Source organism: Arabidopsis lyrata (genome assembly GCF_000004255.2).
Source record: "Arabidopsis lyrata subsp. lyrata unplaced genomic scaffold ARALYscaffold_2, whole genome shotgun sequence".
Classification (NCBI taxonomy): Eukaryota; Viridiplantae; Streptophyta; class Magnoliopsida; order Brassicales; family Brassicaceae; genus Arabidopsis; species Arabidopsis lyrata.
The window spans coordinates 14,424,416-14,489,414 of record NW_003302554.1 but is presented as its reverse complement, the minus strand read 5'-3'; the positions used below and the strand labels follow the sequence as shown (position 1 = coordinate 14,489,414).

Sequence of the window (64,999 nt, the reverse complement as noted above, 5' to 3'; positions counted from 1 at the left end):
AATTTTATGTTTATCATGATTTATGATATATATCTTGTTATATTAATAGATACACAAAATATTAGGTACTCTATTTTGTATAGATTTGTATCTCTTAATTACATATTTTAATTAGATTTTCGTTTTAATTAATTGAAAAAAATAAAAAAGCATAAATTAATTAGAAAAAATAATCATAAGTAAAACTAATGGTAAAATCTGTAAATATCCTAATAAATGTTGGGTCTTTAACTAAATAGATTAAGAAGAGTTGTGAGAACGACACGTCAGCATGACATTTTCGTTAATCACACATGATGGTAAGGTTATTTTTTTAAAATGCTTCTCAATTAATATATAAGGGATTATTCAATAAGTGGACAGTTGTGAATGTTCAATCTAATCGTCAGAATTTACACTACCAAACCCAATTAATTATGAGGTCTCTGCTGCAACCAATTAATATGATACTCTTCCATAGAACAATCTTTTGGTCCACGAATGATGAATCTGACAATTTTAATTCTGCATTTAACTCTATATTGAAAACAAAGAAACTTCAGAACCATATACGACATAACATAGCAACACGATCTCGATCTCACACTGGTAACACTAATCAATATAAACATTACAAAAACCCGTAATGCCATCATACATTCAAAAACAACAAAGAATAAAACTAAAAAACAAGTATAACACTACCAAACTTTATACTGATAATTTTTAACAACAAAAAAAAAAAAAAATTGTTCGCTCGTGGTGATATTGTTATGGTAAAAAAAAACTCATCTACATGATATTTGCAAAACACCTAGCGGCAATGTAAATTCCTAATCTCCCTCAATCCCAAAATTCATTTGCACTACATGTAAGAATAATAATCAATAACCTTTTTTCTTTTGTTTTCTTGATACTTCATGGACATCTAGGGTTTTTTCCTGGACCTCCATAATAAAAATAGTTACCCCACACACGATTCGTCCCACCTCTTATATCATAACAATTGGGATGATCTGCGAGAATCTTTAGATTCGAAACGGGAATAAGAGTATTGTCCCAATCAACGATTTGGAGATTCCGGAAATAAGATGCTTTACCAAAACCTTCACCGGCAAAATGGCCACTTCCCATTTGGGTCGTAGTGTGTGAACCACCGGGTCGGTTGTTCACAATCTCGCCGCCGAATTGGACCATGCTCCCATGTTGCTTTAGATGCGTGAATAGAAACGCAGGCCAATATCCGACTAATGCACCTGACCCGAATTGTAGCCACCAGTGACCGTGCTTAGGATCCTATACGTAGATTATACAAGCATGCATAATGTTATTGTTATGCTAAAACAAATTCAAATTAGTTAAGACTTTGTGGAGACACATTTTCTATATACAGGAGATGGGTTGACCCACGAAACATTGATGTGAACCATGTGAAATTCTTCTACAAAATTATAAAAGGAATGTGACTGGTAATCTTTTTGCAGAATACAACTGAATTATTATAGTTATAGTATGTGGTAAAATATTGTTACTATATATTTTTTTCATTGAGGATATGCATAAATATGTATGTGGAGAGATGAAGAAAGTTACCTTCCAAATTAACAAGCTTATATCGAATTGTCCACCTTTATACGAAGATCTAGGAGAAATCGCAGCTCCAATCGCGATTCGACGGTTGGTTTGAACGAAACCGGAACACAACAAATTGTAGCAACCCGTTGTTCGATATGCATCGGACTGAAAATCACTATCACTACCATTGTTAACAAATGTTAATTCAATAAAACTAAAAACTTTACCATAAACTAAGTAATGATACTAAAGTTGGAGGCAACATTTACCGTCCAATAAGTAAAGAATCTTGGGTAAGTATCCCCATACAACTCCGGGCTAATTTGCCAACCGGCTTCAATGGTATTAAGATCGTGAGTGAACGAACCGGCAATAACCCAAATCTGAGAAAGACTAAATTCGTATTGGCTCGCAACACGTGGCGACCACACGTTAATACTTGCTTTTGCTCCGTAGTATTGTCTCCCGGTTACATATCCCACCGCATGCTACAAAATGTTTCATTTTTTTTAAAATGATCAATCAAATAAATTCTCAAACGCTAAATTTGGAGTATCATTTTCGTAAACACAGAAAAAGAGAAAAAGGAACAGAGAATAATCTTTTTTTACGATGTGAACAGAGAATAATTCTTAGTTATGTCACGCTTCACTCCTTTGGATGATACAACTAGTAAGTGACCTTATGGTCGTGCAAAAAATTACGAAAAAGCTGATTTTTGGTATCATTCTATATCTTTTTCTTTATAGAGGATATAAAAAAGTAAGAAACCTCTGACTTTTTGCTTAATTATGGTATTAAAATGATACTTACTTCGTGTCCGTTATTAGTGGAATCTCTCCTCACGCGCCTGATTTTCCGACCAAATCTACTGACAGAACTTGCTCTTAACATGTCTTGTTCCGTTGTTCTTCGTATCGGAATCGTACCTTCCGGACAAGACTCACCGGATAAACTCCACAGCTGGGAATCTTCTTCACACGATTCATCATCTTTTTTATAACCTTCGGGGATCTCAGGCGGATCCTAACACAAGAAAATTTGTAACCTTTGATAAGAAGAAAATGGAGAAGGGAGAGGGAAAGTAAATTTACCATTGGTCTCTGTCCTTGTAAGAGAGGATGATCGAAAGCTGGTTGCTGATGAGTCGAAACACAATCTATTACATCTCCATCTGGGCTCTGCATACGTAACACATAGAGAAGAAACAGAGCAAAAAACAGAGTAAGAACAGAGTAACAAAACTTGCATGTCAGTTGACCAACAAAACAGAGCAAAAACAGAGTTATAAAGTCAACTAGGAGATCTGTATAATATACATTGATCAAATTGACAAATATGAATAAAGAAATTGCCTGAATAGTTTTCACAGCCGGCTTGTTGATCTTGTCGAGCTCTTGTCTAATCAGTTTTAGCTTCTGGAGCTCTTCTTGTGGCCGGAGAGTTTGATCAGCAGCAGTGTAATTGGAGGAAGAAGCGGTGGAGGAGAAGGAAGAAGAGAGGAGACAAAGTAAAAGAATCAATCTGAGAAAGCTAGAGGAGAACATCGTATCAGACTTGGACGAAACTTGGTGTGAAGAATGATGAAAACATCTGCTGTCTTGTTGTTTTCTTCTTGAGTGATCAAAAAGACAACATTTAATACGGTTTTGAATTGTTGTTCGTCTTCTTGATGTTACTGACACATCTCCCAACAAACCTATTAAACACATAATCACTTTCTCTAAGAAACACACTGAGAAGATCAAAACAATAAAGAAAGAATTAACTCATCGATCCTTCAACAAAAATTTATTAGGGTTGTGTGTAGCTAAAGTTTTGGGCATGTGGGTTACATAAGGTGATATAAATACATGGGTTAGTGAGGAATTCAAATTAAGGGTTTTGCAGATATCTAGAAAGTTTAAAAAGGTAAATGATAAAAGAGGAAAGAGTGATAAGAGAAGTAAACTTTATATATATGTGAGAAGGGTAATTTATAGGGAGATTTTTGGATTTGGTGTGATGATTCTTTGGTTTGAAGAAATGGGGTCAGAGCTAGTCAGATGAAATTGAGTACCTTTGAATTTGGGGTTCTTCAAAGCTCTTTGCTTTCTGGTGTTACTCTCTTTTTCTAAGCCCTTTTTGTTTTTTTACCGTTTATGTAGAGTACTGTACAAGTTAAATTTATCTTCCATGTTACAATATTTATTCCAAAATGTTGCTTGTAGAATAATGAAATGTTTTATTATGGAATCTCTTGGAATTTCTAACAAACAAATATGTTGATTATAGAAGTCTTTGTTTTTTTGGTAAGCTGTTGATTATAGAAGTCTTGAGTTTACGGTACGTAGTCTCTTTATTTAGAGACCAAAATATGCTTAATCTTCTCTCCAAGCTGGAAAAAGAATATACCACAAACTAGTAGTATTAGACTATTAGTAAATAGTGCATATTATTTGTTAGGCTCAACACCAACCGGTGATATAAATCTAATTAAACTATATATAAATTTGCGGAAAACAAAGCAGGTTTATTGATTGAAAAACATTACAATAGCATAGTACGAGTTGTGACATTTGATTGTCGAGACTCGAGAGTGTCTATTTTTTAAAGTATAATCATATTCTCTCAAAATGGAGGAGTGATTTAACCAAGCATGCCATTATGCACACTTACTTGAATCTTATATACATCTTGAGTCTTGACCAGGTTATTCTTTGTATATAGAAAATATAAAACATTTCACAATCTTGCAACTACAATATACGATAATAATTATAAGTGGGTCATTATAAGAAAAGTATTGGGAGAACCGGAGATCGATCTCCGGTTCTCCCAATAAGGGTCAATAGGTATTGAAGTTGGGGAATTAAGTGGGTGCGGTCCTCGTAGGGACACATACACATTGATGATCGTTTCGTTTGTTAGTCCATTAATCTTAATGGGTCATCGCTCTCCTCTAGCTTTTCCCCTCTCAATTTTTTTTGTTTTTCCATTTCTTTCAAACATCACTATGGCATATAAATTTTGTCTCTTTTGAGATTTTTAATCTTTTACAATACTGTTTTCTTTTTTGCTTATAATTAATTATACACAATACAAAAGCAGAGTTGACCAGATAAAACTTATGATTGAGTTAGAAAAAAAATTATGACTGAGTTTGGCTGAATGGCACAACATGATGTTAATAATAGCTAATTAACCTCAAGAAGACAATTCTCATTAATTTTGGATAATACAGTTAGATCCAACTCGCTTTAAGTTTTTAACCCAAAGTAGTAGAGGATATAAAGTTTTCCCCCATCTCTGTCTAAATTGTGAAATGTGAATTCATATCTAAACACATCCTTTTGGCGGATGCAAATTTTATGTATATGGATCCCAACGGGTTTAATGGTTGGGGCCATACGCATGCGTGCACGTATACATGAATACGTTCGTAAAGACGCATACAGACGTACTTGTAGCATAGAAAGTATGAAGAATCCGATCCATATATACCAGATCATGTGGTCTATAACAATTCTATCGTAGTTTAATATCCATGCATATTTATACGGTATGATCGAACAAAATGAGAAAATGTAAGACGATAAAATATTAAGGAAATTAAGTCAAATATTGAAGAATGTATAAGGAAAGGTCTATATATATAAAGGGGGAGAATTTGATTCCTGTGAATAAAAAGAATGGCATCAAAGGGCAATAGCTTTGGTGGCTCATAGGAGCAGTATTATTGTATATTATATGTGAATCTTTGAATCATGACTCATGAGGGAGAATTATTGCGACCACTAATTGAAAAATGAAACACCACATATTTGCATTAGTAGACAACTAATCCGAGACTACAAAATTATCTGTTCACACTAGCATTTATGCTTACCAGTTCTTGACGTAATATTTGGCTCTAACTAGCTATATAAATGTGTGACAAAAAAAAAAAAAAAAAACTAGCCATTGTAAATGTTTACGTAGGATTCAGCTTTGAGCAGAAAGTTAGAGAAACAAACTGAGTTAGTACTCCCTCCGTTTCGTTTTAGTTGTCGTTTAAAGTTTTTGCACACAAATTAAGAAAAACATTAAATTTTCTGTTTTACCATTTATTAATATATTTTATAAAAAATTTCATTGACCAAAACATTAAAACAGTAGGGATAAAACTGTAATTTTCACCAAACATTTGCATTGAAAACCTAAAACGACAACTATTATGAAACAAAATTTAAATCCTAAAACGACAACTAAATTGAAACGGAGGGGGTACTAATTAAGTGTAGATATAATTATATAACTCCAATAATCAATGCAGATTCAAAAGTTTCATATCAAAACAAAAAGTGTTTATAACATGATATTGTCGTTCTCATACTCCAGAAAACTAGGCATATAATTCAACATGGCCGATTTCTCATCATAAATTCCACTACACCATTTCCATTTCTGTGTGAACGAATATAAATACTGAAAATTCGATATAGCATTTAATCTGTTCTACTATTATAGTCTACTTTCTTTTTAACTAAAAGAAGACAGAAGGAGAATGTGAAAAAAGTTAAGAAAAAGAGGAATATTGAAGCAAAAGTAGGATACAACAATTTGATGTACGAGCAATGATGCTGTCTAAAGCCGTCCCATGCTCAGCTTTTTCTTCCACGAGGTTACATCTTTTTTTTTTTTTTTTTAAACTCAGGGGAATCCCAGACCTATGGAGGGGCCCAAACTAATCCTCTGGGGGAAGTTACATCTTATTCTTTTATTTTTTTTGAGTTAGCTAAGATCTTACTATTAAGTACCGACGAATATTTATATTTATACTGTAAGATTCGACTATGATTATCGAATGTTTATATATGATTCGGCATTGGACTATGATTAGTCATCATTTTTTGAACAAGGTGTTTCACAAAGCGGCGTGATTATTACATTTTTGTTCGGACCAAACACATTATTACCGATACATCATCATGATGCACATGATGATTAATGCCTGCATATGTTACTGTCGCTTATCTTATGACAAAAGGGCCTGAGATTTGCTAAATTGGGCTTTATATAGGCCCAGTATTTGCTAAGTTGGGCTTTATACGGTGAGAAGAAACAGAACATATGTATGTTTATCATAAGCAACCAAGAAAAAACCCTCTTAATCACACAATGTTCAAAACATTCCGAAACTGTACACAAGAGTCAAAAAAAGGGAAAAAAAAAAATCTACTGTAAATTCAAACATTTTTTCATTCTTTTTTTGTTTGTTTTCTTGTTCAAATTAAAACATTCACATCTGGCTTTATCATTATTGTTTGACGAGGGTAGAGAGAGCCAAACAATTATCAGCCATTTCGTGCAACGTACTTGTGGATTTGGCGAAGACATTCGAAGCCTTACCACCACCCATGGCGTCATTGCACGTATCAAAGTCCGTTAAGGAGGCACTAAGATTGATGTTAAGACTAAATCCATCATTTTGTTTAATGTTTTTTAACGCCTTTTGTAGATTTTCGAGCGCACTGTCATAGTTTGAGTAGCAAGTTTTGAGTCCTCCACCGCTTTTCCGGCTAATCTTGGCAGCTTCTTTGGCCTTGATCGTTCTTTTCATCAGCTCTCGTATGGATACCTCTGTCGCTGCGTTAACATTCTTTTGGCCCTTCACCACGGATCTGCACAACACCTTGAAATCTGACACGGAGCATGGATCGCGCCCGCCTCCCATAACCCGCTGAGCCATTGCTACACCGCTTTGGCTCGCGGTCAGGAGGAGGAGGACCACCGCGGTCGCAAGGTGGAGATTAGTAGACATTTTTATATGTTTTTGTGTAGAATTGTATGGTGTTTGAACACCGGTTGTTGATTATTTGAACAAAGAGAAGGAGTTTGGTTATTTATATTAATACATATGCTAAAAGAAAAAATGGGTAATTTTAGTAAGTTTTTTTAGGGAAAGAATTGAAATAATTTGTCACCGGTGAATTAGAGAGACATATCAAATTTAGTTCCTTGGTTAATTAGGTCTAATGATGGGTTGTTTCCTTCTTTTTTTTTTTTTTTCTTTGTTCTGAAAAACGCAAATTATAAATTTTCAATTCATTTTATGGTCTCTGTCTTCTGACTACGCTTCGTAATGGCCCTGCCACGGCCGACGAACAACTTACACAAAATCACCTTATTTCTTTATTCCCAATACACTGATTTGGGCTTTTATGTGTTGACATGTCTTTAACCAAGGCCATTTAAGAAAGATAGTGCAGAAGGATCTAATGCAGCAATTGTCAAGTCCAGGATTCTTGTGGGCTGGACAAATAACAAACAATGTTTTAGTCTCTTTGTCCCTTTAGGGGTTATTGATGCTAACATCTTAATTTATTTTTGTAATTTGATGTATATGATTTTGACAGATTACTCTCATCACGAAAGAGGCTTAATTATTGTGTCATTTAATAATTGTTTTAAGTCAAAAGAGTAATAGTGGTGGTTATGGGTGGCGACGGCACGATTAGCGGCCAGTGTTCACACACCTAAACATAAGTCAAAGCTTTCATCATTTTATAATTGCCAACAAATTCTAATATCTTGAAACTGACTAACGTATAGAACAAGCTCGTGATTATTCGTTTCGTTTGGCCGAAGAAAAAGATCTTTAAACGTAGGCTCAAAATGCATCATTTAATCAACAAACAACAACAAGAAAAATACAACACAACATCACTATCACTTCAAAACATGGTTTAGCTTGTACTGAAAAGATAAGAGTTTAATATTCTTAGAATGACATGACTTGGAAATAGATCTCAATTCAATGTAAGACATTATTGCAATGATTCATTAATACAGTAAGGAACGGGTTGGATATTTGGAGTTGACGCTGACTTTGATAGTCACGAGTTGGTCGCTTTGCTTCTAGTTCTAGAGGTCGATCATTACGGGACCCATCGGCTTCTATTATTTTCTTGTTTCTAAATAAAAATTCGCCGACAATTATCTGGTACCAATATTTCAAAAACCGTGTCTAGTCGTTTTAAATTTTTTACTTTTATTCCTAATTAATCCATTGTTTTTCACATATTAAAAATTGATTGTAAATGTTTTTATAATTTACAATATTTTTTTAATTCTAAACCAATAATACTCCATTGGTCCTAAAAGATTGATGTTCTAATTTTTGTTATTTGTTTCACAAATATTGATTTCATAGTTTTTTATTGACTTATATTAATATATAGTAAATTTTAAAATACAATGGTTGAAAATAATTAAATTTCTTAGATTACTATTGGTTGAGTATTATTAAATACTTATTATCAAAAATAATATTAAAATGTTTACACAATGATTAAATTATTAATATGTATGAAAAATCCAAAACATCAAACGATTAGGAACAAAGGGAATAGTACTTAATTAATTTTTTTGAAATTTACAATTTATCATTATGCCTAATAAAAAATCACAGATAACTTTAAAAATAGTCTATCTTTTTGAAATAAATATTTTCCTAGTATAAACAAAAATGTAACGACGTTTAGTACTATACTTTTATGTTTTCAGAGCCAAAAGTATACACAAATTTATGTAAAAGTTTTAAACAACTATTTAATTTTTTAAGCTCTATCTGCCTGATAGAAATATAACGAAAACAAAACACTGTTTAACTACTTCACAACCTAAGTATATCTATAGGCTTTATGTTCACATATTTTCATACAAAAATTACATGCAAATACTGTAATTTCTTATTAACCATGCTTTATCAAGAATATTAAAACAAAACAAAAAAACGTAATTTTCAAAGTCATTATCAAAAGAAAAAAAAACGTAATTTTCAGAAAGTGATGGTTGATTAGTTTGACAAGAATGAAACTGTCATTTTCAGAATGTATCAAGTAATTCAAAATAAGCGGCAAATTTTGATAAGTTGAGGGTTGAATAATTAACATTGTCGATGATTAGTGGTGAAGAAAGAATAAAAAGACTGATTGATTGAAAAAAAAAAAAAAAAAAGACTGATTGATTGAAGTATCTTTGATTCGGAGACAACCTTCACAATACAGTTGACAAAAGCTTACGCTATTATCCATTACGTTGCTTGTTTTCTCCTAATACTACAAAAAAAGCGTTATGAAAGATTGAATATCAGGAAATCACCTCGAACTTTAGAAGATTCTCATACTAATCCTGTAAGGCTGTAACAGTTTTATATTTCATTTCGCAAAATGAGTTTGTTGGAATTGGACTATAGTCAGTGCTTGTAAATTAGTAAAATATTTTTTTTACTATCACGATGTTACGACAATTCGACGAAAAACTATGGTTTGTTGTTGGTTGTGTTATGATTAATGCTCCCATGGTTTGTTTTCGTTTACGTTTGCCTTTACACTTCTATGTTATAAAAAATAGATTATCAGCACATAACTGGATTCAAATTTTGAAAGCCTTGATTCACATCTGAACTCCAAAACATTTGTCAACTATGTTAATTCATTTGCTCGTATTATCAAAATTATTGTTACCAACAATTATGAACCGAAAACGCATAAAACTTAACAATTACCTAATTCATCTACAAATTTGAAATTCCTATCTCTATACATTGTCATAATTTTGAAGATGCAGCTTCTGAAGGAGTACCTGAACTAAGTCAAGAAGTAACTCAAGAGAACAGAGCAACATGAACAAGATTAAGGAAATATGCAGAATCTTGTTATGGCGGTTTGAAGTGAAGACTAGAAGCTTAGAGAAGATTCTAGAAGATTGAAGAGTTTCCTTTTGCAAGAAGAAAAGGAAACATGAAGACAAAGGACAATTTCCTATTCCATAAAGAAAAAGGAAATTGTCCATTCCAATTAGTTTTAGAATTGAAAATTGACCTGTTGTATGGTCTCAACCTATTTAGTATAAATAGGAGTGCTAAAGCTTGCAGAAAGCTTAGCACAATCACGAGAGAGAATTCCTAGCTATTAAGTCTTAGTTTGAGAGAAATAGAGAACTAGAGGCTTAAAGAGAGCTAAGGGTTTTAAGGAGAGTTATTGTTCTTAATCGGTCTGTGATTAAGGAACAAGACTTAGTGAGAATAGAAAATAGTGTTAAAGGAGAAACCTTGTAAACATATTTTCTATTAATCAAAAGAGTTTTTGAGAAATTCTGAGTTGCATCGTGAACTAATTCAAAACTTAGTAGCTCTTGCATTTTCAAATTTCTTCATCGGTTTTTAACATTGTGTGAGAACTTGAGATAATAACGAGACCCACTTCAACACCTATGCCAAGTGCCAACTATCATAAACCGTAACAGAAAACTTGTTTTTTTGGTTGCTTAGAAAAAAACTATGCGTGGCAAAACAGAACATTTTCGAAAGAGAAAACAGTGACAAAAGCAATGACGTCACGATGCCCCGTGATAATAACTCCCACACGGCATCGTTTTCGCATTCACTGCCCCCAAATGTGATCGTTATCTTCCGTTGACACATACGAGACAAAAGTCTCTCTTTGACTTCTCATACAATTGGAAAATTTCCGAGTTTTCTTCTTATGAGTTTTTGACCCAACAACCAAATTCGAAGAAATTCAATTTCAACTTCCCAATCGTGTCTCCTTCCTTGTTTCTCTTACTCTATCACCAAATCCATTTCAAAGAGAGAAAAAAAAAAAAAACAGAGCAAAAGATCAAAAACCTTACACAAATGCTGTCTTGTTCTAAAGCTTAAACACTGAAACCAGATGCCGATTCTAACTCTTCTTCTTCTTATTCTTCCTCTGGGTTTTTTTATAAACCCTTCTGTTTCAGACTCGAGAGGAGCGACGGTGGCTCAGATATGCAGCAACAGAACAACACCGCCGCAACAGAGAAGTCTCTTCGTCAAAACTTTCCTTGCCGCTATGGACGCCGTATCTCCACTTGTGGAAGCTAAAGGTTATGGCCAAGTGGTCAACAACGCAAACGGAAATCTAACCGTCTACGCTTATGGAGAGTGTATAAAAGATCTTAATAAGAAAGACTGTGACTTGTGTTTCGCTCAGATCAAAGCTAAAGTCCCTATTTGCTTACCTTTCCAAAGAGGTACTCGTGGTGGTCAAGTCTTCTCAGATGGTTGCTACATCAGGTACGATGATTACAATTTCTTTAACGAGACCTTAGGCTTGCAAGATCGGACAGTTTGTGCTCCAAAGGAGATAACCGGAGTAAACCGGACGGTATTCCGGGATAACGCTGCGGAGTTGGTGAAGAACATGAGTGTGGAGGCGGTGAGAAATGGTGGATTCTATGCTGGTTTTGTGGATAGACATAATGTGACGGTTCACGGTCTGGCTCAGTGTTGGGAGACTCTTAATCGTAGTGGTTGTGTTGAGTGTTTGAGTAAAGCTTCAGTGAGTATTGGTTCTTGTTTGGTTAATGAAGAAGGTCGAGTTCTTAGTGCTGGTTGTTATATGAGATTTTCTACTCAAAAGTTTTATAACAATTCTGGAAATTCCACATCAGATGGTAATGGTGGTAAGTAGAATAAGCTTGAAATGTGATTTAAATTTAGTATGTGTTATAACATTTATGGTATGTTAAGGGAGATCTGTGAGAGAACATTGATTTAGCAACATTCTTGTTGATCAGGTCATAACCATTTGGGTGTGATTTTGGCGGTGACATCTTCGGTTGTGGCATTTGTTCTGTTGGTCTCTGCCGCTGGTTTCTTGCTTAAAAAGAGACATGCCAAGAAGCAAAGAGGTTTGTGAGTTCTTTGTGGAATTAGTTAAGATTTATGTTCCAGAATCAGGATTAGTCATAGAGTTTGAGTGGTTATAATAGTAAAGTTATAAAGTCTTGATCTTAACTGAAACTTTTTTTCTTTTGTTTTGTGCAATGTAATGTAGAGAAGAAGCAGCTAGGGTCATTATTCATGCTTGCGAACAAATCTAATCTCTGTTTCTCCTATGAGAATCTCGAGAGGGCTACCGATTACTTCAGCGATAAAAATAAGTTAGGACAAGGAGGATCTGGCTCTGTCTATAAGGTAAGTTGTGTTATTATCCGTTTCTTCTTGATGTTGCTACTCTTCAATTGGTTAATTTCTTGCTCGTTTTTATTGTGTGGAATAGGGAGTTCTTACTAACGGTAAGACTGTTGCGGTAAAGAGACTGTTCTTCAACACAAAGCAATGGGTGGATCATTTCTTTAACGAAGTCAATTTAATAAGCCAAGTCAATCACAAGAACCTTGTGAAGCTCTTGGGATGCAGCATAACTGGACCAGAGAGCCTTCTGGTGTATGAATACATTGCAAATCAAAGCCTCCACGACTATCTTTTTGGTTTGTTTTCGACAATCGTATACCTTTTTCTACGGTTACCATCTCTTGATGGATCTTTATTGACTAGTTCTTGCTGCTTTTTTTTTGGTTCAGTAAGAAAAGATGTTCAACCGTTGAATTGGGCGAAGAGATTCAAGATTATACTTGGTACAGCAGAAGGAATGGCGTATCTTCACGAAGAGTCGAATCTTAGAATCATACATAGAGACATTAAGCTGAGCAATATCCTTTTGGAAGATGATTTTACTCCAAGAATTGCTGATTTTGGATTGGCTAGATTGTTCCCAGAGGACAAGACTCATATCAGCACTGCCATCGCCGGTACACTGTAAAGTCTCAAAACTTATCTTTGTAACTTTATATCTCTACCGAGTCTTGTGTGTTTTCTGAAGTTTCTCACTTGTGGAAACAGAGGCTACATGGCTCCAGAATATGTAGTACGAGGAAAACTGACCGAGAAAGCAGATGTTTACAGTTTCGGAGTTCTTATGATTGAAGTTATAACCGGAAAACGTAACAATGCCTTCGTACAAGAAGCTGGTTCGATCCTACAAACGGTAAATAACTCTCTAAAAATAGTTAACATTTTCTTGATGATTGTTTTTTAGCTTAAACCCTTTTCTTGAATCTTGAAAACATATTTTAGGTATGGAGTCTGTACAGAACAAGAAATCTGGAAGAAGCAGTGGATCCAATCTTGGGGGATAACTTCAACAAGATAGAAGCGTCACGGCTACTTCAAATCGGTCTTCTCTGCGTTCAAGCAGCGTTTGATCAGCGGCCTGCGATGTCTACAGTTGTGAAAATGATGAAAGGGAGTTTGGAGATTCACACGCCGACGCAACCGCCGTTTCTGAATCCAGGGAGTGTAGTAGAGATGAGAAAGATGATGATGACTCCCACGACGAATCAGTCTAATTCTTCAGGATCGAGGAGTGACTACATAACCGAGGGTTCGAGTTTCTTCGAACCTAGATGAGGTTTTAGATCGTGTTACATATATCAGTATCCTTTTGTGTGGATTCTGAATCATCTTGTGTCATATGTACAAAAGTTGAGATGCCAATTAATCGTGTGTTAGCTAGGAGCTGAAGGTTAAGTATGTGCCACGACAATGTCATAGAAGCTAGGAACTGAACAATGTAGAGCTTACATGGTGGGGAGTGGGGACAGATTCTGGTTTAGTCTCGGTTTTGATTTTAGTGATTCGGTTTACGGTTCAGTAGTTTTATTTTGTGTGTTAATTTCAGTAGCTTTGTTTATTATCATACGGTTTTTGTGTTTGTTCTTGAGTCAATAATTTTCTACGTTTTAACTTTACAAAAAAAAAAATTATTGTAAATGTCTTACTTCAAAAAAAACATATGTAACCCACAAATGCAAAGAAATTCGATTAAAACCATCGATAAGGCCATAAGGATTATATGAAACATATAAAAGTTACCGAAAATTTTCAGGTCAAGAAAAATACGTATAATTTTTTATTTTTTTTGAGAATCGTGAAATTTGGATCTGAATGTTCTAATTTCTGCGGATTATTTTTTTGGAAATACCCTTTTTTAAAACGGATTTGAATCCAAAGCTTTCTTGTTAGTGTTTTTCTTTTTCTTTTAAATAAGTCAATAGAGACTAGACCAAGAACCGCTTGGTATAAAATTATATATAATATATACTGATAAGCTTATTATATAACATGTCTTTACTCTAGCCAACTAGATTAACATTTTTAGAATTGAATGTCCAACTACTTCTCATTTTCTTTGTAATTGATCTCGAGTAAAAACTTTGACCATAGCAACTTGTAAATGGTAATTTTTTTTTTCTTTTTTCTAGATCTTTCATTACACAAAAAAACAAAGGGTTTCAGCCGCCGACACTTCTGAGAAGTGAGAACCCAGAAAATTTGATTCCGATCTCCCTCTCCGATGAGTGGCGCTCCTCGCCGTCACTGTGAGAGGGGCTATATTGCTCCGTCGTAAGTTGTCTTTTTGTTGTCTTGCATCGCCTTGGCTTCTTCTGGTGGATCGGTGGTGAGGTTAGCTTATCAGCGTTGTAGGTCTTCTCGGTGAGGTTTGTTTCGGGTCGGGTAAGCTTTCTTCTTGCTCTTCCTCCTTTGAGTAGTTGAGGCTAGTTGTTTTGGTTTGAGTGAGTATTTCCCGCTTGCGTTTGGGGATTCTTTGGATTTGCTTCGAGTTTGATTTTGTGATTTGCGGATTCGGTTGGAGCGGCTTTGTCTATGGGATTTGTGGCTATTGCGAAACTGTTGGCTCCGGATGTATAGGATCTACGGTGCTGCTCTAAGAATCATGCCTTGGTTTTGCTTGTTCCGTCCCTAGCCTCGTCGTTCTTGCGTTGATAGTCTCTAAGCCGTTTGTTGAGTGATGTTTGGGTACTAGTCAGGTTCTGTCCAGACTCTGCTCTTCTATCCGCTCCTGGTCGACTCGTCTTAACCATTGAATTCTTTTGGGTTCGTCACCTTGCTAAGAAGAAGTTTAGTTTGTTTGTTTTGGATTGATAGACCTTTATGTTTGCAGATGCTTCTTCTCCCTGATGTTGTTCGCTGTGTTTGACAACCGTCTCGATCCATCGTCGTTCTCATTCTTGTGATTGGTGATATTTGAGAGGTTGGGCCTCTCTCCTTGTCTTGCTTTCGTGAATCTGTTTAGATAGGTTTGCCTTTTGATGATTTCTAGTTAGACATTGTTGGACGTGGCAGTCGTCGTAGTCGTATTCGGAAGCGTGCTCGAGATTCTCTCAACTCATAGGTTTTGCTTGCCGGGTTCTGAAGTCTTTGTTTCTTGGTTTCGAGAGATCAGCTCTCATCGTGATAGGAGAAGGTAGATGTTATTTTAGGAGAATATGTATGTGCGTTGTCGCAGGTGCTTCAAAAGAAATGGTTTCCTTGTATTCTTTTGTCTATTGGTTTTCTTAAGGTTTTTACCTTCTGCTTCTTTCTTAGTTTATGGTTTCGTTCTTTTGCGTTGTCGGGTTGCTATATTTGCTTTGTATTTCTAGTGTTTTACGTTCGCCTAGTTTCCGGGGACATTTATGTCGTCCGCCGGCTTATGCTTCCCTCTTTTGGGCTTTGGTTTCCGGGTATATTCAGTATTTCTGCCGGCATATGCAATCACAAAATATATCATTCTATGTTTTTATATATAAAATCAGTTGACATAAAAAAAAAAAAAAAAATCTTTCATTACACCATACCACCAACTAGGCCCACTAATCAACCCAACAAACCTATTTCTTTATCTAAAATAGTCCAACGTCACTTATTCTTATTTTGTTGAATGTCGTGTTCATGCTAACACTACGGAGATGTGACGTTTTTTTTTTTTTTTTTTTTTTTAACATCTTTGGATCGACAAGGCTCGATCCATAGTCAATCCCTACTACGCGGAGTAACGCGACTTCGTGGAGTCGAACTCCAGTAGAAAAGACGGAGTCAAGTAGACTTAATCACTTGACTAAAGGCACATCCCGTTTTCTTTGTCTCCTTAAATATCCAGAAAATTAAATTTAATGAAAGAAGATAAATGAAACCGGAAAAGAGATTTATCCGATTAAACCAAACCGGCTCCACATCAAATAAGCTCTATTAATTAATTATTTAGTCCACCGGTTTTTAGGTTTATGAAACCGACAAATCAATGAAGACAGCGACTTCAAACATGATCGAGCTGGTTTGGTTTCCAAGTGTGAATTCAAGACTAAGAAGAACTCCAAAATCTCAAATTTTTTTTTTTTGACTAACCAGTAGAGAGAGAGAGAGAGAAACAGCAAATTTGGTTGACTGACTATAACAAAACAATTTCATCAAAGTCAAACTGTTGAAAAATTCCTCTCTTTGGTTGTAAATTCTTCAATTTTCATCATTTCCAATTCTTGATCTCTCTGCTTCTTCTTTCTAAATTTCATACCTTGAAAACAGAACACAAAACCCTTGATCAACTCCAAAATAGGAGATCTCTTTCAATCAAAACCAAACAAAATGAAGAAAGAACCAATTCATATCCTTCCTCTGTACCTTCCATGTCTCTTAATGTTTCTTCTTTCATCACTCCGTCAAATCACCGGAGACGCAAGGGCTCGAGCTGTTCAAGTCACTTGCTCACCCTTACTTGAGCACAACGAAACCGCTTATGTCCCAAATTTCGTAGCCACAATGGAGAAAATCAGTACACAAGTACAAACTTCCGGTTTTGGAGTTGCTCTCACCGGTACAGGACCTGATGCTAACTACGGTCTTGCACAGTGCTACGGTGATCTTCCTTTAAACGATTGTGTCCTCTGTTACGCGGAAGCACGGACGATGCTTCCGCAGTGTTATCCTCAGAACGGAGGTAGAATCTTTCTTGATGGATGTTTTATGAGAGCTGAGAATTATAGTTTCTATAACGAATTCAAAGGACGTGAAGATAACGTTGTGTGTGGAAACACGACACGAAAGAGTGAGACTTTCGGTGATGCGGTGAGGCAGGGGCTGAGAAATGCGGTTGCTGAGGCTTCTGGGAGTGGAGGGTACGCTCGTGCTTCTGCAAAGGCCGGTGAATCTGAATCTGAATCCGCGTTTGTGTTGGCGAATTGCTGGAGAACTTTGAGTCCTGATTCTTGTAAACAGTGTTTGGAGAACGCGTCTGCTTCTGTGGTTAAGGGGTGTTTGCCATGGTCAGAGGGACGTGCGCTTCACACTGGATGTTTCCTTAGGTACTCTGATCAAGATTTCTTGAACAAGATATCAAGAAACGGAAGATCAAGAGGTAACACAAGAACGATACATGTTTTCTTTAGAATATCATTCGCTTGATAGTCATAACTGATCGTTTTTGCAGGCTCTGTGGTAGTGATTGTTGTCTCAGTTCTTAGCTCTGTGGTTGTCTTCATGATTGGAATAGCAGTAAGTGTTTATATCTGCAAACGTCGGACCATCAAGAGGAAGAGAAGAGGTCAGCTTAGTTTCTTGATTTCTGATGAATTGGTTAAAGAAAGAATTGAGTGTTTTTTACCGAGATTTTTGGTGGTTTTCAGGATCAAATGATGTTGAAAAAATGGCGAAAACTCTAAAAGACAGTAGCTTGAACTTCAAATACTCAACACTGGAGAAAGCCACAGGTTCATTTGACGAGGCAAACAAGCTTGGACAAGGCGGATTTGGAACTGTCTATAAGGTATGTGTGTATAATCATGGCTTTCCCTTTCTGTCTTCTTGTAGAGCAAATGAGTGATCTAGTGGCATCTCTGTGGGTTATTTAGGGTGTTCTTCCAGACGGACGAGATATCGCTGTGAAGCGGTTATTCTTCAACAACAGACATAGGGCAACAGATTTCTACAATGAAGTCAACATGATCAGCACTGTTGAACACAAGAACCTTGTCAGGCTACTTGGTTGCAGCTGCTCAGGACCAGAGAGCCTCCTTGTCTATGAATACCTTCAGAACAAGAGTCTTGATCGATTCATCTTCGGTAACTACTACTAATAATAATACTATTTGATGAGTTTCATTTGTCTAATCCTGAATGCAGAATCATCACACCAAATCATTCTTCATTATTACTTTTTCAGATGTGAACAGAGGGAAAACACTAGACTGGCAGAGAAGATACACGATCATCATTGGGACCGCTGAAGGATTGGTGTATCTGCACGAGCAGTCTACTGTGAAAATTATTCACAGAGACATAAAAGCAAGCAATATTCTTCTAGATTCAAAGCTTCAAGCTAAAATCGCCGACTTTGGACTGGCGAGATCATTCCAGGACGATAAGAGCCATATCAGCACCGCCATTGCAGGGACCTTGTAAGTGCACCATTGCTTCAAAAGATATGAATATATGATTTTATTACTTTAAGAAACTAAAATTGTGTCAAAACTTGTGAAACTGCAGAGGTTATATGGCTCCAGAGTACTTAGCACATGGTCAGCTAACAGAGATGGTAGATGTCTACAGCTTTGGAGTTCTTGTACTAGAGATTGTAACTGGAAAACAGAACACCAAAAGCAAAATGTCAGATTACTCAGACAGTTTGATGACAGAAGTAAGTTATCTGATTTTTTCTTATGTGACTAGAAATAGTCAGAGAGATTTCACTTCTCATACTAATTGTGGTGTTATGTTTTTTGCTAAAAAAATAGGCATGGAAGCATTTTCAGACAGGAGATTTAGAGGAAGTATATGATCCAAACCTGAACTGGAAGAATCAGAATGATAGTATCATCATCAAAAAGGAGATAGCGAGAGTAGTTCAAATAGGGCTCTTATGCACTCAAGAGATACCGTCGCTAAGACCATCGATGTCAAAGTTGTTGCATATGCTAAAGAACAAAGAGGAAATCCTGCCATTGCCAAGTAATCCTCCGTTTATGGATGAAAGAGTAATGGAACTTCGAGATGGTTCTTATGGCGATTCAGCTGGTTGTGCATCTCTTGCCACTGTCTCACAAAGTTCCTTTTACGGTAGATGAGCCTTGAAGAATTGTATAAGAAGAACAAATACACCACAGTTGAGCACAAAGTAAAATTTTTGTGAGAGAAGCTAGTTAGTATAGTAATATAGTTGTGAAATTAAGTAATTTGAATATCTCGATGGCGATAGTAAGTTAATTTATGTACTAATAAACATGAAATTACAAAAAAAGAACTACTCAATGACATCTGCTGATCATTACTCAATTGAGAAGCCCTGTTAAAATAAAGATTTAAGGATAATCGAGAGTTAACATTCGACACTAGTGGCCTAATGGGCCTCACACGGTCAAAAAGAAGAGGCTAACTAAAGCCCATCAGATTTCAGAGGGCATGTTCGGCCGAAATAACAAATGGTTCTTATATTAAGCAACCATAGGACTAACAAGAACTACAACTTTTAATTGCAATGGTGAAAAATAAATTATTAGTTGACACATGGTTCTATCTAAGTAAGGTTTAATACAATTAAGGAAGATATCATTTTGGACCATTTGGAAGATTAGTGACATTATATTATTGTCGTTACTCCCTCGTCGGTTTTGGCTAACGAGTTTGCGACGACGTCCCATGTACCAAAGCTTTTTTACTCCTTTTCTTTTCTCGGGAAAACTATGTAAAATTATACAATGCACAATCTCATCTCTCTCTTTTCATTCCTCGGTTAAGAATGTTTCATTAGAATCATCCATCATATCGAACGGCATGTTCTCCGAAGGCTTCCAATGGCGTTTCCTTTGGTTTATAAACCAATTGTTGATTTGCTTTTGATTCAATCCTGTTTCTCCAGCCAGAGCTATTTTGTCACCTTCCTGTACACATTTGAGATGCAGATATTATCACACCAATTGTTAGCCTAGGATTAACATGTCGAAACAAATTAATATCCGTATCCATGAGCGTATGTTAGCTTACGGTGGAATCAGAAAGACACTACTTACAGTGGGGTAAGGCCATTTATAATGAACATTCCACCAATCGAACAACGCTTGTCTTGCTTCTCTTGGTAACTTCCCTTTCTTCTTCTTCTTAGAGAACTCGAGCTTCAATGAACTGATATGGCTACCGAATTTACGTAGTAGCTGGTCCTTCAGATCCCGGTCATTGCTTCGTTGTTGGCTGTCCTGCGCTGTTACGTGATCATCTTCTCTCAGTTCCTCGTCAGATGAAAGCGCGCCATCATCTGCTCATACATGAGAATAATGTCATATGAGCCTAATACGTGTAACATCAAATACAAAATGAACTTGGAGAATGTATGGTAGGTATATTTGACAATGTAGAAAGCAAATTATGCCACTAAGCAAACACTATCAAACATAGCATTTTTTTTTGGGGGCAAAATCAAACATAGCTAACATTAAAATACTTGTAGGCTTAGCTAACACTAAGATATTTTTAGGCTCGGCTAAGTGGCTAAGTGGCTAAAACAGCTAAAACAAGGGAACAAGGATTCAGGGGTGAAAGGGGAAAAGCAAGGATAGCAAGATAATATCGAGGTTTCACACGACCCGGGCTCAAAAGTGATCAGTCAAAAACTGTCGCAGTGACTAAATAGTTTAGCTTACCATTGGCCACCTGAGTCATGACTCATGACACGTATTACCTTTCTGACACTTTTGAGTCCCCCCGAAAAAAACGCTTCCCCAACATTTATGATCTTTTTCATAATGCCCCATTTATGACCATACCATACTGACCACTATTAGGGGGGTTTTAACTTAACTAATGATCAAATTATTTGCATTAGAATTTTCCAACAAGTAATCACCACCTAGTGAATAGAGAAAGACATTGTTTCAATATCTCCCTGAAGATATTAGGTTCTAGTTTTGCTATACATATAAAGGTTTATCTTAAATGCATAGAAACATGAGCTGATATATCCCTAGAAAAACTATACAAAGATAGTTCACACCCTATCCATAAAACATTTGCTAGTTGAGGAAGGCATGTGCAATAGTAATACGGTTTGTTCTTTACCTATTAGCCGAATTTGGTTCGATCTGCAATGCAAAAGAGACAACATGCACTGAAAAAAAAAAAAAGTAAATAGGCTTGCTTCTTCATCTCCCAAAAAAAGTTAGCCACGTGGAAATTAGCATGGCCCAACAAGGGAACAAATGAGCAGAGGAAATGACAACCACTAGGCAACAACAGTTGAAAAAGATGGGGAGAGAGTGGAGAAGCATTAGTCATAAGATGATTGCGTTGTACAGAAATCAAACCCCATGTCTCAATCTCTCCGCTATTTTTACCTTTTTCTTTATAATCAAATCAAATCAACAAAAGCTTAAAAGAAAGAGTTGTGATTGGGTCACAAAGGGATCCACCAGCGGATTCCACGGGAGTCCATGTGACACTCGACCACCCCATATACTCCCCCTATAAAAAAGACTACAAGATTTCTAATTTTTGTGGCAACGGGATATTTTATCTACCAAGGTGATATAACCAAACAGATTATTATTTATTAGTAGTTACGTAACTAATGCACATTTTAATTACCATTATGACCATCCTACTATGTGCAAAACAATGCACAAGACTCTCTCAAATGACCATCATGTCTAGAACTGGTGAAGCAACTAATGCGCCATGACATAGAACTTTGTTCAGAACAACAAGCTTTCGGATTCCACCGGTTTGAGTTTCCTAGGAATAGTGAATATACATGCATGAATAAAATATAACACAGCCAAATTAAGGATATAGGGTGATTACATTTTACAACACAAAACCGTAGTGAATTATCTTAAACAATGAGACCTAAGCACCACATACGGATGCAGCATTGCACATGGAACTCATTGTAATCAATACACCATCCTAACACCAAATGATTACAAGATAAGAAGAGGATGGAACAACAACCATCGCCAATATTGACCATGCCCACAAACAGAAGCTTATACAAACATATAAAATGTCATAAAACATCATATGGTAAATGAGCTAATCAGGAAAAAAAATAAGTAAATACATTATACAATAGTTATGACAAACATCAGTTGACTAAAGAGGATTTGGTTTAAATTCCTAAAGCATATTAGCACGAAAAGAAACCAAAAGCACGTGACTCTGATGAAAACTACATATTAGGAGTTATACTATTAGTTTTAAGATGAAATCAGTTGTAAAGAAAACTCCTTTCTCGGGACTTAAGAAACAGAAAAAAGATATTGCCACATTGGCCAAGGAAAAGATGTTCAGAACTCAAGAAGGTAATTAAAATATATTCAATCAAAATGAACATACATGAGATTACCCAAAAAAAGCAAGTTGTACTTCCAACCATTAACAAACTAAACATTCGTCCACTAAAGAAAATTTCAAGCTCCAAGTGATCTGTTTTTCAACCTTTTGGACATGATTCCCTTTGTAAACTCCGATTAATTAAGTACGCCGATAAGTATTAACAACTTTTCGGAATTAAAAATGGTAACAAAGTACAACCGAAGCTGCATTTGATAACATACAAAAAAAGGCACAATAACAAGAAGACTATTAAAGCTGAATTCCACAATTTTTTAGTTCCATTTCTTTCCAGCTAGTTCTTATCAGGTGGAGATGAAGAAAGAAATGATTAATTTTAAAATCCCTAAGACAGTGAAATACTTTACCTAGACAAATATACACTAGCATTCTGACAACATTAACGTGGCTGGTATATTAATAACAAAAACTAATTTTGCCATGTTTGAAAGGTTTAACCAATACAGTATAATCTACAAAAACAACACAAGGCAACTAAAACATTCTCTTAAGAATTTCCATATTTGGGCTGCGAGTAAATAATACACTTACAAAGTTCTATTCTTCTTAATTAAGAAAACAAGTGGCGACAAAGATTAATACCTCAGCGTATTAGTAAACATAACTTACAGTGTCTTAATTTCAATCATTTATTTATTCACGTAACATTCCAACAAGATTACAAGACAGACAGACACATTAACCACGACATGCAGAATATGCAAGCCACTTGGCCATCAAGCATATTTTATGGCCAGTTTATAACACCTCCATGCGCATGAGCTCAAATGAGTGGAACTGAAATCTAATAGAGATTTGTTTTAGCTTTTTCTAGCTAAAGAAACACAAAATCCAACTATTTGACATGATCAAGACACTTATTTGGTTTACTAAGTCCGCTGGATTGGTAAAAAATAAGCACACCAGTGATTTTGTACATGTGATATGAACACACCGGACTTCATATGTAAGAAGGACTAATGTCATAAACTTTCACATATACTAATAAACTATTCAAATTTATGTTATACTGATCATTATACACAATCAATTTTCTTCACTCTCTAATAGTACAAACTTAACTGATAGGGATAAAACTAAAGTCTGACACTTACTATGAAAAAGTAGCATAAACTTTGGTTCATCCACCAAGAGAAGTTGAAGCAATCAAGAGCTAATAAAGTTTTGTTTTACCCATCAGTCTTAATGAAGATAAAAACAAGCAATACTCAGATGATCTAAACATGAAGCCAAGCAACAAACTCAAGAAAAATCAGTGGCATTTATTAGTGGAAGTTATGACTAGGTTTTTCTCTATGATTGAATTTTCACTGGAAAGAAGCAATTAAAAAACTTTCAGTACGACACTGAAACGTCAAAATCAGAATCTCTAGCGCAAAAGTTTTTGCTTTCATAGACCCCATTTTTTCTTCTGACAGAGGAGAAGATATCAAGATAATAAATAATACAAGTATATTATATTATAAAAGTAACAAAAGAAAAGTATATCACATCAAAAGATCACTAGGAAAATAAATATCACTAGTAGAGAAAATCCTACCCACTGCTTGCCCCTATCACCACTAAGGCCCGCAGCTTAAACCATAACTAATGATAGAAAATAATGTCATAAAATTAAGATGTGTGAAGGTTATATAGATCCATCTAAAGCATGAATGACTTTCTATTTTCTAAGGTTCTACCAAAAATATGAAAAATGTGGCTGAATCAATCATTGTTTTCTCCCAAACTAGGGTTTTAGAGTTTCCTTGGTTTTTCTCTGACTTTTATTAACTTTGGTTGTCTAACCGGATCTACTAAAGCTCCTCCTAGTTTCAGCTACACTTAATTATCGTTTCTTGTTTATTTAAAAAAAGGAAAATATTAAAGGAAAAGCAAAATCAGAAGATTTCCATCAGTTCCAAGAACCTGATCATTGAAGCACAGAAAGGAAAAGTTCTGAGGAGAGATTTTGAAATCCGCTCGATTTGTAAGGACAAATGTGAGCAGGAATTTTCAAGGACACACAAATCGAGGATAGTGCTCAAAGAACAATAAAACACTACGAAACAAGAAATCAAGAGTACATTCGAACTAGAGTGAGATATCATTTTAGTTCTGACCTGAAAGAGCTGTAGCAGACGCTGGACCAGTGCACAGGTTCTGAAGCTGCATTTCGATCTTGTTTATGAAAGTTGCAGCCTCGTCGAACGGCCTCGCAAGATCGGTTTTGTATTTAACCAAAATATCACAGTAGGTTTCCTAGAATCACACCACACAAAAAAAAAAAAATATTTCTAAAAACAACAAGAGGACTGAAAGGTTGAGAAAAAAGGACTAGTGTGAAACCATGAATTCGTCAAGCTCGGGATCATCTCCAAAGCAAGATAATGGAGCAACATCTCTCTTGTACACATGGTTCTCTTGCTGAATCTCTTCCAATATACACGCTATCTCCATAGGTGCTCCCACCTTGTTAATCAATAACCACAAAAAGAAACATCCTCACGCATCAGCTTCTCTTACATTTCGAAATAGTCTCTCTAGCTCCCAATCTTATCTTAGGGTTAAAGTGGAACAGAAAAAAAAAAAAAAAAAACACGAGAGGCATATCAAGAACACACAGTCGATTAGTGAAATTACCTTTTGGCAATCGATGTAGGTTTGGAGCAAGCGAGGATACAAAGGATGACAAGCGATTTTGGATTTGATGACACTAAGAGAGAAATTATCATCAGCTTTTCGAATACGTGGAGGCGCTTCTGACGATAAAGCCGTAGCGAGTTCGTCGGATCCAAACACGCGATTGTCTCCGGTGGATGAACAAATCAGCGATTGATAATCGGACGGCAGCATCAGCGTTGCTTGCTCCGAATACTCTTCTGTCGAACGAAAACCACACATTCTATCCATTAATATGATCGTTGTGAGATACGATCAGTGCTCGCCGACGCTTCGATCCACAGTCTTGTCTTGCTTCTAAAGAAGGTCAAGAAACACAAAAATAACAAGTTAAAAGAAAAGATGAAACCGTAAACTTTTCCAAACTTCTCCAATGAGAGAGACAATGGAAATAGACTGGCCAAGTTGAGTTCGGTCTCGGAGTGTAGTTTGAGGGCAATGATCGTAAATATTTCGGCCAAAAAACAAAATAAAAAACGTTTTGCGTATAGGAATTTCCATAATTTTATGGTAATTAAAGACACACTAGTTTTTTTTTTTTTTTGTCGTCACACTAGTATTAATTTCATATGCTCCCCAGTTATATGATATATTCCATCTAATTTATTGTTATTTGCATAGAAGAGGACGAGACAAAATTATGATATACTATAAATTATTTACTTTTAATAGATTATACATTTCAAGAGGGGTGTAAAAGAAGAAAGATTTCAAGGGCTTGCCATATGTGTTAAGGAATACGATTCGGGTGATTATAAAAAGATTTCTGCGTGATTCAATAGTACTTTTTTGGACTGTACGATTACATGGTTACGATTATTTTTGATATATATAACTTAGTGCCCAAATGACCAAAATATGCTTTGGCTAATCAAGTCGAGTTAGAAAAGACAACTATGCTTTGTTAACAAAAAAAACATGAAGTAATTTGAATTTTGACCCCAAAAACAAATGATGGTAATTTGGTGTATTAATTAGGTCACTCTTTTTTCGTGGTCAAAATCTAGATTACCATCATTTAAGGTTCGAATGGAAGAGTTTGCACGGCCGTAAATGACTAATTAATAAGCATTTCTGTTCCAATTACGGTGGCCGACACTAACGGATTCTAGTTGTCTAACCGGATCGGTTCAACTTCAATTTCACTCCTTTCAATTTTCAATTTTCACCTAGTTTTTGTTCCGCTGTATACACACGTCTACGGTAGCTAGGTGCTCATTATCAATCACAACCATCAAGATCTTAGTGAGCAATTGTTTTTTTAGTGGCTTTCAGTCATGTGCTAATTAAAATCCCTTTGGAACTAAATTTTTTAGTGGCCACTCCACTAATCGCACTTCTTGTTATATTCATAGAGAATCTTTTAGTCGCGTAAAATGAAAATGTACCATTACCTTATATAGTAATATTAGAACCTACAGTTTTTTATAAAACAAAAAATCCATCTATTAATAAACCTTGTTGTAAAAAAAAATTCTTTATTTTTGCATGGGTCTACTCCAGAACCCGATCTGATGATCCATATTGTTTTTTTCTGCAATTTTTTTTTTTAAATGTCACAAAGGTCTTTTTGATGATGGACAGGTTGATTGACACATCCGTCGGACTACTTTGGTGTAGAAATTTAACTGACATAAAGCTTTGGTTTCGTATCAAACCTTATATAAACGACAGAACTTTGCTTCTCTCATTTCACTTCGTTGGATCGTATCGGATTGAATCTTCACCGTTGGCCTTCACAGCACATATTTTATATTGTTTCTAATTTTTCCATATGATCATTATCGTCGAGAAATGATTACAAAAAAAATTATGTGTAGTGATGGGCATAAACGTTCTGGATTTGATAAAGAAAGTTTTGGTCCGAACCTCTCATTATTAGTCCATGTCTTGCAGAAAAAATAATAATAACAAAAAGTAACGACTAAATTATTAGATCAAATTTGCATACAATTATGGTGCTAATATATTTTTTTTTATTTGCATACAATTATGGTGCTAATATATTATTGTACGTCCACACAAGTGTTTTCTTCATGGATTTTTAGTAGTACTGTTCCTGTGATTCAGTGTTGTTAGGTTTCAATTATTTGTATTGGATTTCATAATATTGAGGTTTTTGTTAATTAATTTATTTAATATTCGGTTGCTTCAACTCTATCCTTTTGTCTTAATAGTGTTGTATGATTGTATCTCATATCAATGTGTTTTTGTACAAATTTGTGTATGTTGTCTTAGAAATGTTGCTGAAAATTAGATATTTCTACTTGTTACTATTTGTTTTTGGGAAATTCCCAGTCTTACTCTTTTGTTTTTTGATAAACCGTATGATTTCTAAACCTTTAATCTATTACTCCATCCGTTTCATATATAAAGCGTTTTGAATAAAGTTTTTTTGTTTTACAAGACAAGTCGTTTTCGAGATTCAATGCAAATTATATATTACTTTAATATTTTATGATTATTTATATTATGCAGTTTCTTTTTTTATTGGTTGAACTTTTAAAAAATATATCTTCTTAATCGGTATGTTTTTACCTAAAATGATTTATATTATGAAAAAGAGGGAATACTATTTAAAGAATGTCTCTCTTGTCCAAAAGGGGATTTGAACCCATGACCCAAAGGAACCACCACCCACCCCTTTGGTCAAAGTAGATTTTTTTTTTTAATTTTGAATGAAATATCCATCTGTTATTAATTATCTCTTCCTTTATGCTATTACATTTATATGTTATCGTAATAACCTTAATATGTTTTATCAAATGTTTTTTGTATGCAAGTATAACCTTATTAATTATCTCTTCCTTTATGCTATTACAATTTAAATATTATCTTTTGGTCATCTATACAAATATTTATCTATTCAACATATATATTTGCACAGAAATCTAGGGCCTCTTCTTCATAATGCTTGTACCCAATTCAAATTTGAGCATTACTAAAAGTCTAAAACACTGAGAGATTCATTTGTATAGTTAACCAAAATATATAAATTGACCAAAACATATCAACGTACCTGGAAGGAAAAATGGACAAATTAAATCTCCACCAATAGCTTTATTTGTTAAGCAAACAACCGATCACAGTCACAGAACCACTTGATCTTTTGTTTCTTCAGCAGTCGTTGCACCAAAACCTTATATATACACCAAATTTTCAAAGTGGCGGGGGAATTAATAGAAATGAAAGTCTTTATAGACCAAAAAGGTAAATTATGGATTATTTTAACTTCTATCTTGAGGAATAAATCTTTTGAAATACAACCTGAAACAGTGTTGGGACAGCAACTACGAGCATCTACTAAAACATATGGTCTAATATTCTTTTTTTTTTATATATATATAAAGATTCTAATATCTTTTTCTTACGTTAAAAATTGCTATTGACGAAAAAAACCCAGCTTATTATAAATTACTGTTCAGCTCATTTGATTTTATTCCCATGATTTGGGATTGTCGTGGACATGCATTGAAAAAATAAACAATATCAAGCATCCTGATGCAAAGTGTTTTTTGTTTCTATTTTCAAATGTTTCTTATGAAGTGGTCCTTTGCGTTTTGTCTGTGGTCCTTCAAATAGAAAATTTGTCTTTCTTTCGTTGAAGTTTTTGCTTCGAAGAGAAACTGCTATTCTTACTACATAATAGACAAAATTTAGACATTGCGGAAATCAATCAAAATTGTCACGTTTAATAATTTTTAGTATAATATACTTTCTAGCTTATATATTTCTGTTTTACACTATCAAATATTCAAATGTTGGTTTATATAAAAACGGATTGAGAATTACATATTTACATGTACAAAAAAAAAATCTAATAACTTTAAATAAAAAATTTGGTAGTGTCAACGATAAGGGCAAGGGAATTGAGCTCCAGCTGTGCGGGTGAGATCAAAACTCAAAAAGATACATTTATGGAAAGTTAGTTCTATACTTAATTAACTCATGGTTAGAGATTACAAACGATAATCTTTCATTAACGTGGCACCATTTGATTTAATCGTCGAGTTTGACTATATTTATACACCTATAACAATTATTTCTATAATCATAAGCCTAAACCTTTTGGTTATGCGTATGGCGCATTTGACGACGGAAACCTAACTCTTATTATTCCAAAAGTGCAATTAGTAGCTGACTTTTTTTCATTAGCTCACAAATCACAACCACCACGTTAAAAAGCTAACACACCTTATTTTGGTAATAACATGATTACACGTGTCACATATACGTAAATCTAGTATGGTGGTATAGTTTAGTCCATGCATTAAACTAAATTGTTGTTATATTTCAAGATAATGTGAACGGGGGTAGCTAGGAATAAGGATTGGTCCAACTTACTCATTGGTATATATACAAATAAGGTTGTTAACATATTTGTTTTAATTTTATTTGACATTATATCTATATAGCTATATTTTAATTATATTATAACTAGATTTTATGTACTTTTGGCATTGGCAGAAATCAATCGTCAATTCCATTTTGAAGCACTGATAAAGCTTAAGTAGATTGTGCGAAGGATTAGTCATTTAGGCCCACGTCGACCGTCTTAAAATCACTTACGAATATTATTATCATAATCACTTTTATCCCCATTATGTATCATCTAAATAGTGCGAAGAGATTTTGTTTTATTCAAATCCACTATATTAATTCTCCTTCGATATACAGTATAAAAAACTGGATATTGCAAGCTAATTAAAATTTAGATGTGCACGAAGACTCGGTTCAACGACATGAGTGATAATGGGCTCATCTCGGCCCATAATCTCACATTCTCACTCTTTTATTACCATTGTCTTCCTTTTTTTTTTTTTTTTTTTTTCAACGACTATAATTGATTAGCTTAGATAATTTTAGGAAATGTTATTTACAAAAATGATATAACGTGGTTCGGTACTATTAAAAGTATCATTGTCTTCCTATTAAAGCAGAGAAAAATATTCTCCTTCTACATTTTTGAATAAAAATATAAAGTTTTGTTTTTATAGGAATAAAATGTGTTAAGAAGAAAAGAAAATTCGATTTCAGTTTTTTTTTTTTTTTTTTTTTATCGGCTGATCCGGTCAGGCTCGGTAGGAACGCACCGAAGTGCTACATAGTGTACTTCTCCCGCGGTTCAACGGTTCAACGATTCAACGGACACCATGAGCTCCGAGCGGACTCGGGTCGAACGTACCATGAGATCCATGAGATCCAGAATTGGGTCACCAAACTGCCTGATCCGAGTTTGGAGTGCCTTCCGACTAATGTCAGGGGGTAGTCAGGCCGCCTGCATTTCTGGCTACCAAATAAACCAATTGGGCCAAGACCCAACTGATAGACTTCCCAAACAAATGTGTTTTTGTTTCCAGGGACAATCGAACTCAGGTTTAAGAGTTTCACTTTTTCCCAAAACTTCTTCTCCCACTAGACCACATATGTTTGGGCGATTTCAGATATTCGCGTGAAAATGATGCTTCTTTTGAATTTCCAAAATAAAAAGTCCAGAAGACAAGATATAAAATATGATTAATTGGGTTAGAAACAAAAACACATGATATGTTTAATTTGTTATCAGGAAAAATATTATTCATTATCGAATGAAAATTGGATACGGTCCAATATAAATAAAAGAATCTTGACCGGGACCGGTCTTTGTTGCTTTTACTTTTGTTTGCGACTCAATAACACCCCAATTCAGGATTCGATTAACATGATCGTTATACAATAAGAATAAATGATCTAACAGTATCTGCACAATAAGATTAGCTAATGAAATTTTATCATAGTTGGACGATGCTTAATTTAATACTCTACAAAACCAAATTTCACACGATGCAACAAAAGTAATCATTCAAAAGAACAGTTTTATTTGTTTTGGCCCCCTCCAAAAGAATGGTGACTAGCTAGCTAAGTTATATGTTCCTTCAAAAGGAAATTTACATAGAAAAAAAATTGATACAGAAGGCAGGAGAGAACCTATACCTGTACTTGTACATGAGAGTATGAGAATCTGTAACTTCTTCTATGAACTTTGCTCAAGACTCATATGAGACTATTAAACAATCGAATATAAAAAAAAAAAAAAAAAAAAAAAAAAAAAAAAAAAAAAAAAAAAAAAAACAATCGAATATATATGATACTTTTTTAGTATGGTCCTTCTGAGTAACATCTTGAGAGCCACAAGTGCTTCAACTTCACGATCAAAGCAAAGATTCCAAAGCATGGTATGTGCATCAATCCAACAGCCGCATACCTGCAACATCAGTTAAAACATTACTATGTGTAGTCTAAATCCATTCAAGATCAATATTCATTTGAGTTTCATCTCTAGATTCTAGTGGCACAAGTTTTCATAACCGATATAATAGGCCATGAGTTTGTGCTGAGTAGTACCATAAAGGGGCGTAGGGTGATGACAAATCCAAGAATGGGTAAGGCCACCTGCACAAGCAGATATCACACTGTTATACACATACCTTAATATCCCAAGCAAGTAAACAAATCTGTTCGCATAGGATAATGTAAATTAAAGAAAGATAGATCCATCCATGACTATTACCAGAAGGAGACACAAGCATGAACAATCCATTGGAATAGCACGAATATGCCGGTCCATACCACAAAGTATGAAACCCTGAACAATGGGAATCGCTGGAGACATGAATATCATCATCATTACCGATTCATCATCATGTTTTTGTGTTGACTAAACATAAAAACTAACCAGAGAATTCAAGAAAGTTTCACCGAGGAGGAAAACAGCATTGACTGAGTGCATAATGACAATGAACTGCAGTATATAAATGTTTGGTTAAATTTTAGCCTCAATGAAAATCAAAGACAAAGTGTCTACTGTTGTGGTTAAAACTTACAAAGTCGAGATTGAAATCTTTGGCTGTAAGAAAAGGGTAGATAATGAACCAAAACACACCATCTGTAAGTAATACAGCTCCTGCACAAGTCTGCAATCCAAAAACATGTTCAGACTTCAGAAACAGAGAACTTGACATGTTTTGACACTCAAAACCACAACAAGACTTACTTGAAAAAGAATCTGATGAATGTAACCCAATGTAGTTGCAACCTGACGTGTAGACCTGTTTTCTCTATCGTGTCCGTATGAAGATTTAAACACATTCGAGTTTTCACCATTCACGGGAGGTCTATACGAACCTTGCTCTTCATCTACTATACTGATTCTGTTTTCACCATTATCAGCAGACTTAAATCTGTATATGGACGCCAATGCTGCAAGCTGCAATACATCAAGCCGACTTTAGGTTTCGGAAAACCTATTTTAACAACTACTAACCTCAGGTAGATGTTAGGATCTAGAGACATAGATTGGATAAAGCATGTGTAGTACCATGATAAGGTGAAGAAAAGCCATACCCCAAAGTAAATTGTGACCAATGTGAAAGTCCATCTGACATAAGAATCAATCAAAACTCATCAGAATAAAGTGAAATGTTAAAAAAAACTATATGTAATCAACAAATGGAGACTCACTGTGTGTAGAAGATGAAAATGCCGGTTCCATCAGCAATAGCATTACCAGAGATAAGTCCAAGAAGAACAACAAAACCGAAAACACGAAAACCTAACAACCAATTCGGATGAATCTCTTTGACACAAGTATTCCAAGTTTCATCATCATATACAACTCCTGTGAGTTGTTCTAGTTCCAAGCTTTGATCATCATCACCGCGTTTTTTGCGTGTTCTTGGTCCTTCATATCTCCAAATCACATAAGAAGATAGAAACAGAGACGTTAAGACAAAGATTGCACAGACAAAGAATCTCCAGTTTAGCCAGTAACTTGGAATGTTTGTCTCCGAAGTCATTGTTGGTTGCCAAGTATGTTCAGTTGAACCTGTAACAAAACTCGACAAATCAATTCGGCTAAACACATTCTTCACCATTCTCAAAATCTCTGTAACTTTGTGAAACCAAGTGATCTTGATTTTAAGTTTTTAACAAATAGAGTCTAATAAATTCACGTCAAGAAAAGAAAAAGCAGAGGCGAGAAACTCATGATGAGACATCACGGATCTTGATTTCGTTTTTTTGGTTAGCATTAACAATGGACAACGAGAGGGAGAGCGAGAGAGACAAAACTTGAAACATACAAAGAGATATAGCATTCAAAGCAAGAGACAAGATTCTTTACTTAACCACGGAGAGACAAAGTAAAATCAAGAAAAGAAAAAAAAAGATTAGACAAGACAGAAAAAAAAAGATACCTGTAGTGATGCTTTGCTTCACTTCGGTATCAGATTCTGTGAGCAAGAACAATGAGATTTTAAGATTTGGAAAAAGGAAAATTATGAATTTGGAATCTGATGTTTTTATATTTCTTTAGTTGTAGAAGTTTGTAGGGGATTTGGATTTGTTTTTAATTCTTACACGTTTATGTATTTTATTCGCCAATACGTGCAATTAATTAGAGCCATTTGATTCTCAAGTAATAACATCGAACGGTTAAAAGGAAACGGTCGAGAAAGTGGAGGACAGAGGTAGAAGATACTACTCGTAGTAGGCTTCATCATTCTTTATTGGGCTTTAGGCCCATTATGTTTACAGATTTTTCACGCTTTTTCACGTTATCTGGAAGCCGCGGAACCTTATGGATGATAGATAATAATGTCACGACTCAAATCGTGGAGATTTGGATGATGGATGAAAGTAGAGATGGTGGCTGGGCCAAGATTCATAAGATCGACCTCGGTGGAACCCGTTCAAACGAAAACGATGGTAGAGTGCATATGTTAGATATTCGGTCAGACCGAGTTTTGTTCAATCTATCGTCGACGTGGTCCACATGGCCATTGTTTTGCTATAACGCCAAGTCAAGCACCCTCTTAAAGTGCGGGAGAGTGTTTAGAGACTATCAGCTATGTCACTCCACCGATGGGTTCTTGTTTCTACACAACCTTGATACGTATTAATTCTTTTCCACATTTCTTTTTTCCTTTTGTGCCTTTCTAGGGTACACAATCCCCTATAAGATTAATTCAGCAAAAACGTTGAAATCTTTTCTTTTGGAAAAATCTGCTGTTTTTAAATTGTTTAGCTCGAGAAGTTTGTGGGAGATTTGGATTTGTGGTCTTGTAATATGATTTTCACTCTACACTTCTCACGTTTATGTATTTTTATTCGTCATAAACGGAGACGAGACATTGGAGCCATTTGATCCTCAAGAATCAAATCGAACGGTTAACAGTTAAAAAGGGTCGAGAAAGCGGAGGAAAACACAGGTAGAAGTTACCCGTTGCAGGCTTTAGACCATTTTCATTGGGAGTGTTTAGGTGAGACACTTTCCAATAAAACAGAATAAAAAATTTTAAAAAGGAAGAGAGATAACAGAAACGTTTCTCAAATGAGAAACTCTAAGACACCCATTTTTACAATTGTATTCTTCTGATTGGTTTAAATAAACAATTAAATAATAAATAACTAAATAATAAAAAAATAATATTATTTTATTTGTCAGACACTCAACAGAGTTTCTGACCGATGAAGATGCTTTTTATAATTCTTTAATGGGCTTTAATAATAAAAAAACTAATATTATTTTGTTTGTCAGACACTCAACAGAGTTTCTTACCAATGGAGATGCTCTTTTATAATTCTTTATTGGGCTTAAGGCCCTTTACGTTTACAATGAGATATGAAATCCTAATTCACTTGGAAGCAGCCGGAATCATCTATATCGTGAAGATTGCATATACACACGTAGAAGGAGAGAGAGAAGGGGAGCAAGGGCACACGCTTCAGGAGCAAAACCAAATCAAGATCTTATACAAATATGACTTCTGTTTCTCTGCCCAGTGACCTTGTTATGAACATCATGTCTCGAATTCCTGGCAAATCTCTAGCAAGATTCCGATTAGTCTCAAAGCAATTTAGATCTCTACTCTCTGGTCATTGTTTCCTCCGCCTCCACCACAACCGTTCACGTGATTCCCATTTTGCCACAGTCCTTTTCCACATGCCTTTACATTGTTCCCTTGGTCCGAGGGAGTTCCATCAACGAAGATATGATTTCTTTGTGTCCAACAACGCCAATTGCTTAGTCCACGACTTTACGGTTTGTGGCTTAATGAGAATCATCAGAATGTTAAGTTCTCACCACCAGCTGGTATGCTTTGTTTGCTTAGAGGGGATCCATCTTTGCAACCCCGTGAACAAGGAGTTAAAGAATTTACCTGACCCTCCTTCCTCTACAAGGTGTTTCAACGGATCTCAGAAGTGTCTCATCTCTTTTGGATTTGTTGAGGCCACGATGCAGTACAAAGTCGTCAAGTGGCCTCACGACTTGGATGAAAACTGTACGAGGTTGCCAAGTGGCCAAGTCAATCAAGTCAACTTTGAGGTCTTGGATATCGATATCGTAGAAGATGGCCGACTTAAAGTATCACCCTGGAGAAGTCTGCATAGACCATGTCCCTATCTTCTACAACTCTCTTCTCACGTTCAAGTCAATGGATTCATCTACTGGACCACTAGTGATTTTCAGATCGTATCTTTCTCTCTACAAGACGAGACTTTCTCAAGCGTAAACCCTACACCCCCTTGCTTCTGCCTTGACACCCAAGTATCCAAAAAATCTCGCTTTTTCAAGCTATTTGGAAGCCGCAGAAACTTGTGGATGACAGATACTGATGTTGCGTCTCAAATCATAGATATTTGGAAGATGGATGAAAGTAGAGACCGTGGCTGGACCAAGAATCATACGATCGACCTCAGTGGAACCAATTCAAACGAAAACGGTGGTAAAGTACTGCATATGTTAGATATTAGGTCAGACCAAGTTTTCAATCTATCATCGACGTGTCTATTATGCTATGACCTCGTGAAATACGGGAGTGTGTCCAGAGACTATCAGCCATGTCACTCCACTGATGGACTCTTATCTCTACACAACATTGATATGTCTAATTCTTTTCCAAGTTCCTCTCTTCCTTTTGAGTCTTTATTAGGTAAACGGCCCCGTTAGAGATGTATTGTATATCTTATGAAAGTTAAAAACATAAATCAAATTTTCATCAACCATCATACGTTGAACTTTACATGGACAATATATGTAACAGGCTGAATTCTTCAACTCAAGGTTGGTACAACAAATCGATGACCTAGTACTTTATATTTTTTGTTATGCGTGGACTAATCAAATGTTTGATTTTTCGTTTTCCCAAACTATGGCATGTCTAAATGTAACATCTTGAGCTTTCTGCGTCCTTTCTCAGATCTCATGGGACCAATATGTTGACCATGAAAATCTGTGTAGAGGTTTTGGAGTAAAGCAAAGAAGTGGAAGCCTTGTGCTTTAAGTTTAGATGTGTTTGTAGAGGTTTTCTTCATCTACTTTTAAGCCAAGCCAGTAAAATCCCCTTAATTACTCTGCTTATATATATTCAAACCATGTATCATCTCATTACAAATAAATCATCTGAATCTCATATCTTAAACTATACAATCAAATAATCTTTGCTTGGAGTTTTTTTTTTTCTTCTTAACCATAAAATGAATAAGCCCTTCATCGTTTCCCTGTTTGCTCTGTTAATGGTAGCTTCTTATGGAAAAACATTCTACAGAGAACTTGACATTCTTGAGAAGCTTGAGAACCTCGATGTACCTGAGGATGAGATTGAGGATGATGTGACGTTCTTTGATTTCTCGTCATTTACAAGCCAATATTCTGGTAAGAATCTGGTGAATGTGGATAGCTTTGGTGCAGCTGGAGATGGAGTTTCTGATGATACTCAGGTGCGTTATGCTCGAATCGATTTAATAAATTCATGATAATGATGGTGAAATAGACACACCAAGCTTCTATATAAAGATTTTATCAGCTGATGCAATGCTTTTCTTATAACCAGGCATTTATAAGCGCTTGGACCATGGCCTGCTCTGCACCAAACTCTGTGTTATTGGTTCCACAAGGACGTAGCTATTTAGTAAATGCAACGAAATTCGATGGTCCATGTCAAGAAAAATTGATCATTCAGGTCATCTTTTAACTTCTTAATTAATTCCTGTTTGGTTTCATTGTTAACAAAAATCATACATGTTAAGCTACAACAACATGTCTTATGCATTTTTTTTTTTTTTTTTGAAATCTGAATTTGATAGATTGATGGAACAATCGTAGCACCAGATGAGCCTAGCCAATGGGACCCGAAATTCCAAAGGGTTTGGCTTCAATTTTCCAAACTCCAAGGAGTTGTATTCCAAGGGAATGGAGTTATAGATGGTTCTGGTACCAAATGGTGGGCTGCTTCTTGCAAGAAGAACAAATCTAACGTAAAATCTTCTTTACATATATTGAAATTTCTTCTAATTATTCATAATGTAGAAATCTGACTCAAATTCTTTCTTGGTTTTCGCTTGTAGCCTTGCGTAGGCGCACCAACGGTCTGAATTCTTTCCCTTTTGTGTTCATCCACCGCTAGACTTATCATTTATGTTTGATTTTTGCTTATAACAAAGTTTTTCTTCATACAGGCTCTAACTATATATTCAAGTTCAAATGTGTATGTGAGAGACTTAACAATCCGGAACAGCCAACAAATGCATTTGATCATTGCTCGATCAAATACAGTTCGAATCTCTAGAGTTATGGTCACATCTCCAGGTGACAGTCCCAACACTGATGGAATTCATATCACCGCATCGACTGATGTTGTAGTCCAAGACAGTAAAATCAGCACAGGTTCTTATAATTTAACTCAAAATACTATTATGATATGATAATATATTAACACTCAAAATGTTATAGCTGAGACTAAAACTTGATAACAGGAGATGATTGTGTCTCAATTGTGAATGGAAGCGCGAAGATAAAGATGAAGAGAATCTACTGTGGACCAGGACATGGAATCAGGTAAACACTTGCATATATCAGTTTTTAAGTTCAAAATTATAATTCTTGGTTGGAATATAATCTCTTGTTATGCAGCATTGGAAGCCTTGGACAAGGACATTCGACAGGAACCGTCACTGCAGTTGTGTTGGACACTGCGTTCCTAAAGAACACAACTAATGGTCTAAGAATCAAGACATGGCAGGTAAAATCTCAATTCTTGATCCTTGCATTCCTTCCAAAGAGTTTGAGGATTGATTGAAAGATGAAAATATTTAAAACAGGGTGGTAATGGTTACGTAAAGGGTGTACGTTTCGAGAACGTAGTGATGCAGGACGTTGCAAATCCAATTATAATCGATCAATTCTACTGCGATTCGCCATCAACTTGTCAAAACCAGGTTTCTATCACATAACCATTGACTCATCAAGAAACCTCAAGAAAGAAAATTAATCGTTTGATTCCTATTTCTTGGCAGACATCGGCGGTTCACATAAGCGAGATAATGTACAGAAACATAACCGGAACTACGAAAAGCGCGAAAGCCATCAAATTCGCGTGTAGTGACGCAGTCCCTTGCAGCCACATTGTACTCAACAATGTCAATTTGGAAGGCAATGATGGAAAAGTGGAAGCATATTGTAACTCTGCTGAAGGGTTTGGTTATGGTGTGGTTCATCCTTCTGCGGATTGTCTGTATTCGCATGACGACAAGGGCTTAAACCAAACTCATGAGTATTTGGCAGAAACTGTTATGATCAGAGATGAAACTGGAGATGTTTACGACGAGCTTTAAGGGTGGTGATCGCATATTTTGACGGTCGTTGTAGTGAGGGATGCAGAAGTACGTTATATGTAGTTGTAATTCATCTTAGCAACTGACCTATTATATTAGCTTGTAAATGAAGCATATACAATGAGATTGAAAAGCATTGTAGTATTCATTATACTTATACAGTTAAAAAAATAGTACGTAAATATTATTGTTCTTTTTGTATTTTAAAGAATAGTTACTTTGTATGAAACATTCGTTCATCTATCTATGAAGTTATAACATAAGTTTTTTGTTATTTCTTTTTCTAGAACTTTACAAGGTGATCAGCGTTAAGGATTGGCAACGAAACCGTAACCAAATAAACAAAAGCAAACCCAAATGTTTAAACTAATACAGTACAAAACTAGATTTTTTTTATAAACTGATTTAGTTTTATTATCTTAAAATATAAAATTTATTCATTAAATTAAGATTTCAAGATTAGTTTTATCCATTCCTGTTTCGTTTTATTAGTAGGGTCAGCTGACACATATCAATTATGTAAATCATATTATATAAATAAAACTTAATTTTAATAGCTATAAAATTTGTAATTTTGAAGCTATAATTACATGACAATATCCTATTGGTCCGACGACATCAACAAATAACGAAATTTCCACACGAGATTAAGTAGTACTTAAGAAAAGAGTATTGCTCACGTGTCAAGTTTAAATTGGTTAGCTAGCATATTAACCTGCACTTGGTCATCGAAGATTCGAAGAGGGTATTTCCGTAAACTCAAAAATGGCAATTTCGTTAATTGGCGTGAAAAACGACGAATAAACCGGTACCCCTCTCCTTATAAAATTCTCTCCTCCACTTCCTTATTTCGTCGTCGTCGCGTTTCTCTTAAGCTTCTCTCTCTCTCTCTTTCAAATTTCGTCGAGTCTCTCTCGCTCTCTCCGTTTCTTCGCGGTCTCGCTCTCAGATCTCTCTCGGTTACTTTCTTCGTAGGTACGCTTTGATCTAAGATCTGTGCTCATAGATTCTCAATTTCGCTTAGATCTGTAATGTCTCCATTGTGTTCTGCATTTCTCGTTTCTTGTGAATTTTGATGGTTTTGGAATCGTCGTGATTGATTTCGTTGAAGTTGATCTTGCTCATGAATGGATAATGTGCTTTGATTTTAAGATATGTAGACGATTCTGATTACGATCTGTTAGTGTGGATCTGTTTGATTTCTATTCGCTTCCGTTTTTCCTCGCTGTAATTGTATCTGATAGCTTCTGAGATGTGGAAGATCTGATCAGAGAGATCAGGGACGTCTGAATCTCTGTTTCGATCTGCTTGATCTCGTTGAGTTTATGTTCGTGAGTGACAATTTTGGTATTGATCTGGTTCTTAGAGGATATAAGGATTGAATTTGGCATTATAGATGCATAATTTAGGATTTTGTGAGATCGAAATCGCGTGATATAGAATGTTGATGATGATTTTGATATTCGTTGTGTTTGTGCAGTGAAGCAAAAATGGGGTTGAGTTTCGCCAAGCTGTTTAGCCGGCTTTTTGCCAAGAAGGAGATGCGAATTCTGATGGTTGGTCTTGATGCTGCTGGTAAGACAACTATTTTGTACAAGCTCAAGCTCGGAGAGATTGTCACCACCATCCCTACTATTGGTAAAACTTCACACTATAATACTGGTGTTTGACTGTGATGATGAGTATAAAACTCAAGGAATGATTGGTGTTATACTAAAAACTATGAACAGGTTTCAATGTGGAAACTGTGGAATACAAGAACATCAGTTTCACCGTGTGGGATGTCGGGGGTCAGGACAAGGTATGGAGTCTCTATGCTGCTTATTGTTGATGAATGAACTTTAAATAATATAAACTGACTCTTTGGGTTCTTTTTCAGATCCGTCCCTTGTGGAGACACTACTTCCAGAACACTCAGGGTCTTATCTTTGTCGTGGATAGCAACGACAGAGACAGAGTTGTTGAGGCTAGGGATGAACTCCACAGGATGCTGAATGAGGTCCATATCCAGTGCTATGGAAAGAGTGATTCTTCTTCATACTTTTGTTAATTTGAATATCCTTTTACTTGCTAACTCTTTTCTTGCAGGACGAGCTGCGTGATGCTGTGTTGCTTGTGTTTGCCAACAAGCAAGATCTTCCAAATGCGATGAACGCTGCTGAAATCACAGATAAGCTTGGCCTTCACTCCCTCCGTCAGCGTCATTGGTTAATAAACATCCCAATAAGTTTCAAAAGTCAAAAACCTTTCATCTGTTCGATATTGATGTGTGTTTTTGCATGCTACAGGTACATCCAGAGCACATGTGCCACATCAGGTGAAGGGCTTTATGAAGGTCTGGACTGGCTCTCCAACAACATCGCCGGCAAGGTAACATAAGTTGTCCAAAACACAATCTAACGAGTTGGTTTATTTTTATTCTGCGATGCTTATATATTTTCCTCATGTTGTTCCTCTCTTGCATAGGCATGATGAGGGAGAAATGGCGTTGCATCGAGATGATTCTGTCTACTGTGTTGGGATTTCTCTGTTTGGATGCAAGAGAGATTATAAATATTATCTGAACCTTTTTGCTATTGGGTATGTGAATGTTTCTGATTGATTGTGCAAGTAGATTTCTTGTACTTAAAATTCTACTAGAAGAACCCTTTTTAAATAGTTGTATTGTACCTGGATTAATATGATTGATTGTTTTGCTTTCTTGTTTTTGCATTTGCATATTTTCACGCCTGCATTTGTTTCATCACAGAAAATATTCTTTCTTTACCAAAATAAATGAATGAAGTTGATTCTTTAGAAATTTTGTATATTCGAAATTTCATATCAATATTGTTCATGTCTTCATGATGGGTTTAAACTTCTTCAACAAGGAATAGATTTCAACATTTATATGCCAGTGAGATCTTATGAAAAGAAACATTATATTATGTTCACATATGATCCAAAAATCCTCAAGGTTTCTATAATCCCAAAATAATGGACTGTGACTTTAACACAAATCATTGCGTCGTCTCCTTGATGTTCTTCTACGTGCAGCCCATCTTTCCTTTATATCCCCAGGTAACCCAATCCGTTGCTTATCCGGCGAGTGACCATCCTCCATTTCTCCAGCTGCACGGATCCTGGCAGTCTCAGCCAATAAGTCATGGATGAGCATCTCTGTCGTCTTGGCCGTGATTCCTCTGAGATACCAAGAAATGGGAGGAGGTGGAACAATTGCTGGCTGTATTAGCTGGTCCAACGTCACCTTAGATCCGATCCTCCCTTTACCTCCAGTGCACCGGTTATACTCCTCTAGCGTTTTCAGTTTCATACGATCACACATATGTTCGTCCACAAACAAAGGCTTAACTTGCCAGCTTCCTTCGAATCTCTTCATGAATCCACTCTTCACTTGCTTGAATTTCATCTGCAACACCCATTTAAATCCCTTTCACGAACCATTCAAGAAATTTGAGACTTTTGTTATAATTGGAGAGGTCTTACAGAGTGATCTGCACGGTTCTGATCCACCAAGACATGAACTGAGATTGTTCCTGACCACCAGAGAAATCTCCACAAAGCTGCTTGTTCTACTTCCACCACTTGCCTTAACCCGTCATCTACCAATACTTTCCGCGACATAACCTCCTGTGATTTTGAGGCCAATGAATCACAGGAGCTTAACTCTTACAGAGAACAAGATACATATAAAACATACCTTAATATTTTTGAAGACTCTTCTATTGTCAGGGTCAATCACAATGTTATAGACTGCATCAGGAGGTAAACCAACATTCACCTCGGCTTTGAGATTGCAAAGCGATCCTTTTGGAATACTCACCTGCAAAGAATCTTGTTATTATCTGTCATAAAACAAGATTCTCACTGGCTCTGATAAGACCATGTGGTGAAGTGAAGTCTCTTTTGATTGTTCACCTTAACGACTGGGATCTGATCAGTCCACGAAGGGTTTTCTCTCCACATATCTAACTGTTTCTCCAGATCAATTTCCATGGAGCTCGACGACCCTTCTTTATCATGCCTCCATGAAGAACCAATCCCATGCTTATCATCTGTCAAATTCTTAAGCTGGGACTGTGACAAAAGAGAACAAAATGGTTCCATTTTCAGCTCTTTGAAAAGATTAATAACATCACAAGGAATTGAAAAGCAATGTGTGGAATCAGAGCCTGACCTTAAGACAGGTTTGGAGTTTCTGAGAAAATCCAACGAATCGAGAGAGTGCAGGATCAAACACACTTGAGACCACATTTCTCTTGTTTCTCTCCGTGTCTGAACCAGGATTGCCCATTTATTCTCTGCACAATGTCTAAGGCAATCAACATTCAAAAGTTCACAACACCAAACCATGAGCTCAGAAAGTGAGCAAGAAAACAAAAAATTGTATCAAAAAGTGAAAGTCTCTTAATTTAATACATTATACACCAAAACCAGAATTTAAACTCAGAGATTATGACAAGAAATAAGTTAATACTCACGACGAGTCACGAAGAAACACAGCCCAGAAAAAGCACCTGTAAAATCACAATCAGATCCGAAGCAGAGAACCAGTTTAAAGCGAGAGATGGGTCTTCTTTTTTCTCCGACAATCGTCACCAAAATCGAGGACCCAGACCAGATCTTACAACAGCGATCGACAAAGTCTAAATGACAGACAGAGGTCTAATCGTATGGAAGCTTTATGTTGGTTTTGTGTCACACAAAGAACCATGTGATACACGCCTAAACACGTTATTCCACGGAAGAAGAAGACGAAATTAACAAGCTTTGAATCGCGATGCGACGGATTCTAGAGTGGCAACTTTCTCTTTTTTTTTTCGTGTCTAGACGAAAGAGACCATTAAGGAACACGATTGCCACGTGTCGGATTTTAGCTGGTCTTAGCGCGGAAAAAAGAAGCTAACGTTGAAATCCTCGCCACTTTTTGGAAAACTGCGTGCCGTTTTTAGATGCTATGAAAACTGCGTGCCGTTTGTAGCATATTTTTCTCGCATTTGTTTTCTAACGTACCTTTTTTTGGTTTCACTAACTTTTATGATTCTAAAAGATTGTATTGAGTGCAAATGTGGTAGAAATGGAATGAGTATACAAAGTTCACGAGTATCAGTGGCGTGAAATTTTTTCACTAATTTGTTCTACTTTTTGACCCCATCAAATTATGGGTTTAAGATATCAAACTTTTTAGGCTTCTAGTGAAGTGTCTAAAGTTTTAGGCTTCTACAATTCACACTCGTCTTTAGTTTTCTTCAACTAACTTGCGAAGAACCGCAAAATCGTAATCACTACAATAATGTCATTAGTTTCTTGCAAAGAAATTTGTAGCTTTTTATTGAGAGGATGGACTGAAGTTTGTGTTATGAATTATGTCTCATGAGACCATTAACTATGTATTTCTATTGTAAACCTAAAATGTTTTCATTTTCAAATGAATTATTTCTATTTAAAATTTTTTTGAAAAAATGGTGCAAATTTATCAACCACAACACGAGGTTCAATCTGCTACAACGTTTCTTGCAAAAAAATTAACATACGATTTGTGATTTTTCAATTCACCAAGATAGAAGGATCTTTTGTTTTGCTCTCAAAGACTTGAAGGAGTTATGCTTATGCAGGGAATATTTTTATTTCCTCGTGAAAAAAGAAAAAAGAAAAGCTATAATCAAAATTCAAAATCTAAAGGTGATCGCAATAGACAAGGCCACCGTAATTGAAAAGAAGATAACATTGTGAACACTTTAACATTTTCTGAGGAAGAAAAAGACATTCAAGGAGACAAAAAGTTTGAAAGAAATATGAAAAAGAAAAGAGGAAAATAATATTTGCGTGAAAGAATGAACATAAAATGTGTTTTACACTAATCCCTATGTTAAATACATTCCGATTACATTCTCTCTTGTGGAACCCCACTCTAAAACGACTACCTACAGAACTAAAGTAAATAGAATCAGTTAGAAAGAAACTAACAAGAAGGGTTAACACTTCACATTAAAGAAGATTTGGTGGTGGATGAGTATTATTTGCAAAACTAGTGGATCCATAATCCAACTTTTATTTGAAAATGCAAAATCATCATTTTGTTCTCCTGATATTTAGCCCAACTTTATAACAAATATTTATATATAAATATATACTTCCTCTGTTTCACAAAGAGTGTCATTTTAGAATTCTGCACACAGATTAAGAAAACATTAAATTTTTTGTTTTTTCTAAACAAAAACATCATTAACTATATACCTAAACATAATCTGCTCAATAGTAAAACAATATGTAGAATACTAATAGTCATAAAACATAAAAAAATCATTAAATTTTGCATTGAAAACATAAAACGACACTCTTTGATAAACAAAAATAAAACCTTAAAACGACACTCTTTATGAAACGGAGGGAGTATAGAATACACAAGATTCATTCAAGCACTACGGAATTGAAAATTGGAGATTGAAGAGTAGAGAAAAAAGTGTATAAATTAATGGGAAATGGGAATGTAAAGAGTAGAGTCAATGATTGGTAAAGCATCTTCCCACTCAACAAATCTTTAATTCATCTTTTCTTGGAAACAATGAAATTGTGTCTCATCTTAAAATACTTAACCAAAATCCCACTTTCTCTTCATACAAAGCAATCAGAAAATGCTCTAAAGTGCATCTAGTGAACAAACCCACATTGTTGATAAACAAAAGAAAAGGAAAGAAAACATAACTATATTTCTTTATTAAAGAAAACAAAAAACAAACTGATAATTTCCACAAAAGTAAGCTATAGGCAACTTTATTTCAAAAAAAAAAAAACCATGTCTCACATCCACCTTAATACAGAGAATGATCATGGAAAGGAGTATACTAGTACTATTAATACATAAGTAGTCCTCAACATCACACAGCTCCTAAAGCATATCTCACCAAAATCACAATCAAAACCAAACTCACCAAGAAAATAAAAAAAATGGGAGACCAACCACAAGAGATTCAGCAACCTCTTCTAGTGTATCCATCTACTTCTTCTTCTTCTTCATCTTCTTCCTCGCCTTCATCCACCGGTTCAAGTGGCTCGTTTGGTACAGCATTCATCGTTCTAGCCGCAATCCTTGTCTTGGCAGCAATGGCTTGTGTGTTTGGAAGACTATGCAACCGCGGTGGAAAGCAACACAAAGACAAAAACAACAACAAAACTTCCAAGCATGAGAAACCGTCGTCAAAGAAGAGCCGTGAGATCAGACCTGTGGAGCGTGAGCCAAGAGAAAGAGGTGATGTGGAGTTTGGGTTCGATATGAAGCGGCCTGGTCCTATGAGCAAACCCACTGGTCGAAACGGAGGAGACATAGAATTTGGGTTTGATAACAAGAGAGGAGGAGGAGGTGGAGGAGGAGGAGGAGGAAAAGGAGGGAAAAGACCACCTCCGGTTATATATTAACCATGTGTAAGGCCACCGCAGACACGGAGGTTTCGACTTCAAGCTCCGGTCAGAACACTGTCTTAATAAGACAAGAGAATTCATCATGCTTCTTCACTTTATCCTAATTCTTGTTTGTTTGTTTTGTGTCGTTTGGTTTTGTTTCATATTGGTATGGAACTTAGATATCAAAAATTATATATGAAAGCAGAAAAAAATATGAGATAACAAGTAAAAATTTACAAGCTCAATATGTAAAAAAAATCAGAAGATGGAGTTCTTCATTTATGTTATCACACTCAACAAAAATCCGAAACTCAACAAAGAGAAACAAACAAAAGCAAACAATTCAGATTCAAAATCACTCTTTGAGAACTATTATGAGTCCTTTTTCCTTTTTGGTTGCTTTTTTCTGTTCTCACCTATAATAAGTCTTTTCAGGCAAATGGCCATTATGGAGCAAAACTAAATGTAGCTAGCAAGAAAAGTATCTCACACAAAAAAAGGTACAAAGAGAGCATTAATGCTGTACAAAGAGCTCAAGCATGAGGGATAATAAGGTATAAGTTGACCTATTTTTGGATCAGAAGCGCCGGTTATTGAAGTTTCGGTTCTCGGATTCATTCCTCGTGAACTCAGAGGAAGCTCCGTTGGATCCTTTCCGGGAGCCTTGGGCAAAGTACTCTCCACTGTACATCCCGGAATCCGAGCTATCGTCAAAACCAAACGCCATTTTCCTGAACTTCATGGTGTCATTGTTATACTGACCAGAGTCATAAGCACTGCTTTGTCCCACTTTGTTTCCGTTGCTGATATCTCCCATGTCCCCTTCACTATCCAGTGCTCTCACAACCTTATTTCAAACAAGTTCTGTGTAAGTTTTCAAATTTTATAAACTAGAACATGACATGTATAAAAATTTTATTTGTTGCTATATATATGTTAGATTTGATTAGTCATATATAGTGCTGCTATTAGAAAGGTACCTGAACCATGCGTGGACGTTTTGGACCAGAATGCCTAACACAAGCAGCAGCTGTTTCAATCATTCTGAAAACTTCATTCTCCACGTAATGCTTTTCAAGCCGCCTGTCAACTAGTTCGCTGAAATCGCCAGTCTCAATGGCTTTGTGAAGCAGTGGACGAGCCTGTGAGTTCATAGATTCTGTCATTTAAATAACTAGAGCCAAGTCCAACCATATATGGAGATGTCAAGACAGATTAAGTATTTACCCATTCAACCAAACTCTCTTCTCCCAAAGGCTGGTACTGGTCAACTGGTTTGCGTCCGGTTATAAGCTCTAAGAGAACAACCCCAAACGAGAAAACATCTGATCTATCAGTCAGCTTTCCACTTTGTGCATATTCGGGTGCCAAGTACCTGAAAACAAAAGCCAACAAAACAGAGGCTTATGTACTTCGCAACGATTTATATGTTATTGATATTTGGCAATAAGAACCGCTTAGTATACCTTCTAACCTCTCTATACAAGCACATTATCATACCTAGAAGTTTAAGCACCTGATACTACTAAAGACTTTTCTTCTCAAAAGATAGGTTTGCTATGAGTAGAGTGTGTGATCAATCTTACCCAAAGGTTCCCATAACGCGAGTTGATACATGAGTTTGGGTTGAATCATTGAGTTTGGCAAGTCCGAAGTCAGCAACCTAAACACCAAGAAACAGAAAAGTAAGAACAAGTAAAACTTCAGAGCCAAAGCTCCAAAAAGAGCAAGTGTTCAAAAAAAAAAAAAGATTGCCTGAGCTTCAAACTCATCGTCCAGCAAGATGTTTGCGGACTTTATGTCCCTGTGAATGATTTTTGGGTGACCTGCAAAACAAAACATACGTAAATAAAGTCTCTTTGATTCAGCTTCTCTTTGGACTTTAAAAAGCATAAACGTTGCAAAAAGTGCTTACAGTCTTCGTGCAAATACGCCAAACCTTTGGCAGAACCTATAGCAATCCTAACTCTCCTAGCCCATTCAAGGACAGGCCTTCCCTTCCCTGTCAAGAACATAACCCATGTAAGTAAAAGAAAAACATGTCAAGAAAATCTTGTCTGATGAGGAAAGTGGTAAAAGAACCTCACCATGCAAATGATGCTCCAAGGTTTGGTTAGGAACATACTCATAGATAAGCAATCTCTCTGAATCCGCAATGCAGTAGCCAACAAGAGAAACCAAATGGCGATGATGAACACGGCTAATGATCTCAACCTCTGCCTTAAACTCACGGTCACCTTGTCCGCTACCAACCTTAAGCTGCTTAACGGCAACAAGTTTTCCATCATTTAGTTTACCTTTGTAGACACAACCAAACCCTCCTTCTCCAAGTATGTTTTGCTTAGAAAATCCTTCTGTTATATCTGTTAGCTCTTCATAGGTGAAATGTGTCTGACCACTTCCCATCACCGCTGAATCAGGCGCACTCCCTGACCGTGTATAACCTCCTCCTCGTTGGCTGCCGAAGCTATTTCCGGAATTTGATTGTTGTTGTGAATTGTAACCACCAGGACCAGAGTATACCTTTGTAGAATTTTGACCGTATAAGAATCCATCTGCGAAAGAAAAAGTTTAAACATTTGTGTATCTTCTTGAAGACGAACACGAAGCTGAGAGATGGATCAAGATTTCACCTGATTTGATGGAGAAGTTTGAAGGAGGCAAGTATTGTGAGTCACTGTATGCATCAATGTTTCTCTTTTTCTTTCTTCTGACTAAGAACACAACAGCCATCAAGGCAATGACTGCGAAACCGGCTACTGCAAAACCGACCATAGTCTTCCCTTGATAGCCATTTGGAGGTGACGGGACTCCTCTAGATGGCGGTCCACCTGCAGCGGTAGACTTAGGTGGTAATGCGTGAGAAGTGTTATGCGGCGGGGCGTTTGGAGGAGCTGGAGGAGATATGGCGGGTGCTGAAGGAGATTTTGTAGGTCCCGGAGGGTGTTTTTCCGGTGTTTTGGGTCCAGCTTGCGGTGAAGACGCTGGAGGAGGTAATTGTTCCGGAGGCGGAGGAGCAGGAGGGCTTTCTGCATTGGGAGGAGGCGGTGGTGGTTCAAACACCTCCGGAGGTGGAGGGGAGTTGGTGGACTCCGGCGGCGGTGAGTCTACCGGTGAAGGTGGAGGTGGAGGTAACACAATGGGAACCGGCGGTGGAGCATCTGCCGGAGGGGGTGGAGGTGAAGAACTTGGCGGCGGGGTTAAATCAACAAGCGGAGGAGGAGATGAATCAGGCGGCGGAGGAGGGGATGAGACAACTGGCGGAGGAGATGAATCAGCCGGCGGGCCAGGAGGTGGTGCCGAATCCGTAGGTGGAGGGGCGGATCCGCCGGTCGAGCTATCCGGCGGCGGAGCGGAATCAGCAGACGGTGCTGGTGGAGAAGAACTCGGCGAATCTGACATTCCTTCTTCTTCTTCTTCTTCTGATTCTGATTCTTCGCCTTCTCTGTTTCAGCGAATAACTCTGCTTCTAAAATCACTTCACAGAAGCAGAGTTATCGTCTCTCTCTCTCTCTCTAATGAAAGTAAACCTCCTTATTCATCAATTGATTAAAACAACTCTCAGAAAACAATTGACTAATCAAACCAAAAAAAAAAAACACAACAGGAAGCAAAAGAAATTTTATTTTACTCTGTTCTGCAAGTGGAAACAACTAATTTAAATCTGAACAAAGATTTTTCTAATTACAAAACAAGAAAAATGGAGGGTTTACAAAGAGAAGAATGCGTGCCATTACGGAATTATAAAATTGACGATGTCAAGGTTAAAAGAAAATTAATGGAGGTCCTCTATCTCTCTGTGTATTTTCCCGGGAAAATTAATAAAAATTGAAAGGAATAATTTGTAACAGGTCGCCATGACCTTTTTGAATTTAGTGATTGATGATAAAGACTAAAGAGTTTATTGGAGGCACGTCGTGTGGTGTGGGCGTTTGATCCAAAAATGCGGCTCTCTCTAAATTATATTATTTGTTTTGAATTTTGTTTTTGCTCCCTTCACTTTTGGAATATCCGGGTTACCGCGCAAAGTTGATGGATTCTTTTCTGACCCGACACGACCCGACCCAACCCGTTTGAAATCTGTCAGTTCTGTGACGTGTTTCTAATTCGAAACTTCTGTGATGAATTTAAAATTAGTCCTGAACCAGGCTTTTAAAGCCCAAAATATACTTGGGCCTCTTGATTTCTCCTGGTCTCCTAATGATAGAAATCTTTTCTTTTGGTCATAATATCATTTGTTTGTAATGTAACCATATTTTTGCATGGTGCATTCGGAGTTTCGGACATGATTTCAATGCAAGAAAAACTAATTATTGAAATAACATAATTTCAGTGCAAGAAAAAATAGTAACATAGTATATTTTTAATATAAAATCATTATTATATCTGAATAATTATCCAAGATTCAGAGTTATGTGACGTGGAAGCAAGACTATTAATGTTCAATTTATTTGTTTATTCACCTTTAGGAAAGAAAAAAAAAATAGAAGAGAATTCGTACACTGTTAAGATGTGAAGTAACCGACATTGAAATATGTAAACACGCATCATTTTTTTATCTGGTTTAAGATGCAACTCTATTTGGTTAATGATGTATTTCAATTTCAAGTAAGTAAAGTTGTTATGAAAAGTGAGATCAGCATCCCTTCAAATTCTTCTCTCCACACCGTAGTCTCGTAGCGATTAACCTCCCACTTAATTCAAGATGCACCTCTTTTCTTATTTATATCAGACTCCTTCTTACTCTCGTGTTTCCTTCTCTCGTGTCGATTCTGATAAGAATCATACATCACACGTGTGAGCAACATAGTCCCTGATACCACTCCTTTTACTAAAGTGGACCCGATGTCCTTTATCACAACTTTAGTCTGACCAGATTCATAACCACTGCTTTGTCCCACTTTTCTTCCATTGCTGATATCTCCCATGTCCCCTTCACTATCCAGTGCTCTCAAAACCTTATTTCAAACAAGTTTTGTGTAAGTTTTCAATTGTTTTTATAAACTAGAACATGACATGTATATAATTGTTATTTGTTGCTATATATGTGAGACTTGATTAGTCGTAGTGCTGCTACAAATAATGTTATTATATAGAAAGATACCTGAACCATGCGTGGACGTTTTGGACCAGAATGCCTAACACAAGCAGCGGCCGTTTCAATCATTCTGAAAACTTCTTTCTCCACGTAATTCTTTTCCAGCCGTCTATCAACTAGTTCGCTGAAATCGCCGGTCTCAATGGCTTTGTCAAGCAGTGGACGAGCCTGTGTGAGTTCATGGATTATGTCATTTAAATAACTAGCGCCAAGTCAAACCATATATTGAGATAAGTATTTACCCATTCAACCAAACTCTCTTCTCCCATAGGCTGGTACTGGTCAACTGGTTTGCGTCCGGTTATAAGCTCTAAGAGAACAACCCCAAACGAGAAAACATCTGATCTATCAGTCAGGTTTCCACTTTGTGCATATTCTGGTGCCAAGTACCTGATAACAAAAGCCAATAACATTAGAGGCTTATGTACTTTTCAACAATTTGTACCTTCTAACCTCTCTATACGTACTAGTTCATCACTATCAGATTTAGAAGGCTAAGCACACTGGTACTACGAAGGACTTTTCTTCTCAAAGTGGAGATACTTTAATAGGTTCACAAAAAGAGTACCCCCATTTCGTGAATTACGGAATTTATTCCAGTGATCCATAAACAAGTGAAAATCTATTTTTTCTTTTACCCTTATCCCGATGGAGAGTATGTGATCAATCTTACCCCAAGGTTCCCATAACGCGAGTTGATACATGAGTTTGTGTTGTATCATTGAGTTTGGCAAGTCCAAAGTCAGCAACCTAAACACCAAGAAACATAAAACTAAGAACAAATAAAACTCTTATCAACTAAAACTACAGAGTCAAAGCTCCAAAAAGAGCAAGTGTTCAAAAAAAGGATTGCCTGAACTTCAAACTCATCGTCCAGCAAGATGTTTGCGGACTTTATGTCCCTGTGAATGATTTTTGGATGACCTGCAAAACAAAACATACATAAATAAAGTCGCTTTGATTCAGTTTCTCTTTGGACTTTAACATCGCAAAAACTACTTACAGTCTTCATGCAAATACGCCAAACCTTTGGCAGAACCTATAGCGATTCTGACTCTCCTAGCCCATTCAAGGACAGGCCTTCCCTTCCCTGTCAAGAACATAACCCATGTAAGTAAAAAAAAATCATGTCAAGTAAATTTTGTCTGATGAGGAAAGTGGTTAAAGAACCTCACCATGCAAATGATGCTCCAAGGTTTGGTTAGGAACATACTCATAGATAAGCAATCTCTCTGAATCCGAAATGCAGTATCCAACAAGAGAAACCAAATGGCGATGGTGAACACGACTAATAATCTCAACCTCCGCCTTAAACTCACGGTCACCTTGTCTGCTACCAACCTTAAGCTGCTTAACAGCAACAAGTTTTCCGTCATTTAGTTTACCTTTGTAGACATAACCAAACCCTCCTTCTCCAAGTATGTTTTGCTTAGAAAATCCTTCTGTTATGTCCGTTAGCTCTTCATAGGTGAAATGTGTCTTCCCTTGATAGGGACCGCCATTTGGAGGTGGCGGGCTAAGAGGAGTAGATGAATCAGGGGACGGTGCTGATGGAGAAGAACTAGGCGAATCTGACATTTCGTTCTTCTTCTTATGATTCTTCACCTTCTTTGAATTGTTTTTGTTATCCAAAAACAAAATCACTTCATAGAAGCAGAGTTATCGTCTCTGACCAAAACTCTCTAATGAAACTATACCTTAATTCATCTATTGAATTAAAACAACTCCTAGAAAACATTTGACTAATCAACAAATATTATTTTCCGTTCTGCAACTAGTTAAAATCTGAAAATTAAGCTCCCAAATAAACAATCGGGTCTAAAATTGACGATGTCAAGGTTAAAATTAACGGAGGTACTCTTTCTCTATTTGCCTCTTATTCTAAAATTGACAATGTCAAGTTAAAAACTTAAAATTAATGAAGGTACTCTTTTTCTATTTGCCTCTTGTGTGTATTTTCCCGGGAAAATTAACAAAGTTTTGGAAGGAATAATTTGTAACAGGTCGCCATGATTTTTTTTAAAATTTAGTGAGTTGCTGATAAAGAGTTTATTGGAGGCACGTCGTCGTCTGGGCGTTTGAAATCTGCCACGTCGGATTAATAGGAATGAATTTAGATAGCCATGAACCAGGCTTTTAAAAGCCCAATACTTTGTTGGGCCTTTTGATTTCTCCTGGTTTTCAAAATGATAGAAATTTAGGAATAGTGTTTTCTTTTTTTCTTTTTTTATGATCACATGGAATGGAATATGTTTTCTTTATTTCTTTCTTTTGGTCATAACATCATTTCATTTTTTTGTATCGTCTGTAACTTATCCATTTATATATCCGTCTTTAAGCATGGTGCATGACTGCATTCGGACAAGATTTCAATTTGAAAAAAAAAAAGAAAAAAAAAAGAATTATATTTAGTTATTGTAATTATGTTATTTCAAAAATAATTCATTGAATATTTCTTCTTTGATATTCTTGTATTATTATACATGAATAAATGTAAAAAAAAAATCAGAATTATGTGATGTGGAAGGAACCTAATGGAAGAATTTTCTATCAACACTCAATTTCACAAGTTAACCTCTATCTAGGAACAAAAAAAAAATACGTAGAAGAGAATTCGTACACTATTATAATAATACATGTAACCGACATTGAAATATGTAACCACGCATATTTTTTTCTTCCATTTTGTCGTAGGTACACGCATACATTTGGTTTAGATTAATTTTTCTGGTATTCTCATACATTCCACCTAAGTACAATATTGTTATAAGTTTTAGTACCCATTTTACCCCCCAAAAATAAGTTGTAGTACCAATGCCCATATTCTAAAAAACAATAAATAGACTAACAGCTTAGACCATCTTTATTAATGGGTTCTTAAGAAAATCTTAAGATTATCTTAGTAATTTTTTAGTATTATTACTAAGAACTAAAATTAAAATTTACCTCTTTTTGGCTCTTAGGTAAGCAACTCCCTTAACTCATCTTAACTTTGGTTCTTAGTAATAATACTAAAAAATTACTAAGATCATCTTAAGATTTTCTTAAGAACCCATTGATAAAGATAGTCTTAGTCACAAACCATAATCACATCATTTCAAATTCAAATTTTATTATGTTTTTTTTTTTTTAAACACATACTGAATGTTATAGTTACGAAATAACGTTGGGGTTTCTCATTTCTAAATATAGTCTAAAAGGGTAAAATGGTAATTGAATAAAAATAGAATTAGAAATTAGAAAACTTGTTGTCCAAGTTTTCGCTTTAAACGTACGAACAAATCACCACACCGCCACACTCTCTCTCACCTTTATAACTGTAGATCCCTAAAACCGCCATTGAAACAAACATTTTCTCCTTTTCCTCAAGAAAACCTTCTCTCTCTCTCATCCTTCTAATGGCGGCACAAGTCGAGATCGAAGATCAAGAATCCGTCACCAATTTAGACAACGGCGAAATCATCAACCCCGGTTCTCAACCACCTAACTTCTCCGGCGAATCAACGATTCTTCTCCGTGAATCAACCTTCGAACACGACCTCGTCAAAAACTGTTTCCTCACCGGAATGGGATCATTCGCCAACGAGACAACAATCGTCACCGTACGAAAAAACTCAACGGAGAGAAGAATCACAACCAAAGCTAAATTCGCTGTGTTCAAGATTTTCACAGAAGCTATGACGAAGAAGAACAACGGAGACGCCAATGTTAAATACGGATGGTACTCTGGTTCCAAAGAAGAGATCGATCGTGTTATTACGTATGGATTTAGTAATCGTGAGATCGAGAAATTCGAAAACGACGTCGGATCTCACGGTGTTGGAATTCATCTTGTTCATCATCGATACTCTCTCGCTGCGTAAGTGTTTTTTTTTTTTCTTCAGATCTAAATTAGTTTTTGATGAAACAGTGAAATTGATGATGATGATGATGATGATGATTCAGGGCTTTAGTTGGTGAAGGTGATGAAGAAGGGATAAAGAATATTCTCTTATGCCGTGTGATTCTTGGTAAACCGGAACAAATCGAAGCTGGTTCTAAACAATCGTACCCGAGTTCGAACCGATTTGATTCTGGTGTTGATAATCTTGAGAATCCAAGAAAATATGTGATTTGGAGCTCTAACATGAATTCTTACATTCTTCCTACTTATATCGTCAGTTTCAAATCTCCTCTTCTCAGAGGTAACAACTTCTTCAAGATTCTTTTTGTGGTTAGAGAGTGAAATTAATAAATTTTTTTTTTTTTTGGTTTCAGGTCTAATTGGAAGAGCAAGGTCACCATGTGTTAGCTTCTCTGCTCTTATGTCAATTCTTTCGAAGTCACTTGATGTTACAAGAATGAACTTGATTTTGACAAGTTATGATGATTTTAGGGTAAGTTTCAACTTTCAAATCAAATCCATTAGTGTGTGTGTGATGGTCTCTCTCTGATTTTATATCTTGTATTTGTGTAGAAACGGAAGCTGAGAAGAGAGCAGCTAGTTAGGAAGATTAGGGAAGTGGTTGGAGATCATCTTCTTTTCAAGATACTCAAGAATCAGAGGCGTTAAAAAGTGTGTTAGGGTAAGTCTACTTTAAAAAATAAAAACAAGATTTTTTCATAATCAGTAATATAATTAAATGTTTTTTCTTATGGAGCAAGGTCTAATACTTTTCTTGTTAAGATGAAATCTATGCCTTAATAAGTTTGTGAAAAGAATCTTTATTGTTTACTTGTAGAATAAGTCAGATGAGTATTGATCACACACTTTTGTTTTTCTTGGCAGAGGACGTTACAGATTTTACCTGAAGTAGCCAAAGTTTAACAGAAGCTGATGATGCGTAATGGAGTTAGGTTTGAAACAAGAAAGAAACACATTTTACACATAGTATATATATAGAAATATAGACTTCTGCAATGGAAATCACTCTAAAAATCACAAAAAAAAAGGTAGACTTTCTTTTTACTTTTTTGTTTGTTTTTATGTGTTAGTTGTATAAACCAAAATTTACGTTAGTAATACAAATAGACACTTGGTAAAAAGCCCAATGCCCATTTGCTTGCTTTTGTCACTAATGAATTTATGTTATTAAAAAAATAAGAGTGAATCTGCGCATATATATAAATATTGAATACATAAAAGAATTTATCTTTCTCCATTAAGCTTAAGGAATGTTGCTGCTGCTGCTGCTGCTAATGAGAGAGCTGATCTGTTGTTCTAGCTGCATAACATATAAAAACATTTTAGTTGGATCTCTAAAATTCAATCTTTTTTTAGTATGACTTTACTTCTACATTTTGGTTTTTACCTGACTATTTATTTCTTTTCTTCTCTGAACTTCCTCTACAAGCTTCTCAACACTGAAAATTCATTAAAGACCTTACCTCAACTTTCTTAACAATCTTAATCCAAAACAAACAAACAAAAAAAAATGAAGGAGTTATGCCAATTTACCTTTGCTCCAAAAACTGAACTTGAGATTGTAGATCTTTCTCCTTTGATGGATATACCTGTGAGTTTTCATGCTATTAGTTATGTGCTTTCTAAGTATTTAAGCCAAATCAGAAAAAGAAGTTACCTGCACTCCTTCGGTTTTTGAGATCGGATTTTCAGTTCCCGCAGTTCGATCAAAAAATCTAATTAACCTTATTACTTTCGCCTGCCAAGAAAACAAATACAATGTAAATCTTTCGGAAGCTAAATCTAAATAATCATTTAGGAGAGTGTATGCACAAGAAGCGGTTGAAACAGGCAACACACACACCCTTTGAATGTCATTCTGAACCAGGAGACTCTGTAATAGTGGGAGGATTTCCTTTGATGGGGAAGATTCACCGTTCACAGGACTAACTATATAGCCGTTTTTTGGTTTCTCCTGGTAAGGAACATTGTTTTCAAATTTGAGTAAGGAATCACAATCTAAGAACCGCATGATATTATATTCAAAGCAATCCAAAATTACCTGCTCATTTCCTGCTTTTCTAATTTGCTTTGTATCCGCTAATGGTTCCTTTGATGTGGAAGATTCACGGTTCACAGGACTAACTGCGTAACCATTTTTTGGTTTCTCCTGATAAGGAACATTGTTTTCAAATGTGAGTAAGTAATCACAATCTAAGAACCTCATGACATTATATTCAAAGCAATCCAAAATTACCTGCTCACTTCCTGCTTTTCCAATTTGCTCTGTATCCGCTAATGGTTCTAGTTGATGTGGCTTTCCAAGAGCGAGCTTCTCTGCAACTCCATCGCTCGAGCAACATGCATTTCTTTCATCAGAAAGGATGCCAACTTGATACCTGCTCCAATATATTTATTTCAAAGTTGTATAAGCAAACACACACAGCAAAACATCATAAGGGGAGGCTTCAAGTGAAACGCGACTCCACAGTCAGGGTCTACTAATGTATAGAGAAGAAAAATGTTATAAAGTACCCAATAGTCGGGAGGAATTTGCGATGAAATGAAGGAAGTAATGAACCGGTTAATTGACTGTAACTCTCACTCATCATATCCTGTAAGTTGGACCGGATATGACGAAATGTTAGCTGGAATTCAAAACAGGCACGCAGAGATAAAAAACATTTACCTTTTCTGAAAAAAATTCCAAAGGCATAGTCTGTGACCTTTGCATCACTGGCTTTCCTTTTGGTACATCTCCATTTGTGTTCAGTTCCTGAATCTCTGAATTGCACATTTCATCATTTGGAACCTGATAGCAGAACACTGAAGCATTGAGAGGGTGCGGGAAAAAACTAGTTTTACGTTTTCACTAAGACATGACCTTACTTACAATTGCTGCCTGCCTCCTCAAGTCTTCGAGATCAAAATTCCAAGCACTAATTCCTCTCATATACTCATGCTGCAAGAGAGCATTATAGGATTCTAAATTAGGTAGACCGCAACGATAATTTGAATAGACGAGCATCCCGACATATGGATTATGGCTTAGTTACCAAAAGGAGTAAGAGATGTTAACCATAAGTATTGAGGTATACCTGAGATAGCTGTTCTTTGTCACCATTTATGCCTTTAAACAACTCAGCCTCCGCCTCCTGTATAGCCAACATAAGAGAAAATGACAACTACTAATGTATAAAAGGTAAGTCATGAAGATTCTAAGTGCCAACAGAAAAGGAAATTCTTCAACTCACCTTGAGCTTTTTAAAACGTTCACCAAGCGGAGAAAGACCATGAAGAATTTTACGGGACAAATAATCTGTAGACCGAGCATGTTTGAAGAAAGGGTGTTTCAGAAGTTTTGCTGCAGTTGGACGCTTTTTTGGATCTTTAACTAAGCAGGCTGCGATTAACTCTCTAAACGACTGCGAACAGGTTAGGGTCTAAGTGAAAGATATAGAATCTACTTTTATATGTTTGTGTTATCATTAAATCCCACTTACCTTTGAGAATTTCTTATCTCTGTCATAGTCAAGACGAGGAGGAGCATTTTGTAATGTCATTAATAGCACCTTCATAGGTGGATATTTTGAAAATGGAGCATGACCATGAGCAAGCTCCAGTGCAGTTATACCAAACGACCATATATCGGCTCTATTATACCAAACACAAAATTGTAAGAATCGATAACCAACTCGCTTTATGATTGCTATACAGATAGACTAGAAAAACGCAGATATACTTGAAATCATATCCATCTACTTGCTGCATAACCTCAGGTGCCATCCTGTAGAAGCCAAAATATATACCATCGGCTAAAACAAACCAACCAAATAACAAAACATATAGAGAAATTAACAGCGTACCAACAAGGCGTCCCAACGAATGTATTCCTAGTACGCATCCTTTCTCCGCTATCAAACATACATGCTGAAACTCCAAAGTCTCCAAGTTTAACTACGCCTTTTGAGTGAATCAATATATTCCCAGCCTAGAAACAAAGCATGTAAACAAACAAACTAAACAGAGACGAAAACAGAGACTTTTTCTATCCTTTAGTAAAAGTACCTTAACATCTCTATGGATATGACCTTGTCGATGAAGATAAACAAGCGCTCTAAGCACTTCCCTTAACAAAGTAGCGATTATAGGTTGCTCAAGACCTTCCGGATATACAGATTTCATTAAATGAAAACAAGAACCACCAGACATATAAGGCATTACAATCCACAAACTACTACGATCGATAAACGAACAATGCGCTTTCAATAAATTCGGATGATCTATTAAACTCATAATATGAACTTCCTTGCGTATAGTTTCCTGCGTGAACAACAAGCAAATGTAAAGCTTCATACAAATGTATCGTATTTTTGTTATGGTAATGACAACAATTCAAAGATTTGAGAATACGAACCAAATCGTTTCTGCATTTTTCGAGGTCCAAGATTTTAACGGCGACAATCTCGTTAAGAGCAATGCAACGAGCTTTGTAAACAGTAGCACTAACACCTTCACCTACCTCTTCAAAGAGCTCATAATCTTTAGCATAGAGAGGAAATCTCTTCGTTGATGAACCAGCCATTCTCTAATTCGTAGCCTGTGTGGGTTGTTGTTGTTGGCGTAGAAGGAGAAGGAGGAGGAGGCTACGAGAAAGAGGTAGAAGAAGGAGAAGAAGACGAGGATCTTGTGAAGAAGGAGAGAAAGTAAGATTCGAATCTATGGTCCATAGAAAAAAGATAGGAGGAGGATCTAAGACAATGTAAATGACGATGATTTTGGTGAAGAATCCAACAACTCTCTTTCTTTTTGGTGATTTTGACCAGACAATGTCTTGATTTAGTAAAAATCTAATCCGATTTTCAATTGGATCCTCTCTTTTCGTCTTCTTCTGATTTTTTTTTTCTTTTTTTTGAGGAAATAATTAACAAATGCCGATTTTCTCTTGAAATTATTTATAAAAAAATACGAATAGCGATTTTTATTTATAAGAGTTTTTTTTTTCTCTGTTACTATAAACTATCAAATCTATAAAAGGTTATTATTTTGATAATAGACTTGTTGGTTTGCACTTTGCAGTGTTAAAATGATAAGTATTAAAAATATATAGTGATTTTTTGTTTTTACAATTTTTATTGAATTGCTTTTATTTTTTCTAAATACAGAAAACCTAAATTATAAGAATTTTTATGAACTTACCTATTCATTGATGACCACTTCATCAAACTATCATTGGGGATTTGCTTCCGTTTAAACTGCTGAAAAGTATTTGTGTTCTCCCATATAATCCAAGGGACAAGCCGATGGACTTCTTCATTGATGTATGGTTGAAGTTTATATAGATAAGTTTATATAATCTAGCACATCACACAATTTGTGAGGTAGTCTTCATTGGTATAGGAGGAGCCGCTGTCCGGTGTCGTGGATTTTTTCGTCTCCATCGGTTAGCCACTACTTCAAGTTTTTCTCTTTGTTGGTTTGATGGTAGGCAAGGTGTGATGTGCTAGATTCTGAGTTAGAGTTGTATTTTATGTTCTTTGTGCTTCGTTGCCTTCTTTGTTTCGGCATTGTTTTTCATTGGTAGTGTAGTTGTTTGAATCCCATCTTTTTGGGCTTAGTTTCCGAGGATATCTTGTTATCCGTCGGCTTAGTTTTCGGGGATGTGTTGTTTCCGCCGGCTTGGTTTTCGGGATTATGTTTTTAATCGCCGACTTTGTAACTTGCTTCTCTTTCATAAAAATTCTACCAGATGACCAAAAAAAAAAAAAAAAAAAAAAGGAATAGGCTAACGCCCAAATCTATCGAGATTTTGAACATGAGGATAACAAATAGTTTTTGATGTGTTCGTCGTATCCTCTTTAAAGCCCATTTGAGACTCTCTCCTCATGACTGTTTTAATCCTCTTCGCATTGGCCTAAATCTTTGATAGGAAGCTTAGAAACTTTTTGAATTATGACAAACTTTCTGTCATATATATCTTAGGAAGAAAACTAGACAAAGCCTCTCTTTAGAAGGCACACTCTCTATTACGCGCTCTTTAATGTTCAAAAATGATAAATCGAGCGTGTGTCTGGTTCAGTTAGAAACCAGGAGATAACAATTGGTTTTACCCAGATCTAACTTTGAACTAAAGCGAATAAAGTTGATGCTTTAGGCGCCACAAAAGTATATCATCATTTATTAGACAAGTACGGCTATGTTCTTTTGATAATTGCACGACTCCAAAGAGCGATTCATTTAAAAAGAAACTGTGTTTTGTAATTTTGAGTGATTTTAAGGGTATAATGGTAGATTTTACAAATCTTCAAATTAAAAATTAGATTTTTAGATTAGATTTTATCTTTTTAATCATTTATTTTGTAAAACTCCGTCAATAGCTTTTAAACCAGTATCGCCGCAACAGTTAAAGGAGTCACCAAATGAGTTGCAACTATCGTTGGAATTTTAAGTGATCAGTTATGGTTCCAAAATTGTCAACGCGTCTCTTTTATAAACACTGGCATTATTACTTTCTGCAATCTTGTGTTTAAAACAACAAAACCACATTGCTTTAAAAATAAAATAAAAAAAAAGATTAAAGAAAAAAAAAAAAAAAAAACTACATTGCTTTTTTGTGTCGCTATCGCTGGCTGGAGCGATTATCAAAAGAACATTCTTAGTGTTCGGATGACCAACTGGCATCAGTGAAACCTTTTAACTGTAAGTCTGATTTAGAAGGATAGAAGAGACCTAACCCGATGGTGCCTTTGACATAAGCAACAACCTTCTGCGCTGCATTCATATGAGACTGTTTGGGAGCAGAAGTAAACTGGCAGAGCTTGTTAACCGCAAAGGTTATATCCGGTCTGGTGATAGTGAGATACATTAACTTTCCCACAAGCCGTCTATAAACTTCAGGGCTTTCAATTTCAATTGTACTGTGTTAACTTCTGACTTGGTTCCATAGGAATGCTTGATGGTCTGCAACCTAACATACCAGTAGCTTCAAGTAAGTCCAAAGCATAACGCCGTTGACACACAGAAATACCTGCACTTGTTCTCGCTATTTCCAGCCCGAGAAAATATTTCAGTGGTCCTAAGTCACGTAGCTTGAAGCATTTTGCCAGATCAGTCTTTAATAGTTCAAGAGCATCTTCACTGCTACTTGATATCACAATGTCATCCACATACACTAACAAGGCAATAAAGTGAGCCTTTGTATGTCGAATAAACAGAGTATGGTCTGAATGAGACTTTGTAAAGCCCATAGAAACCAATGTAGAACTGAACTTTAAGAACCATTGCCTAGAAGCCTGCTTCAACCCATATAAGGACTTGTGTAATCTTAGAACAGCATTCTCAGGCAATGATTCCCCCTGTTTTGGTGAATACCCTGGAGGTAACTTCATGTATATCTCCCCATCAAGATCCCCATTAAGAAAAGCATTTGAAATGTCTAACTGATGCAGAAACCATTTCTTAGCTGAGGAAACAGCCAAGAGTGTTCTGACAGTAGTTATCTTAGCTACAGGGGAAAAAGTATCAACAAAATCAATCCCTTCTTGCTGCGTATAGCCTTTGGCGACCAATCTTGCCTTGAATCTTTCCAAAGAACCATCAGCATTAAGCTTGACTTTGTAAACCCATTTACAACCAATAGGTATCTTTCCTTGTGGAAGAGAACAAACAGACCACGTGTTTGTTTCTTCAAGAGCATCAACCTCAAATCCCATTGCATCAATCCACTCTTTAATTTTCTTTGCTTGCGTATAAGAGCTAGGTTCTGAATAAGCATCAATTGCACACACAATTGCTTGATGATCAACAGACAGTTGCGTGAGATTGATATAAGCATGAATTGGATACCTAGCATCAGAGATCGTATTGCAGTAATAATCTCTGAGATGTGCAGGAAGCTTACTTGTTCTCTTGGAAGATAAAGGTGGATTTGATATTGAGAAAATAGGAATGGTTTCAGCATCCTCTTCTTCTGCATATTCAATTTCTAGATCTGCAACATAAGTATCAGCTTCCTGCTTCAAAAGAGATGCCTTATCAGGAGTTTTAGTAGCAACTTTGTCCAAAGACTTATCACTATTTGGGATTGCAGTAGCATCAGAAAACAAATCTGCAGGAAGACTGTTATTACCAAAGGGAAATAACGTTTCAAAGAAGACAACATGTCGAGAAATGGAGATTTGATGAGATTCCAAATCCAATAGTTTGTATCCTTTGTAACCAGATGGATAACCCAAGAAAACACAAGCTCTTGATCTTGGCTCAAACTTATGTCTCTGATGTGTTGATGTAGACTTATAACATAAGCAGCCAAAAACTTTCAAAGAAGTGTAATCAGGGGCTTTACCATGGAGCAGCTCAAAAGGTGATTTGTTCAACAGCAGAGGAGATGGTAATCTGTTTATCAAGAATACTGCAGAAAGAACACAATCTGACCAATACTCAAGAGGGAGATGAGACTGAAACATCAATGATCTTGCAACATTCAAGATATGACCATGTTTTCTATCCACTACCGAGTTTTGCTGAGGAGTTTCTGGACAAGAGTGATTAGAAACAATACCTCTTTGCTTGTATAAATCCACAAACTTGAGTTCTGGAGCATTGTCTGATCTCACAGACTTTACTTGCTTCCCAAACTGCGTCTCAATCATTTGCAAGAACTCTGGAAAGATTCTCAAAACTTCATCTTTGGTCTTCATCATATAAACCCATGTAGCTTGAGTATTGTCATCAACAATAGTCAGAAAATATCTGTAACCATCAACCGAAGGAATAGAGAATGGTCCCCAAGTATCAATATGAATCAAATCAAATGGCATTGAAGACATATTGTTTTGTGAAACAAATGGCAAATGTTTTTGTTTAGCAAGCTGACAAATCTCACAGTGGGAAACATCATCTTTATTCCTTTTATGTATACCAAGTACATTTTGTAGAGTATCAATCTTAGAATAGGAAGGATGTCCTAGTCTATTATGCCACAAGGCAGCATCAACAATAACCGAAGAACAGAAAGAATTATTGACATTAATAGGTGAATCCAGCAGAATTGCATCAACGTCTAGCACATAGAGACCCGCAATCTGCTTACCTTGCCCAATCTTCCATCCCTTGGTACGATCCTGTATCACACAGTCATCTTCATCAAAATACACTCGTGATTTCATATCTCTGGTTAGTTGACTGATACTCATCAAGTTCAGTCTAAACTCAGGTATGTATAACACATTAGTGAGTGTAATATATTGATTGATCTTTACAACTCCAACACCTGCAATCTTGACATTAATACCAGTAGGAAGTGTAACAGAAGAACTCAATTCAGTAGATAGAGTGGTGAATATACTCTTGTCATGAGAGACATGATGAGTAGCACCACTATCCATTATCCATGTTTGAGATCTCAAAACATTCCCAGTGGCTGTCAAAATACCAATAAAGCATAGTGTAGAGAAAGAAAAAGCAATACCAGTTGGAGCAGAATCATTAACAGCACTAGTGGAGCTTGATGCCACAGCACTTGATTCAGGAACTGCAAGAGGTAGAGGTGCAGAACTTGGCTGCAACTGAGTACTGAAATAGACAATAACGTCTTGTATCTGACTCTTAGACATTCCTCCAACAAGCTCAACAATGTTATTTGGTCCAGTAGTAGCAGCTTGTTCAGTGATAGCAAGATTAGCTACAATTGGTTTAGGAGCTGTGGTGTCCGGAGCAGAGTGAG

At 36.1% G+C, this 64,999-nt stretch overlaps 15 protein-coding genes across 22 annotated transcripts; 7 read left to right on the top strand and 8 right to left on the bottom strand.

Moving 5' to 3' along the window:
• Positions 1-537: 537 nt before the first annotated feature.
• On the bottom strand, positions 538-3,711 carry LOC9323372. Of its 2 annotated transcripts, XM_002887262.2 has the most exons (6): positions 2,910-3,706; positions 2,649-2,735; positions 2,368-2,580; positions 1,824-2,042; positions 1,573-1,719; positions 538-1,275 (listed from the first exon to the last, which is right to left on the bottom strand). In XM_002887262.2, the coding sequence occupies exons 1-6, from the start codon at positions 3,264-3,266 to the stop codon at positions 898-900; spliced, it is 1,401 nt and encodes a 466-aa protein (XP_002887308.1). In that variant the 5' UTR covers positions 3,267-3,706; the 3' UTR covers positions 538-897. The 2 variants fall into 2 exon arrangements, with proteins under 2 accessions (XP_002887308.1, XP_020891634.1); XM_021035975.1 differs by lacking the exon at positions 538-1,275 and having other exon boundaries at positions 1,643-1,735; positions 2,910-3,711.
• Positions 3,712-6,633: 2,922 nt separating this feature from the next.
• On the bottom strand, positions 6,634-8,590 carry LOC9324850. Its single transcript, XM_021034227.1, has one exon. It carries the CDS (start codon positions 7,334-7,336, stop codon positions 6,833-6,835), a length of 504 nt encoding a protein of 167 aa, XP_020889886.1. The 5' UTR covers positions 7,337-8,590; the 3' UTR covers positions 6,634-6,832.
• A 2,268-nt stretch (positions 8,591-10,858) lies between these two features.
• Positions 10,859-14,131, top strand: LOC9323371 (cysteine-rich receptor-like protein kinase 3). Its single transcript, XM_002888740.2, has 7 exons — positions 10,859-12,024; positions 12,139-12,252; positions 12,399-12,538; positions 12,624-12,834; positions 12,928-13,162; positions 13,247-13,391; positions 13,481-14,131. The coding sequence occupies exons 1-7, from the start codon at positions 11,253-11,255 to the stop codon at positions 13,811-13,813; spliced, it is 1,950 nt and encodes a 649-aa protein (XP_002888786.1). The 5' UTR covers positions 10,859-11,252; the 3' UTR covers positions 13,814-14,131.
• Positions 14,132-16,525: 2,394 nt separating this feature from the next.
• Positions 16,526-19,510, top strand: LOC9323370 (cysteine-rich receptor-like protein kinase 2). The gene is made up of 7 exons (XM_002888739.2): positions 16,526-17,597; positions 17,670-17,783; positions 17,866-18,005; positions 18,091-18,301; positions 18,402-18,636; positions 18,725-18,875; positions 18,973-19,510. Exons 1-7 carry the CDS (start codon positions 16,829-16,831, stop codon positions 19,300-19,302), a joined length of 1,950 nt encoding a protein of 649 aa, XP_002888785.1. The 5' UTR covers positions 16,526-16,828; the 3' UTR covers positions 19,303-19,510.
• Positions 19,511-19,650: 140 nt separating this feature from the next.
• On the bottom strand, positions 19,651-26,675 carry LOC9323369 (homeobox protein knotted-1-like 2). The gene is made up of 5 exons (XM_021034334.1): positions 25,202-26,675; positions 24,908-25,030; positions 24,682-24,820; positions 20,245-20,486; positions 19,651-20,115 (listed from the first exon to the last, which is right to left on the bottom strand). The coding sequence occupies exons 1-5, from the start codon at positions 25,469-25,471 to the stop codon at positions 19,957-19,959; spliced, it is 933 nt and encodes a 310-aa protein (XP_020889993.1). The 5' UTR covers positions 25,472-26,675; the 3' UTR covers positions 19,651-19,956.
• A 4,318-nt stretch (positions 26,676-30,993) lies between these two features.
• Positions 30,994-33,602, bottom strand: LOC9324848. 3 transcript variants are annotated; one of them, XM_021010200.1, is made up of 10 exons: positions 33,475-33,602; positions 32,741-33,104; positions 32,624-32,657; positions 32,274-32,486; positions 32,104-32,193; positions 31,956-32,021; positions 31,791-31,865; positions 31,625-31,672; positions 31,364-31,484; positions 30,994-31,303 (listed from the first exon to the last, which is right to left on the bottom strand). In XM_021010200.1, the coding sequence occupies exons 2-10, from the start codon at positions 33,073-33,075 to the stop codon at positions 31,287-31,289; spliced, it is 999 nt and encodes a 332-aa protein (XP_020865859.1). In that variant the 5' UTR covers positions 33,076-33,104; positions 33,475-33,602; the 3' UTR covers positions 30,994-31,286. The 3 variants fall into 3 exon arrangements, with proteins under 3 accessions (XP_020865859.1, XP_002887304.2, XP_020865858.1); XM_002887258.2 differs by lacking the exon at positions 33,475-33,602 and having other exon boundaries at positions 32,741-33,414; XM_021010199.1 differs by lacking the exon at positions 33,475-33,602 and having other exon boundaries at positions 31,791-31,882; positions 32,741-33,410.
• A 1,437-nt stretch (positions 33,603-35,039) lies between these two features.
• On the top strand, positions 35,040-36,230 carry LOC9324847 (F-box protein At1g11270). Its single transcript, XM_002888738.2, has one exon. It carries the CDS (start codon positions 35,040-35,042, stop codon positions 36,228-36,230), a length of 1,191 nt encoding a protein of 396 aa, XP_002888784.1.
• Positions 36,231-36,359: 129 nt separating this feature from the next.
• On the top strand, positions 36,360-39,167 carry LOC9324846 (probable polygalacturonase At1g80170). The gene is made up of 9 exons (XM_002888737.2): positions 36,360-37,000; positions 37,114-37,242; positions 37,367-37,537; positions 37,628-37,648; positions 37,739-37,946; positions 38,036-38,117; positions 38,193-38,301; positions 38,381-38,497; positions 38,576-39,167. Exons 1-9 carry the CDS (start codon positions 36,758-36,760, stop codon positions 38,891-38,893), a joined length of 1,398 nt encoding a protein of 465 aa, XP_002888783.1. The 5' UTR covers positions 36,360-36,757; the 3' UTR covers positions 38,894-39,167.
• Positions 39,168-39,757: 590 nt separating this feature from the next.
• Positions 39,758-41,593, top strand: LOC9323368 (ADP-ribosylation factor 2-B). The gene is made up of 7 exons (XM_021035028.1): positions 39,758-39,868; positions 40,374-40,531; positions 40,624-40,694; positions 40,773-40,892; positions 40,982-41,100; positions 41,182-41,263; positions 41,360-41,593. Exons 2-7 carry the CDS (start codon positions 40,384-40,386, stop codon positions 41,363-41,365), a joined length of 546 nt encoding a protein of 181 aa, XP_020890687.1. The 5' UTR covers positions 39,758-39,868; positions 40,374-40,383; the 3' UTR covers positions 41,366-41,593.
• A 158-nt stretch (positions 41,594-41,751) lies between these two features.
• On the bottom strand, positions 41,752-43,718 carry LOC9324845. Of its 4 annotated transcripts, none has more exons than XM_021035027.1 (6): positions 43,411-43,718; positions 43,071-43,205; positions 42,812-42,970; positions 42,594-42,716; positions 42,380-42,523; positions 41,752-42,302 (listed from the first exon to the last, which is right to left on the bottom strand). In XM_021035027.1, exons 2-6 carry the CDS (start codon positions 43,185-43,187, stop codon positions 41,883-41,885), a joined length of 963 nt encoding a protein of 320 aa, XP_020890686.1. In that variant the 5' UTR covers positions 43,188-43,205; positions 43,411-43,718; the 3' UTR covers positions 41,752-41,882. The 4 variants fall into 4 exon arrangements, with proteins under 4 accessions (XP_020890686.1, XP_002887303.1, XP_020890684.1 ...); XM_002887257.2 differs by having other exon boundaries at positions 43,375-43,717; XM_021035025.1 differs by having other exon boundaries at positions 43,071-43,194; positions 43,375-43,717.
• Positions 43,719-45,689: 1,971 nt separating this feature from the next.
• LOC9323367 lies at positions 45,690-46,793 on the top strand. The gene is made up of 2 exons (XM_021035470.1): positions 45,690-46,357; positions 46,730-46,793. Exon 1 carries the CDS (start codon positions 45,842-45,844, stop codon positions 46,307-46,309), a length of 468 nt encoding a protein of 155 aa, XP_020891129.1. The 5' UTR covers positions 45,690-45,841; the 3' UTR covers positions 46,310-46,357; positions 46,730-46,793.
• On the bottom strand, positions 46,542-50,600 carry LOC9323366 (proline-rich receptor-like protein kinase PERK13). The gene is made up of 8 exons (XM_021035465.1): positions 48,928-50,600; positions 48,382-48,849; positions 48,210-48,296; positions 48,050-48,120; positions 47,881-47,957; positions 47,522-47,669; positions 47,275-47,436; positions 46,542-47,141 (listed from the first exon to the last, which is right to left on the bottom strand). The coding sequence occupies exons 1-8, from the start codon at positions 49,694-49,696 to the stop codon at positions 46,872-46,874; spliced, it is 2,052 nt and encodes a 683-aa protein (XP_020891124.1). The 5' UTR covers positions 49,697-50,600; the 3' UTR covers positions 46,542-46,871.
• Positions 50,601-50,827: 227 nt separating this feature from the next.
• LOC9324844 (proline-rich receptor-like protein kinase PERK13) lies at positions 50,828-53,230 on the bottom strand. Its single transcript, XM_002887255.2, has 7 exons — positions 52,568-53,230; positions 52,396-52,482; positions 52,246-52,316; positions 52,066-52,142; positions 51,635-51,782; positions 51,399-51,560; positions 50,828-51,252 (listed from the first exon to the last, which is right to left on the bottom strand). The coding sequence occupies exons 1-7, from the start codon at positions 52,968-52,970 to the stop codon at positions 50,995-50,997; spliced, it is 1,206 nt and encodes a 401-aa protein (XP_002887301.1). The 5' UTR covers positions 52,971-53,230; the 3' UTR covers positions 50,828-50,994.
• A 1,279-nt stretch (positions 53,231-54,509) lies between these two features.
• LOC9323365 (probable inactive poly [ADP-ribose] polymerase SRO3) lies at positions 54,510-56,429 on the top strand. The gene is made up of 5 exons (XM_021035469.1): positions 54,510-55,251; positions 55,338-55,576; positions 55,650-55,768; positions 55,849-55,957; positions 56,161-56,429. Exons 1-4 carry the CDS (start codon positions 54,791-54,793, stop codon positions 55,942-55,944), a joined length of 915 nt encoding a protein of 304 aa, XP_020891128.1. The 5' UTR covers positions 54,510-54,790; the 3' UTR covers positions 55,945-55,957; positions 56,161-56,429.
• LOC9324843 (serine/threonine-protein kinase BLUS1) lies at positions 56,382-60,202 on the bottom strand. Of its 2 annotated transcripts, none has more exons than XM_021035466.1 (17): positions 59,693-60,202; positions 59,344-59,598; positions 59,142-59,266; positions 59,018-59,062; positions 58,779-58,929; positions 58,530-58,700; positions 58,374-58,430; positions 58,160-58,237; positions 57,965-58,087; positions 57,811-57,890; positions 57,533-57,674; positions 57,338-57,445; positions 57,140-57,250; positions 56,954-57,034; positions 56,830-56,885; positions 56,684-56,735; positions 56,382-56,596 (listed from the first exon to the last, which is right to left on the bottom strand). In XM_021035466.1, exons 1-17 carry the CDS (start codon positions 59,858-59,860, stop codon positions 56,540-56,542), a joined length of 1,860 nt encoding a protein of 619 aa, XP_020891125.1. In that variant the 5' UTR covers positions 59,861-60,202; the 3' UTR covers positions 56,382-56,539. The 2 variants fall into 2 exon arrangements, with proteins under 2 accessions (XP_020891125.1, XP_020891126.1); XM_021035467.1 differs by having other exon boundaries at positions 58,169-58,237; positions 59,693-60,199.
• Positions 60,203-64,999: the final 4,797 nt, after the last annotated feature.

Coding starts and splice junctions, on each gene's coding strand:
- LOC9324844 (XM_002887255.2), bottom strand. CDS start 52,970: ATGTCAGATTCGCCTAGTTCTTCTCCATCAGCACCGTCCCCTGATTCA. Junction 52,317..52,395: donor GGCGTATTTGCATGAAGACT/GTAAGTAGTTTT, acceptor TTTGTTTTGCAG/GTCATCCAAAAATCATTCAC. Junction 51,783..52,065: donor CGCGTTATGGGAACCTTGGG/GTAAGATTGATC, acceptor TTTTGTTATCAG/GTACTTGGCACCAGAATATG.
- LOC9324848 (XM_002887258.2), bottom strand. CDS start 33,153: ATGGTGAAGAATGTGTTTAGCCGAATTGATTTGTCGAGTTTTGTTACA. Junction 32,022..32,103: donor AAGATTTCAATCTCGACTTT/GTAAGTTTTAAC, acceptor TATATACTGCAG/TTCATTGTCATTATGCACTC. Junction 31,866..31,955: donor AAACTTTCTTGAATTCTCTG/GTTAGTTTTTAT, acceptor CCCATTGTTCAG/GGTTTCATACTTTGTGGTAT.
- LOC9323367 (XM_021035470.1), top strand. CDS start 45,842: ATGGGAGACCAACCACAAGAGATTCAGCAACCTCTTCTAGTGTATCCA.
- LOC9323365 (XM_021035469.1), top strand. CDS start 54,791: ATGGCGGCACAAGTCGAGATCGAAGATCAAGAATCCGTCACCAATTTA. Junction 55,252..55,337: donor CATCGATACTCTCTCGCTGC/GTAAGTGTTTTT, acceptor ATGATGATTCAG/GGCTTTAGTTGGTGAAGGTG. Junction 55,577..55,649: donor CAAATCTCCTCTTCTCAGAG/GTAACAACTTCT, acceptor TTTTGGTTTCAG/GTCTAATTGGAAGAGCAAGG.
- LOC9323372 (XM_002887262.2), bottom strand. CDS start 3,266: ATGTGTTTAATAGGTTTGTTGGGAGATGTGTCAGTAACATCAAGAAGA. Junction 2,043..2,367: donor CCACTAATAACGGACACGAA/GTAAGTATCATT, acceptor AACATTTTGTAG/CATGCGGTGGGATATGTAAC. Junction 1,720..1,823: donor GATTCTTTACTTATTGGACG/GTAAATGTTGCC, acceptor AGTGATTTTCAG/TCCGATGCATATCGAACAAC.
- LOC9323369 (XM_021034334.1), bottom strand. CDS start 25,471: ATGGATAGAATGTGTGGTTTTCGTTCGACAGAAGAGTATTCGGAGCAA. Junction 25,031..25,201: donor CCTACATCGATTGCCAAAAG/GTAATTTCACTA, acceptor TTGATTAACAAG/GTGGGAGCACCTATGGAGAT. Junction 20,116..20,244: donor ATAAATGGCCTTACCCCACT/GTAAGTAGTGTC, acceptor AAATGTGTACAG/GAAGGTGACAAAATAGCTCT.
- LOC9323371 (XM_002888740.2), top strand. CDS start 11,253: ATGCCGATTCTAACTCTTCTTCTTCTTATTCTTCCTCTGGGTTTTTTT. Junction 12,025..12,138: donor CACATCAGATGGTAATGGTG/GTAAGTAGAATA, acceptor CTTGTTGATCAG/GTCATAACCATTTGGGTGTG. Junction 12,835..12,927: donor CCTCCACGACTATCTTTTTG/GTTTGTTTTCGA, acceptor TTTTTGGTTCAG/TAAGAAAAGATGTTCAACCG.
- LOC9324847 (XM_002888738.2), top strand. CDS start 35,040: ATGACTTCTGTTTCTCTGCCCAGTGACCTTGTTATGAACATCATGTCT.
- LOC9324850 (XM_021034227.1), bottom strand. CDS start 7,336: ATGTCTACTAATCTCCACCTTGCGACCGCGGTGGTCCTCCTCCTCCTG.
- LOC9323370 (XM_002888739.2), top strand. CDS start 16,829: ATGAAGAAAGAACCAATTCATATCCTTCCTCTGTACCTTCCATGTCTC. Junction 18,006..18,090: donor GATTTGGAACTGTCTATAAG/GTATGTGTGTAT, acceptor TGGGTTATTTAG/GGTGTTCTTCCAGACGGACG. Junction 18,637..18,724: donor ACCGCCATTGCAGGGACCTT/GTAAGTGCACCA, acceptor GTGAAACTGCAG/AGGTTATATGGCTCCAGAGT.
- LOC9324845 (XM_021035027.1), bottom strand. CDS start 43,187: ATGGGCAATCCTGGTTCAGACACGGAGAGAAACAAGAGAAATGTGGTC. Junction 42,971..43,070: donor AACTCCAAACCTGTCTTAAG/GTCAGGCTCTGA, acceptor CTTTTGTCACAG/TCCCAGCTTAAGAATTTGAC. Junction 42,524..42,593: donor GAGTCTTCAAAAATATTAAG/GTATGTTTTATA, acceptor TCAAAATCACAG/GAGGTTATGTCGCGGAAAGT.
- LOC9324846 (XM_002888737.2), top strand. CDS start 36,758: ATGAATAAGCCCTTCATCGTTTCCCTGTTTGCTCTGTTAATGGTAGCT. Junction 37,538..37,627: donor GCAAGAAGAACAAATCTAAC/GTAAAATCTTCT, acceptor TTTCGCTTGTAG/CCTTGCGTAGGCGCACCAAC. Junction 38,302..38,380: donor TAAGAATCAAGACATGGCAG/GTAAAATCTCAA, acceptor TATTTAAAACAG/GGTGGTAATGGTTACGTAAA.
- LOC9323368 (XM_021035028.1), top strand. CDS start 40,384: ATGGGGTTGAGTTTCGCCAAGCTGTTTAGCCGGCTTTTTGCCAAGAAG. Junction 40,695..40,772: donor ATGTCGGGGGTCAGGACAAG/GTATGGAGTCTC, acceptor GTTCTTTTTCAG/ATCCGTCCCTTGTGGAGACA. Junction 41,101..41,181: donor TCCCTCCGTCAGCGTCATTG/GTTAATAAACAT, acceptor TGCATGCTACAG/GTACATCCAGAGCACATGTG.
- LOC9324843 (XM_021035466.1), bottom strand. CDS start 59,860: ATGGCTGGTTCATCAACGAAGAGATTTCCTCTCTATGCTAAAGATTAT. Junction 58,930..59,017: donor GTAGATGGATATGATTTCAA/GTATATCTGCGT, acceptor TTGGTATAATAG/AGCCGATATATGGTCGTTTG. Junction 58,238..58,373: donor ACAAAGAACAGCTATCTCAG/GTATACCTCAAT, acceptor GCTCTCTTGCAG/CATGAGTATATGAGAGGAAT.
- LOC9323366 (XM_021035465.1), bottom strand. CDS start 49,696: ATGTCAGATTCGCCGAGTTCTTCTCCACCAGCACCGTCTGCTGATTCC. Junction 48,850..48,927: donor AAACTTCTCCATCAAATCAG/GTGAAATCTTGA, acceptor TTTCTTTCGCAG/ATGGATTCTTATACGGTCAA. Junction 47,958..48,049: donor ACGATGAGTTTGAAGCTCAG/GCAATCTTTTTT, acceptor CTTGGTGTTTAG/GTTGCTGACTTCGGACTTGC.